This window comes from Dipodomys spectabilis, unplaced genomic scaffold, assembly GCF_019054845.1.
Source record: "Dipodomys spectabilis isolate Male_0828 unplaced genomic scaffold, ASM1905484v1 ptg000225l, whole genome shotgun sequence".
NCBI classification, from domain to species: Eukaryota; Metazoa; Chordata; class Mammalia; order Rodentia; family Heteromyidae; genus Dipodomys; species Dipodomys spectabilis.
This window is the reverse complement of record NW_024870902.1, coordinates 2,043,001-2,115,089: the sequence shown is the minus strand read 5'-3', so window position 1 is coordinate 2,115,089 and position 72,089 is coordinate 2,043,001. Positions and strand designations below refer to the sequence as shown.

At 38.9% G+C, this 72,089-nt stretch overlaps 1 long non-coding RNA gene across 1 annotated transcript; it reads left to right on the top strand.

Annotated features, from left to right (window-relative positions):
* Positions 1-19,174: 19,174 nt before the first annotated feature.
* LOC122123173 lies at positions 19,175-44,775 on the top strand. Its single transcript, XR_006150336.1, has 3 exons — positions 19,175-19,186; positions 28,079-28,088; positions 44,680-44,775. It is a non-coding gene; the product is annotated as an uncharacterized LOC122123173 (long non-coding RNA).
* Positions 44,776-72,089: the final 27,314 nt, after the last annotated feature.

Sequence of the window (72,089 nt, the reverse complement as noted above, 5' to 3'; positions counted from 1 at the left end):
TAAGAATTCATAGAAATGATTCCTTCAGAATACTGTTCAGCTGCCTTTCCCTGACCTTTCCCCTTTATAGTTTATATACTTTATGGCCAAGTAAAACATGTTAATATTAGCTCCTACAAGTAGTTACAACAATGGCTTCTCTAACCTTGGTATTGGTAGTTTATGCCTCTAATTCTAGCTACTTGGGAGGCTGAGATTCAGAGGATAGCAATTTGAGCCCAGCCAGGAGAGAAAAGTCTACCAGACTTCATGTCCAAAATAATCAACAAAAAGCTGTACCAAAGGCCTGGATAAAGTGGGAGAGCATCCATGTAACTATGAGCAAACAAACTGAGTGAGTGCAAGGTCCTGAGTTCAAAGCCAGGGCTCACAAAAAAAAATTGTAGAAAGAAAAAAGTCTATATTTTCACCTACATGGACAATGAATTTCTGCTCTGTGAGTCAGGACAGGTTTTCTTTTGTAGAAGAAAACAAACAAAATTCTGTTTTTAAAAGCTGACTTGCATCATTCCTCCATATGAAGAGGTCAAAGGTCATGAATACAGGGATACTGAGTAATTTGAATATTTGTTTCATCATTGATTAATATACCTTGAAGTGCTATGATCCTCAAATGATATTAGCTTTCTTCTTGTTTTCTAATTGTGTGAAACTAGTATGCTTTAACAAATCGCTGCGTTTAATACTTTTCTTCCAATGATAAGCCTGCAGTGAGCTCTTCAAACAGAATGTTTTAAATCATGTTTTACACTGGTAAATATTAAAAGCAGCCTTGGACACTGTACTTTTCTACTTGGTTTTAAAACTTGAATTAATAACCAAGATCTAACCTGAAGCACATTTTTTAATGAATAAAAAATGTAATAGAACATGATGGAGGGAAGCTATCCTGATCTCTGAATGATGAAAGCTTTAATCCATTTATATGAAACTCTAAAAAAAAAAGAAAAAGAAAGAAAAGAAAACCTTGTGAAGTACTTTCCAAGAGGAAAAGTGTAAAATGATCTCAAAATGCAATGGTAATTAATATCAGAGTATAAAATGTGAATGCACTTAATCATCAGAATGGAAAAAAGTCATTTTTAGAGAACTCCATTTTAATTCCAGTCCAACTTCTCTGGACATTCTTGGGAGGCAGGGAACCACCTCTAAATGGTCTTATCTTACAGCCATCCATCGCTTGGGGACTTCATCTATTAATAGAAGCACTTCAGTGACTCTCATTCCATCTTCCCCTACTTTGACTCTGCCCAGAAAATATTGATCTGCACATGGACTGCCCAAGGACAATGGCACTATTAATTGCTAAGTGATCTGGAAAATAAGTACAGGCATCCCAGCGTGAGTGCAAATGGAGAGTCAGAGTTGTTACCTAATCAAATACACTGCACCTGTCTGCGCATCCTCTGCCCCCATCTGCCTCTATTCCACAAATGTCTCAGAGTCAGGAAGTGTCGCCTCTGACAGTCCTACCAACTAGCTTTGTAAGAAATCTTTATACAGATTATAGAAGCACATAATATTCACTCAACATAGTCATACGCTCATTGAGAAGCTAAGTGCCAAGAAAAATACATGGAGTATAAGAAAGCTTCAGGGCTGGGAAGGTGGCTCAGTGGTAGAGCGCTTGCCTTGCATGCCTGAGGCCCTGAGTTCGATTCCTCAGCACCACATAAGCAAAAAGAAAAAAGCTGGAAGTGGCGCTGTGGCTCAAGTGGTAGAGCGCTAGCCTTGAGCTGAAGAGCTGAGGGACAGCGCCCAGGCCCAGAGTTCAGGCCCCACGACCGGACCCAAAAAAATAAAAATAAAAATAAAAAAAAAAGAAAGCTTCAGTAGGCACATGAGTTAAAAAGAATAATTCAGTAATAAAATATTTTAAAACTTCAAAATACATTATGATAGCATCTATAATTCTAAGTCAATGCTCTGGTATTTTGAAACACATATATACCATTATTTCCCAACTTTATTCTTTCCATACATTGTTATTTATTTCCCAACTTATAAATGCACTTACTGTAAGGTCCGCTCCTGGATGGCGAGCAGACTCCACCCTCCTCGCAGCAAAGTCTCCACCCAGTACCTGCGTTACCTAGGCAACTGGGACACCTGGAAGATGTCACATCTGCATCCGCGGAGGTCACATCTGAATTTGATGTGGCCACACCTTTCTCTGCCCATACCCTAGATAAGGGCTAGCCCAGGCCCAGACTCTCTCTCACTGCTCTATTCTAGCTCTCTCTGCTACCTAGCTCTCTCGCTGCTCTTTTCTAGCTCTCTCTGCTCTTTTCTAGCTCTTTCCTCTCTTTCCCAGCTCTCTCTCATTCCCAGGCCTTTCTCAGCCACGTGGAGTGCCAACCTTGCCTGGTCCCAGCAGGTCTACTGAATAAACCCACCCCTTACCTGAATACCACGTGAGTGCTGCTATTCTTACTCGAATACCTCTCTCTCTGCTCTTGTCTAGCTCTTCTCAAGCTCTTTTCTCTCTCTTTCCTCTCTCTCTTTCCCAGCTCTCTCTCTTTCCTAGGCCTTTAACAACCACATGGAGTGCCAACCTTGCCTGGTCCCAGCAGGTCTACTGAGTAAACCTACCCCTTACCTGAATACCACGTGAGTGCTGCTGTCTTACTCGGCTACCTCTTTTTAAAACCCTAACACTTACCACATTGAACTCCTTTTGTCATGATTAAATACTTTTTGTTGTTATGATAAAAGTAATCTACAGAGGTGTTACCATTTCCTAAGTTGGGTAACAAGTGCATTTCTTTTTGGACAAATATCATCCCATAACTCTTAAAACTTTGTCTCAGAATTTCAATAGTTGTATAGCTTTGTAACACCCATCCATGAAATTAACATACAATAAAGTCATTGTATTCATTTCTTAAAGAATAACCATCACTAAAAATAATAATAACCATCACAATCATTTCCCTCATTTATCTGAGACACAGATAAGACTATTTCATAGTATTAACATGAAAATGCTTTGGAACATTTATATATAATTCTGATTTTATCATGGATCTTTTTTAATCCTCCAGTCAGTCTTCTAATTTACTTCTTCTCCATCACTATTTCCTCTGTTCTTCATCCTACACTTCCATTCAGCCACTTACCCTAGCCCAAGAATGGCAGCCTTTCTATGAAAACTCAACAGTACCACTGTGCCATGGAGACTGACATATTCAGGCTGGGACTGTGTGCTCCAACTGTTAGGAAGATTAATAATAATGTTATCTGATTATCTTTCTTTACTATTAAAATAGCTACTAATCTTCTGCATAGTGTTTAATCTTTCATTTTCTAAAATTAATCCCAACCATTTGTCTATCAATCTAAGCTTATTTGAGATAATAAAGATACCTTTGGAATCAGGTAGCAGTAGCTCATGTCTGTAATCCTAGGATTACAGGGAGACTGAAAGTGGGAGAATTGTATTTCAAGGCCAAACTGAAGAACAGAAAGGCTTATGAGACTTCTCAATCCATACCTGGGCACAGTGGTATTAGGCTGTCATCACAAGCTGTAGGTAAGGCTGAAGTTGGAGAGGATCATAGCTCTAGGTCAGGATGAGCAGAAAAGTCCACAAAGCTCAGTTTCCATGAAGGGTAACTGGACAGGGTGGCTTGTGCCTGTGATGTCAGCCACAAATGAGAAACCTTAAAACATAGATTTTTGGCTCAGGTGAGCACTGATGTGGAAATGAGAGGGCATTATAAAAATAAACAGTGACAAACAAGACACAGGGCTAGCAGGAGAGCAGCTGTCTAGCAAGTGTGAGGTCCTGAGTTTAAGTCCCAGAGCCACTAAAAATAACAACCCACCAAAACAATAAAAAGGAAATAAACAATACATCTAGTAAATCTATACATACCTGTACAAAGGTTTAAGCACACAAAATAACTAAGAAAACAAAAATTATTTTAATTAATCCAGCCAGATTAGAGTCAACCATGAATGATACTTAGCCATACCCTATTTTCTTGACAATATGCTTCACACTAAAAATGTTGAAAGGGCCATGGATGGAAGAGAATGAAAGATGTTATGACAGAAAAGAAAACTGCAGATGGAATATTAATTCAAAACTGGCTTGAGCTACTTGTTAGCTTTCAGATCTACAAATGTAGCCTCTGGGAACATTCATTTCCTTGCCCTCCAAAAATGTTTGTAGTTAGGAGATATTTTAACAAAAATATGTACAGTGATGGTTAAACGTCAGTCCATACATTACAAAGATCTTTTTCTAGGCTTTTTTTTTAATGAACTGAAGAATGTATTTATGCCTTCTGGGTATAAAGTTTTCAAGCTTGCTAAATGGAATGGATAATAAAAAACACATAAATGGATATTTTTATTGAGAATTCAAGGAAGACTGTGACATTGGTATTTCCTTGTGTTCTTAAAAAAAAGAAAAACTAGCTCAATTGTATTTCTTTTTTAAAACGCCCTCCTCCTGGTACTAGATTTAAAGTATTTTTTAATTTGTACTGATACCGGAGCTTGAACTTGGAGCCTCAAGCTCTCACTTAGCTTTTTTGCTCAAGGCTGGTGCTCTACCACTTGAGCCACACCTCTATTTCTGGCTTCTTGCTGCTTAGTTAAAGATACAAGTGTGTGATTTATCTGAGATATCTGGACTATCTTCAAACCACAATCCTCAGATCTTAGCCTCTAGATTAGCTAGAATTACAGGTTGAGCCACCAGAACCAAAGCACAGTTTAAAGTGTTTTAATACCTATGATCACAAGTGACTTACAAGTTCCATTTGGAAAACTACTCTGCATCTATAGATTATAACAGTGCAAAAAGCTCTTTGTGCTAATCTGCTCAGTTGGTTAGTATTTAATTACAAAGTAGTGACCCATTTGGCCTGCAAAAATACACGTTAATTATAATTACCCACTATGTAATAAGATCCCTGACACCACATGAAATGAATATATATGAATGAGACTTTAACTAGTTGATGTAAAAATAAAAGCAATTCTCTTCAGCCTTAGAGCTGTCCATGTAAATAAAATATTTGAGATTCTGCAAAATCCATTCTCATTCTCACTTTCAGACCTATGCCTGCCCTGTTTTTCTTGCAGGAAACAGTATCCAGAAGACCCATAGTAAACACATTTGGAATTTGAGCTTTATTACACTGTGAGCCAACAGATTTCCCATGGGTCAAGAATAATTCTTTCCCTAATCTCCACGAATAGTTCCTCTGACCTAACCGTCTTGATTATTTTTAAGATTGTAATCTTCAAGAGTCATTCCTCAGGCCAAAGGGCCTTGATTATTCCTGAAATTGTATCAACAATTTGAGATTAAAAATAGACATTTATATCTAGGGCTCTTACCTGCATAATTGATAATGTACTCAATGCTTTTTGTATGACAGACACATAGGCAACAGAAAATATGATCAAATGATTCCTTCAAGTAGTTACAAGAAGAAGAACAGTTTATTCTAAAGAGAGAATCTATCAAGAAAAAGCTTGAAAAACATTGCAAAAGTTGCAAAGCAACTTCAGAAAGTGCATCGGAATTCCAGGGAAGAGATTCACCGGGCCCTAGAGAGGTGGCATACTTGCGCCAGGCTGGCAGTTCCACCTGAACACACTGGAAATCCATGCGTCTCCTCAGAGGCTCAGCCCGAGGTTTTGTCTCACCGATTCCTTCCTGTCTGTCTGACAGTCTCCCTTTGAGATTCAGAGCTGGCATGCATCCAAACGAGAACATAATATTAGTTCTATCCACTGCGGCAACAAAAAACATGCTATAAAGACATTAAGATGTGTGGCAGAGTTAAACAAATGCACTATGTCTGAAGGAGGTGGAAAAGAAATTAAAACAACAAAGAAGATAAGATCAGACAGTGTCTTGAACAAATGTGAGTGTGTATGGGGCACACTCAGAGGCAGAAAATGGGTGGCATGGTAGAAGTGGAAAGAAAAGTCTGCTTCCTGGCATTAGCCAGCTCAGTAAGCAGCCTGCAGAGAGGTGAAGAGGAGAAGATGGTGTGCATTAGCTACGCTTACTACAGCACAAAACCTAGAAGCCAGCCCCATTTCTCTCTCTTTCTCTCTCTCTCTCTCTTTCTCTCTGTCTCTGTCTCTCTCTGACTCTGTCTCTCTCTCTGATTCTCTGTCTCTCTCTCTCTCCTCTCTCGCTCTGTCTATTGTGCCCAAATTTGTCCACATTTGTTGCTACCACCCAGAGACACAAACAAAATAGTCCTTGTACTATTTTTGCAATCCTTTCCCTTCCCCATTGACAGTAAAGAGATGAGGAAATATGACATCAGAATGTAGATGTTCTGGAAAGAGAGTCTACGCAAATGCTATCTAATAGGGACTAGCCAGTCAGTGAGTTGACATCAGTATTTTTCCTTTTTGTTCATGAACGTGAAAACTCTTTAAATGTCATATTAAAAATAGTACAGTCCTTCAAACACAACAAAATGATGTCATTGTAGAAGTTGAGTGCTGGCGGCTCATGCCTGCAACCCTAGCTACTTGACAGTCTGAGATCTGAGCATTGAAGTTGGGAGCCAGCACAGGTAAGAAAGTGTGTGAGAGAGACTCATATCTCCAGTTAACCAGCAAATAGGTGGAAATAGAGTTGTGGCTCAAGTGGTAAAGTGTCAGCTTTGAGCAAAAAGGCTAAGGGATAGTGTCTGGGGCCCTGAGTTCAAGCTCCAGTAGCAGCCTAATAAAAATAAAATAATAATGATGATGATAATGCCATTGTAACATTCTTTGAATGTCCTTCAGAGAGTATGCCCTACTCGTACATCCCTTTAATGTTTCCAAAATGTAGAAAAATATCTGCAACATTAATACATGTTTAGAGGTTTTACACTTGCTCATAAGATAAACTTGACTTTGTGCTTCTGTTTCTCCAACTCAACATGACTCAAATTATAGACTTACTCTAGAGTTCAGGTGGGAAACAGCCTGAGAATAGGTATTTTTCTATCTTCATAGCAAATATTAGAGCAATAAATAAGGCTAGAATGTTCTATGTCTCCATGCAAAGGAAATCATCATGATTTGCAGTTGATACATGCTCTAACCTCTAAAACAACTACTGAAAGCATCATAAGAAATGTATGTCTAATGTTTAATTTTGTGAAACGAGATGGAGAGAGATTCCATAAAAGATTTGCCTTTTGCTCATTCAAAGTAGACCAGAAACAAGCAAATGATAATGAGACAAATAAGAAATTTATAACTCTAAACAAAAGTACATCAGCAGTTACATTAGTAGGAAATAAACTACAGTTCTAATTAAAATTTAAAGAAATCTATACTGTAAAGAAATAATTCTGAGTAGCTTATTAGAGACATATTTTAAGCTCAAAGCAATATAAAGTTTGAAAGTAAGAACCTCAAATGCACACCACCAGTGGCTTGTGTCTGTAATCCTAGCTACTCAGGAGGCTGTTCAGAAGCAATCCAGAGTAGAAAAACCCATGAGACTCCATCTTCAATAAAACAGCACAAATCAGGGGAAGGCATGGCTTAAGTGGTATGGCTTACGTGATAGAACCTTAGCAATGATCAAGCTAGGAATACAAATGTGCAACACTGGTAGCCTGGTTTACAATCACTTATTTTTCTTTGTGCATCTAATATCACGCAGCTTTTAGTAACACCTTTTATGTCATAGATAAAACTACTGTGGTATAAATAAAATGATATCAGCTAGAAAAATCAGCTGATATTTTCATTTTTAATCCTCATACCTTCAGTCACTAGCTAAGAGAAGTGATACACACACACTCACATATGTTTACACACTCTCACACATTTATACACACACACACACTCAGGGATGTTGGCAATATTAAGGAAGGCATAACATAGAAAATAGAGACTGTTTGTTTAATTTCATTTTAATAATAATATCTATCTGTCTGTCTCTCTATGTATCTATGAGTCCATACATCTAGTAGTCATCCATCTACTTATCTACCTATCTTTCTCATATTATCAAGAGTAAGAATAAAACCAGGTACTATTGGCTCATGTCTGTCATCCTAGCTACTCAGGAGGCTGAGATCTGAGAATCACAGGTTGAAACCAGCCTGGGAAGAAAAGTCCATGAGTTTCTTATCTACAATTAACATAAAACAGGAAGTGGAGCTGTGGCTCCAGTGACAGAGCACAGCCTTGAGCAAAAAGCTCAGAGACAGCATCCGGGCCCTGAGTTCAAGCCCTAGAACAGGAACACATACACACAAATTCCATTTATATTCTGTGACAATCTTCACTGAAGTCCATTCTTCCTCATTGGTTGAACTCAACCCTCTCACTGGCCAATCCATGATTTTTTTTAAAGTAGATGTTCATACCTACATCAAGATTTCCTTCCCTTTTTGTTAGATTCAATAATAGGTACTTGTTCAATATTTATTCACTTTACAGTACTGTGTGTAATGAAGAGTGTGAAAATCAGCAGTCAAATACTGTGACTCCTGTTTTGCTTTCCCACACTCGTGTAGATCAAGAGGATACAGTAGGGGCCACAAAAACCATCTTTCTGTTCTTTGTCCTCTAAGAGCAAGTAAGAGAGACAAATCATTAAAAAGTAACGTAGAGCATAAATAGAGTAGATGTAAGGAGAAACCCTTAGTAAAGAAGAGACAGAGCAGCTTGAAATTTTCTTCCTGGAAATATCCAAAGGTTATAAGCAAGCAATCCCAATACTACATCAATGTTGTCCCTAAAACTTTTAAGGAGGAGTAGTGAGAATTGAACTTGGGATGTTGTGCTTATAGGTAAGTGTTCTACCAGGTAAGTGTTCTACCATTTAAGCCATGACCAGAGCCCTAACTGCTTTAGCCATTTTCCAATAAGGTCTCATATAGCTATTTAATGTAGTGATCCACGTGTGCTTTTCTTGTAGCTAGGATTACAGACATGAACCATCAAGACCACCTTATTTTTGAGATAGGGTCTTACTAACCTTTTGCCCCAGAATTACAGATGTGAACCACCCTGCCTGTTTCCATTTTCTTACTCGTCATTTTTAAAGTTCTAATTGTTTAAGATGATTGATCTAAAAAGGGAATTCAGATATTTTTAATCTCAAGCAAATCTGGTTACAAGCATTTCTCTTGTCACAAGAGCTATTAAATCATTGGAAATACAAATGGAGAATAAATAGATGTCAAGAAACACAATATTTCTCTTCTTACTTTATGGAGAAGTTATAGCGGAGATCATTAATCCAATAATTCCAATAGTAAAATTGAAGAGGTTATAAATTATGGTATTTATTAAGCTTTAAAGGCAGACTAAAATCAATTGCTATCTTAGTGATATGTAGTAGAATGATATTGAAATCCACAAGGAAACTAAGAGGCAAAGTGCCAATATGCCTGGTAATATTTTCTTTCAGTGGCTGCATCTTGAACTGAAATGCTCTGGAGATTGAACATCCTGTGCAAGCACTATCTGTTAATTTTTTATGGGTGTGTTGCATTGCATGAAATTTTCCTTCAGGATCTAGGAACAAAAGAAAGGCAAGACATTTGGGAATTGCTGACCTAAAATTGATTGAAGGAGTGTAGTGATCACAGAGGCTAAAGGTATACTAGAGATATAAATAGCAGATACTAGCTATGTTCATTTTCTATATAGCAAACAAAATTTTTGTACTAGTCTGTGTCATAGAAAAATGCATTTGCAGTCAGCTCTATCATTAATTGTCACACATTCCTACAAAACAACTAAAGGTTTTAGAGAAGGCAATCAGAATTTCCTGTGGTTTTCTTCAGTTGCAAATATCTAAGCACAAAAATCAAATCCGAAATGAAGACTGAAATTCATAAAACACTGTGTTTGCATATTTTTATCTCGTAGTGTTAAGACTGCAAAAATAAAACCCTCAGACTATAGGGAAAATTTATATCTGGGCTTCAGTTAGAAGAAAGTAGAATGCTTATAACTGGGTCCAAATATTCACAGCGATTCCCTTAGTCTACATGTAATCACGGTCATTTCCCAACATAAGAAATCTTCGTTTTTATTTGCAGTTTTGACCCCGGTCAGAGCAGAGCGTTCATGATCTGTGTCCCTTGGAGCGTTTTCAAATGCTATTTTAGAAAATGAAGTTTTCAGTGTCTTTCCTGTATCATGGATATCTTCCCTCTGGTAATAAACCATCTTCCCAGAAAGCTCACTAAAGCTCAAAGTCACATCAGACTGCGAGTGGACATTTCAGATAAGGAAAATCGTCCCCTACCAGGAGTGAAAAGGAAGCCTGCAGGCATTTTCTTCCCATTCTTCATCCATTATTGAACCAAGAAAATTTGCTAATTGTTGTCTTGGAGTCAAGAAATAGCAAGCACTCCAGGAAACAGGGACTATAGAGTGTGGAAGATTGGACGTGGAGCGGGGAACATAGACTAAAACAGCTTGAGCATGGGAAATGAGGGAACTGATAGTGTCTCTGGCCAGTCACAGGATTGAGAACAAAATCATGTTCCTGCTAGTGTGGAAGACAGAAAGCATATAAGCTATGAAATATCTATGCGTGGCTATGATTCCACTGCCTTTATGATCTGAGAACAGACCCCAGCCAACAGCCAGCAATGACACCACAGCTTCAGTCATGTGACTACAAAAAAGTGAACTGTCACCAACACTTGGAAACATGTTACCACACTCTCCAGAACAGAGTCCGGGCCAGTCAAAATCTGGAATTCAACCCCACTCAAGCCTAAGCAAATAATCAAACTACTTCATGTCCAGGCATGCTCCATAGAGGTGTGAGCTGATAGGTGTGTGAGGTTTTATGGTGCCACTGTGTGTGTGTGTGTGTGTGTGTGTGTGTGTGTGTGTGTGTGTGTGTGTGTGCGCACGTGTGGTGTGGTGTGGTGTGTGTGGTGTTTGTATGTGCCTATGTACCTATACTGGGGTTTGAACTCAGGGCTTGGGCTCTGTCTCTGAGATTGTTTGCTCAAGGCTAGCTGCTCTACTACTTGAACATCAGCTCCATTTCTGGCTTTTTGCTGGTTAACTGTCTCACAGATTTTCCTGTCCAGGTGGCAAATAACGCACCTCAGATCTCAGCCTCCTTAGTAGCTAAGATTCTTTGTATGAGCTGTTAGTGACAGTTATTATAGTATTCCATTTGTGGTTGTAGGTTATGTGGCTGAAAAAAATGATATTATGCAGGAATTATGAAGAAGAGCAAACACATGGCTGACATTACAACTCAGGAGAAAAGATAAGGTCTCAAGAGGATTTCAAATCCCAGAACAGACATGATATTTCAAATTAGCAATGTAGAAACAAGTATCATGAATCAGGTAGGAATGAATCATGATATAGTTGTTCTTTTTTGTTTTAAGTTGAAAGATGTTTTAATATATTTTTATTGTAAAGATACTGAACTGAGGGGTTACAGTTACATGAGTAAGGTAATGAGTACATTTCCGATCGAGCATTGTTACCCCCTACCATCCCTTCCCTCCCCACCTCCCAGCTACTCCATCCCCTGCTCCCCAAAGCTGTAAAGGTCATTTTCAACATACTGTCTTCTACAGTAGATTGTTACAATAGTTCAACCTGTATCTTTATTTCAGCATTTTATTTCCCTTCCACTCCCCAAATTAGAAAAATGTATATATAAGATGCAGGGCACCGGAATCAAATACACTGAAAACAGAGGTTATACCATGGGGGAAGAACATACAAAAGAAACAAAAGAATCACATAGTACATTATAAGTACATTAAAAACAACAGCAACATAAAACAACTTGTGTCCCTATGTTGGGGTGCATTTTACTTAACATCATCTTATATGGTCATACATACATAGCTTTTGAAATTTTGCTTGTCCTAGACATATACTAGATATAACAAATAAGGGAAACCATAGGACTTATGTTTTGGGGGCCTGGCTTACTTCACTTAATATAATTTTTTCCAAGTCTTTCCATTTCCTAACAAATGAGGCGGTATCATTCTTTTTGAAGGAGGCATAGAATTCCATTGTGTTTGTGTGTGTGTGTGTGTGTGTGTGTGTGTGTGTGACATTTCCTTGATCCATTCATCTACTGAGGGCCAACTGGGTTGGTTCCATAAATAATGATGCAATAAGCATAGTTGTGCTGGTAGCTTTAGTATGGTCTTGCTTGTGATCATTTGGGTAAATGCCTAAAAGTGGGATTTCTGGGTCATAGGGGAGCTCTATGTGGAGTCTTTTGAGAAACTTCCATACTGCTTTCCGAAGTGGTTGAACAAGTTTACACTCCCACCAACAACACAGTTCCCTTTTGGTCACATCTCCTCTAGCATCTGTTGTTATGAGATTTCTTGATTACAGTCATTCTAACTTGGGTGAGGTGGAATCTCAATGCTGTTTTGATTTGCATTTCTTTTATGTCTAGGGAGGTTGAGCATTTCTTCATGTGTCTATTGGCCATTCTTATTTCCTCTTCAGAGAAGTCTCTCTTTAAGTCTTTAGCCCATTAATTGGGCAGTTGTTCCTTTGAAGATTTGTTGTTGAGAGATTTAATTTTTATACTTCTAAGTATATTTTTGATATGAGACTCTTGTCTGTTGTATCTTTTCCCAATCTGTGGGCTTTTTTAAAATCTTGCTAGCTATGTTCTTTGCCATGCAGAAGCTCTGCAATTTCATGGAATCAATCCCATTTGTCCGATCTTTCTTTGAATTGTTGTGTTTCTGGGTCTCTATTAAGAAAATTTCAGCCTGTACAAAGGAGCCCTAGAGTTTCTCCTATTCCTTCCTGTAATGTTTTCAGATTGTCTGCTTTGACTTTGAGGTCTTTGATTCATTTGGAGTTGATTCTGGTGCAGGGTGATGTAGAAGTGTCTAGCTTTAGTTTTCTACAGATGTTTAACCAATTTTTCTGGCACCACTTACTGAAGAGGCTGTCTTTCTTCCATTCTAATTTTTTAGCTTCCTTATCAAAGATTAGGTGGCTGTAGGTCTGTGGGTTCATTTCTAGGTCTTCAGTTCTATTCCATTGATCCTCAGGTCTGTTCTTGTGCCAGTACCAAGCTGTTTTGATTATTACGGCTTTGTAGGAGAGTTTGAAATTTGGTATTGATATTCCTCCAGCATTGTTCTTTCTGCTAAGGATTACTTTTGCTATTCGAGGTCTTTTATTGCTCTATATGGATTTTTGGATTGCTTCTATTTCATTGAAGAATGAGGTTGGGATATTGATAGGCATTGCATTGAATTTACAGATAGCTTTTGGCAATATAGCCATTTTCAGGATGCTAATCCTCCCAAACCAAGCACATGGGAGGCTTTTCCACTTCCTTAGTTCTGCTTTAATTTCCTTTTTCATGTTTTTAAAGTTTTCATTATAAAGGTCCTTCACTTGTTTAGTTAACTCTTAAGTATTTTATTTTTTGTGGGGCTGTTACAAAAGGAATTGCTTTCCTGATTTCATCCTTGCTCTTCTTATTATTAGCATACAGAAAAGCCATTGATTTTTGAGGGTTAATTTTAGACCCTGCTACTTTGCCAAAGTTTCAAAATCAGCTCTAGTAACTAGGGAGTAGAATCCATAGGGTGCTTTAAATACAAGATCATGTCATCTGCAAAGAGGGAGAGATTAATCCATCTTTCCCTATTTGGATCCCCTTTATATTTACATCTTGTCTTATTGCTCTAGATAGGCATTCTAATATTAAATTAAAAAGAAGTTGAGAGAGTAGACATCCTTATCCTCTAAAAGAAGAAATATCTTTAGCTTTTTGCTATTAAATAAAATGCTGGCTGTAGGTTTGTTGTATACAGCCTTTATTGTATTGAGGAATGTTCCATGGATTCCTAGTTTTTCCAGAGCTTTCATAATAAAGGGGTGTTAGATCTTGTCAAATGCATTTTTTCATCTATTGAGATAATCATGTGGTTCTTATCCTTGAAGTTGTTCATGTAATTAATTACATTATTTGACTTCCATATATTGAACCAGCTTTGCATCCCTGAAATAAATCCTGTTTAATCATAGTGTATGATTATTTGATGAGTTGTTGAAGTCAATTGGCCAAAATTTTGTGGAGAAGTTTTGCATTGATGTCATCAAAGAAATGGGTCTATAGTTCTTTTTTTGATGAGTCCCTGCCTGGCTTTGGGATGAGGGTTATTATGGCTTCATAGAAAGAGTTTGGTAGTGAACTTTCACTTTCAATTTCATTGAAGAGTTGGAGGAGTATTGTTGTGAGTTCTGCTTTGAACGCCTGATAGAATTCAACTGTAAATCTATCCAGTCATAGAATATTTGTGAGTGAGAAGTCTCTTATTGCTATTTCTATTTCAGTGCTAGATATGGGTCTGTTAAGTTGGTTTACATTATCTATGATTAGTTTGGGCTTGTCGATATTTACTAGAAATTTGTCCATTTCTTCCAGATTCTCAAACTTATTAGCATAAAAGTTTAAGAAGTATTCCCTTATGATGTTCTGAATCATGGTTGTTTCTGAGGTGATGTTTCCATTCTCATCCCTGAGTCTATTTATTTGAGTGCATTCTCTTCTTTTTCTGAAAAGATTTAGTAAGGGTCTGTCAATGTTGTTAATTTTTTCAAAGTGCCAACTCTGTTTTGTGGACTCGTGGTTTTTTGGACTCTAATTCATTTAATTCTGATTTAATTTTAATTATTTGTTTCTGTCTATGGATTGGGGTTTAGGTAACTTCAGGTAATTTCAGGTGCCTTGTTAAATTGTTGGTTTCAGATCTCTCCAATTTGTTGATGTTAGAACTCAGGTATGTAAACTTGCCTCTGAATACTGCCTTTGCTGTATCACAGGAGCTCGTAGTTTGTGTGTTCATTTTTGTTAAATATCATGAACATTTGAATTTCCTTTCTAATCTCTTCCATGACCCACTGGTGGTTCAACAGTATGTTGTTCAGCCTCCATGTGTTACAGGATTTTCTTTGGTGGCTTTTGGTGTTGAGTTCTAAATTAATTCCCTTGTGGTCTGAGAGAATGCAGGACATAATTTCAAGGTTTCTGAATTTGGACAAATTTTCTTTGTGACCTAAAATGTGGTCTATTTTGGAGAATGTTCAATGTGCTGCTGAGAAGAATGTGTATTGTGTTGCTGCTGTGTGCACTATTCAGTAGATATCTGTTAAGTCTAGTTGATCTTTGCAGTTGTTTAGATCCGAGGTATCTCTGTTGAGTTTTTGCCAGGTTGATCGATCCAGTGGGAATAGTGGTGTGTTAAAGTTCCCTACAAATAATGTCTTTAGATCTATGTGAGATTTTAGGGAAAGTAGTGTTTCTTGGATAAATGTTTGTGCTCTCTTGTTTGGTGAATAAATATTTAGAATTGTAATATCTTCCTGAAGGAGTGATCCCTTAATTAGTATGTAGTGACCTTCTTTATCTCTTCTTGCTAATTTTAATTTGAAGTCTATTTTATCTGATATTAGGATTGCAACTCCTGCCTACTTATGGGGTACATTTGCTTGGTAGATTTTATTCTAGTCTTTCACTTTCAGAATATGTTTGTTTTTATGGGCATTGTGTGTCTCTTGAAGACAGCAGATAGAGGCATCTTGCTTTTTGAACCAACTAGACAGTCTGTAGCTTAATTGGAGAGTTAAGTCTATTAATGTTGAGAGTTAAGACTGAGGGGTGTTTGGTAGTTCCTGCCATGTTATCCACCTTCTTGGGGGCTGTGCCAACTGGGTTCTTCCTATGATTGTTGGATTCTCTGTTTGGGGACTGTTTCTTGGCCTTTATTGTACTCTTGTTGGTTTTCTTTTTTTTTTATTGTGAACATACTGTACAGAGGGGTTACAATTACATGGGCAAGATAATGAGTACATTTCTTATCAAGCATTGCAGCCTCCTCCTTTGTTTACCCTTCACATCCCTTCCCAGCCTCCCCCCATCCCCCCACCCAATCCTCCCCCCCACCAAAGTTGTAAAGTTCGCTTTCGACATGACAACTTGTACTTCTCATTGTTACAACGGGTCCACCTGTATCCTTAAACGACTTGTTTTTCCCCTTCTCCTCCACAAATTATACTAACACTCTTGTTGGTTTTCTATGTGAGGATATCTTTAAGTATCTTTTGTAGGGCTGATTTGGTGGAGATATAGAGTTTCAACTTTTCCTTGCTGTGAAAGGTTTTTATTTGACCTTCTGTTATGAAGGAGAGTTTAGCTGGGTACAGTATTCTTGATTGATAGTTGTTTGTCATTAGGGCATGGCATATATCATTCCAGGCTCTTCTTGCTTTTATTGTCTCTGCTGAGAAATCTGAAGTTATTCTGAATGGTTTCCCTTTATAGGAGATTGATCTTTTCTCCTTGACAAATTTAAAGATACTTTCCTTGGTCTCAATTGATCCTGTGCAGATTGCAATGTGATGGTAGGATGTCTTGTTCTGGTCTCCTATTTGAGGTTCTAAAGGATTCTTGTATCTGAATGTGCCTTTTTGCATTTTGGGGAAGTTCTCTGCTAACATCCTGTGAAATAAATTTCCTAGACCTTTTACTTCTGTCTCTAGAACCTCCTTTACACCCATTAGCCTTTAATTAGGCCTTTTGATGGTGTCTTCTAAATGTTGAATGGATCTATCATATTTCTTGGATTTGTCTTGAATATTTGTTCTTTCTCCATAATATCTAGGCTGTCTTCAATACTAGAGATTTGATCTTCTGCATGGTCTAACCTACTGTCAAGACTTTCTACTTTTTTTTAATTTCCTTTCCTTTTAATTGGTTAGATTTGATGGCTTCAAATTCTTTTTGAACTTTGTTTTAGATCTTGTATGGACTTCTTTACCTCCCTACTTTGGTTTTCAGTGATAATTCTCAGAACCTTTAGTTGAATGGTTATAGTTTCATTGGATCCATTTCCTTCTGTTGGGCTTCATTCAGCACTCCCTTTTTGGCCTCCATGAATTCCTTCAGCTTTCTGTTTGTGGATTCCAGGAGTGTCTCTTTTAATCTCTGTTTATTCTCATCCCACTCACACAATTCCTCTATTAATCTTTGATTAGCCTCTTCACGCTTACGAAATTCTTGTATTAATCTTTGGTTGGCCTCATCACGCTCATTCATTTCTCTATTACATTCACACAAAGTCCTTTGTAGGCTTTCAATCTTTTTATTCAGCATGTTTACCAGTAAGTAGTGTTTGTAGAGCATTTTGGGAACTCTGTTCTGGATTATTTACTAACTACTCTGTTGCCTGATTATCATTAGCAGGAGTTGATGTACCTGGACTTCCCATTTTTCTTGTATTTCTCCAGCTTCTTGTGCCTATTTGGGTATGAAAGCAAAACCAATTCTGTGGTAGAACACTACATTTTGTGGCAAATATCAACCAAATCCCTGTTGTTGCACAGATTATTTGACACACTCAAACTGAGTACAGATACAATCTAGTTCAACAGATACAACCCAGTTCAACAAAGAACAAGTAGGGATCAATGGACTAAGAAAATCAAAAGAGTTAGCAGACCATTAATTAATAGGTTTAAGGAGAATTGTGAGGAGAAAATAAGATTAGAGCAATGTAAGAAGGAAAAGAGAGAGAGGGAAGACCTAAATTGAGATAGTAAAAAAGGATAAAAGCAAAAAGAAAAATAAAGAATTTAAAAATGAAACACTTAAAAAACTATATAAATACAAAGAAATAATACTACAATTAAAGGAATTAAGGCTGAGAGTTTGTGAATTGAGTAATTGATAGCTGAATCAAGTGTGCACACAATGAAAGATAAGGTCTAATACAGAATAGCAATTAATAAAGCAAAAAAACCAAAAGGACCAAAAGGGAAAAGAATAAAAAAAGAATTAAAAAAAACTAAACTAAAATGATGAAAAAATAGAAAACAATTTTTAAAAATTTTTACTTATTTAGAACAAAGAGTTCTTTGATTTTTTTTTTGGTTGGGGGGGGAGGGAATCTTATGTCTCTCCTGTGTCCATAACCAGTTTCTTGGTGGAGTCTCTGGTTTGCTTCTGGTGTTTGGTTTCCCTGTTAATTGATTGGCTTCTTAAATCACTTTGTTTAAGCAGGCAGAATGAAGCTCTGCCATACCAGGGACTTTATGACCGTCCTCCAAGGCTAGTTCAGTGGGAGGGTAATCTGCTTTGAGTATCACAAAAGAGAGAGATGGCTGTTTCCTCTAGCATGGAATTGCTGAGAGGGGGCATAGGTTGTTAGTAGGGTTGAGGCCTGTCAGCAATCAGTAGGTTTTCCCTGAGGGGGTAGCTCCTGAGACACACAGCCCAGCCTGGAGCCATTCTCAGGATTTATGTGTGCTGATTTTCCAATAATTTTCCTTTTACCCTCTTGCAGCTGGAGTTTCTGCCTGTGCTACAGAGGGGTGGAGCAACCTCTTTCTCCGTTTATTCAGTGAAAAAGTCACCTCCCTGGGCGGAGTTACTCTACCTGGGAATGGTAACTTTCCCCAGAGGTGGAGCTGTGCCCTGCAAGTCAGGTTCCTTTTACTTCATGAATGGCTCCTATTGTCTTCTTCCAAGTCCTAAATTATGTTCTAGCTGCTCTGGTCAGGTGTTTGTCAGTATTAAAGGTGGAGTTCTTCTCAGGGGTAGGGAGGGGCTACCTTCCAGCCACTGCTCTGTGAGAAGAAGTAAGGATGTCTTGTGGGGTACTCATGCCTTTCCCTTATTTTCCAGGCTGTCTATGGTCTGCAACTGTCTGTGGTGAGCAGGATGCAGATTCTGCTCCTTTTCAGTTCTTGCTGGAAGTGAGTAGAATCCACTCACACACCACCTCTGGCACATTTGTCCTGGGCTCTCTCTTTTGACATGGTGGCTACCGCAGCAGCCACCACCACTGCTATAGCCATCGGCAAGTGCCCAAATCTATCTCCTTAACCAAGCTGCCTGAATTTTTCCTCTCTGACCAAATTCTCTGTACTATGAAGGCACACTTGGTGTGACTCTCTAGCCTTGGACTTTGCACTAGAACAGTAAAACTGGTTTCTACCTGAGAGCTTGTTTAGCCCCCAGCTTCTCCTCTGCCATCTTCCTCTGGACTCTGATATAGTTGTTCTTGACAGTGATTTTTTTTTCATTATAAGCTTCCTGATATTAAGAAGAAGAAAAAGATCTAAAATTAATGGGTTAGATTTTCTTTCTTGAAGATAAAGACTAAAATGCACTAGGACTTTCGATTTAAATCAGAATTCCTGTGACTAAGTCCCAAGCATGTTTATTTTCTTGTTAGCCTTCCAGGTGTGTGGTCTAGTAGATGGTTCAGTTGGGGTGTCAGTACAAAATCCAGAAACAGAAAGTGCATATTTTATGTTCCATTGCAATCCAGAGTGAAATCCAACTAAAAGGCAGCATTTAATTTTTATTTAGAAAACAATAATAACTAATATTCAATTGGCAGTTATTAGCAACTTGGTTGTTTTAGTGTATTTCAAGTGTGAACACAATTAATGTTAGAAAACATTCTATGTAGTCTTCACTGTTATCTCCATCACTCTCTTTTTTTTATTGTGAAAATACTGTACAGAGGGTTTACAATTACATGGGCAAGATAATGAGTACATTTCTTATCAAGCATTGTAGCCTCCTCCTTTGTTTCCTATTCCCATCCCTTCCCAGCCTTCCCTCGCCCCCCCACCCAATCCCCCCCACACCAAAGTTGTAAAGTTCGTTTTTGACATGACAACTTGTACTTCTCATTGTTGCAATAAGCACCACTCTCTTTTTACAGATCAAAAAATTGAGAAGCAAGAAAATATCAGGCGGTTGATAGCTCTTGCCTGTAATCCTAGCTACTCAGAAGACTGAGATCTAAGGATCGCAGTTCAAAGCCAGCACAGGCAGAAAAGTCTGTCAGCTTCTTATATCCAATGAACTATTAAAAAGCTGAAAATGGAGCTATGACTTAAGTGGTAGAATGCTAGCCTTGAGCACAAAAGCTCAACAACAATGCCCAGGCTCTTGGTTCATGCCTTGGGACACACACATACACATGCACAAACTCTATCATACAATGTTAAACTTGATAGTAATTATCATAAGGTACCTGGAAAGTTTAATATAAAATTTTCAGACAAGAAGAAATTTCTTCTGATGTAGCAGCAATTAAGAAAGAATTATGAGTTTTTTGATTCATTAAAATCACTTACATATATTGGAAAGTCATAATTATTGTGATCCTTCTTAAGCACAAGTCTATAGGACTCTATTTTAGCCTTGTATTCATATTTACTTTCCACTATTAATAACTTAAATAAGTTATTGGCAACCTTGCAGTTTCATCCAAAAGACATATATATATATATATATATATATATATATATATATATTCCTAACAGAGAACTATCAAAGCAAGAGCTATAAAGTTTATTTCTGTCCAACTCACATTTTAGTTGTCTAAGATACTAGTCTTTGAAAATTCCATTTCTACAATGAATTTTATGAAACTGTTTGTAATAATATATATTTTATTTCATATTGTCTATCATTGCTCTAGCTCTAAGACCTAAGGAACCTTGAAGAGAAATTTATTATGTCCTTTATTTTCAAATGAGCTAGTCTGGCCTTGTAAAATAACCCAGTAAATGCCATACATAATAAGATTAGTTTATCAGATTCCAGCTTCTCTCTAACTGTGCAATGTGAAGTTCACCCAATTACAGCTCTCTCCCCACCACTTTCCCCTACCCCAGCCCTCAGATATCACACACAGAGGCCACAGAAGTGCTCAAACTTCAATCCTTCATTACTTACTAACATTGAAGAGCAAAGTCATAGTTTTAAAAATGACAAAAGGGTGCAGGTGCTATTGACTCACATCTGTAATTGCACCTACTCAGGAGTCTTGAGAGCTGAGAATCAAAGTTTGAGTCAGCCTTGGCAGAAAAATCTTCAAGACTCATGTCCAATTAATCAGCAAAAGCCAGAACTAGAGGTACAGCTCAAGTGGTAGAACATTTGAAAAAGCCAAATGAAAGCACAGGTTCTGAAAAGTCCCAGGAACACCACACACAAAAAAAGTGATTATGGTCAGGTGCCAGTGGTTCATATTTGTTATCCTAGCTACGCAAGAGCCCGAGATCTGAGGATTGCCGTTCAAAGCCAGTTGTGTCACAAAGTCTGTGACTTTTCTCTCCAATTGACCCACAAAAAACTGAAAGTACAGCTGTGGTTCAAGTGTTAGAGCTTGAGGAAAAACAAAAAAACACCACATGGATAGTACTCAGGCCCTGAGTTCAAGTCCTAGGTCTGACACAAAAACATCTTTAATGTTCTAAAGTTTCCATTCAGTAACCCTCAGCATTTTCTTTGTTATTTTCTACCTTCATAATGTTTTACATTTTAAAAAGATCTATTTTGTTTAACATTTTGTAGAGGAATTATTTACATTCATTGCCTGGTGTGGTCTCAAAGGAAACAAACATTGGTCCCAGGTGATGGTAACATGCTCCAATGATGCCAGATTCTGATCATGATTCCTGCTACAACAATGATTTCTGGCAAAGACAAACAGCATTCTTACAGAATCTGACCTTGCCAGGCCTTAGATTTCATTAGCTGTCCTTGCATTTTACATGTGATAATTCAGACCTTGTGGTAACTAGCAGAGAATTTGTGTTTAACTACTTGTAAATGAGTATTTTATTGCACTCACTTAATAGCTTGGCCTTACTATACTGCAGGACAATGCTGTACATCTGATTTATGAATTTGTTCCTTAAACTTGGCATATATTTAACAAATGAGGAAATGGACGTAATAAAAGTCTTTGAGGGAAATGATCCTATTGATGCTATAAAGACAACACATGTAAAAAATGTATTGAGTCACGGATTCCAAAATCAATACCTGTCTGCTTCAGATCATATTAACACTCCATACCAACAGACCAGAATCCAATCTCCACAAATTAAGAAGAAAACTCCAGAACTTTACAAGATATAAGATGGGGTAACTTTGGTTAACTTCATAACATTATTTAAAAACTGAAATTATCCAGGCTTACAAAAAAATAAATAAAATGTAATATATCCTTTAATATAGAGAATGAACAGCAGAGTAATTGTACAGAGTTCCATGCTGGAGATAAAAGTTTTTAAAACATTAATATAGACTTCTCCTTCTGGCTAAAATAGGATGAGGTTTGCATTCCAATTTAAAGTATTTTTTTGCTTTTATTTTTAAACAGGAAAATAGCTGTGAAAACATTTTCAGAAACATGGCCACCAGGAAGATATGGAGATAGGGTCCCCAAGAGAAGAGATACAAAAAAAATAAACCCTTAAATTGTCTGCATTGACTGTCATCAGGGTTTCCAGTCTAGCGATGGAATCCATAAGTTTGGGGTTCACTGGTAGATCAGAAAAGAGAGCAGAGTCAGGGTACTCTCGAGGTCAGCAAAGAGCTACCCCAGGCTCTTAAAGGAACACTTCTAAGGCTGGGGAAGAAAATTGGTGGAGAGGACATCAAGTAGCAAAAACATCACTAAAAGCTAGCAATGATCCCTGTTGTTGACATGCAGAGAAGAAATGTTCACTGATGGTGATGGTCAAGTGTGTAGAAGGTTTTTGTCCCTGTTGTATGCAAGTTATAAATGTTGTTCTGGTCCTGCATTACATTACTTAAAGCTTTAAGTCCACAAATACAAGCTTGCTTTCCCAGTGTAAAACCATCAATATAATATACCACATCAGCAGACTAAAGATGAAAAACATATGATATGCTTAATAAATGCAGAAAAAAGCATTTGACCAAATCCAGCAACCATTTCTTACAAAAATGTCTATCAACAAGCTAAAAATAGGAGACTTGCTCAATTTGATAAAGGGTACTTACAAAAAAAAATCTTATACCTGGCAACCTACTTGATGAGAAATTACTAACTTTTCCTTCTATGATCTGGAAGGAAGAAAAAACGTCTACTCCATCACTTCTTCTCAGCTCTGTAGTAACACCCTAAGCAGTGTGGCAAGGAAAAATAGAATGCAGAGTAAAAAAGAGATGGAGGAAGAGGGAGAGGGAGGGAGTGAGGGAGGAAAGGAGGAAGGAAGAGGATAAGGAGGGAAAGGGGAAGGAAGGAAGGAAGGAAGGAAGGAAGGAAGGAAGGAAGGAAGGAGGCAGGCAGGGAGGAATTTTGTCAAAGTTGTAAAATAAAAACAATTTAAAACTATTGTATTCTATATATTAACAAATAATTGGAAATTTGAATTCAAATCATAATTCAATAATTATAAGTTATGTATAACTAATAAAGTATCGAAACTATAGAAGAAGATGGTGCTGTTAGCTCAGGCCTATAATCCTAACTATTCAGGAAGCTGAAGTATGAGGCTCATAGTTTCAAGCCAGCCCAGGCAAGAAAAATCTGTGAGACTCTTATCTACAATTAACCATCAAAAAAGCAGGAAGTGGAGTTGTGGTTCAAGTGGTACAGCACTAGCCTTGAACACAGAGGTTCAGGAACAGCATCCAGATCCTGAGTGCAAGACTCAGAACTAGCACAAAATAAAAAGACAGACAATTCTATGCCAGACCTGTGCACTGAAAATCACAAAACTTAGTTGAGAAAAATTAAATAATAATTTTGAGGAAAAGTTTAATGGTTCATAAGTACAGAATTATCTTATGATCTAACCATTTCTCTACTAGAAATTTCCTCCAGGAAAATAAAGCTGTATGTCAAACTTTACGTATCCTTGTATTTATGATATGTCCTTTGTAAGTAGCTCATAACTACTTATTAGTAGCTGATCATTTTGGTTGTAATATTTATTATCTCTTTTTAATATGTGTCTATAATATCAATATTTATAGAAGCTTTCCAGATAAGAGAAAGACTAGAAACAAATGTTCATGAATGGGATATGAACAGGGTAAATGGGGAAAAATATGTTGTATGTTATATGAGAGTATTACTCAGCAATGAAAAGGCATATTTCCAAGAGCATTGAAGATTTCTAAAGTAAATATGCTGAATGAAGCAGCTAGACCAAGCACAGCACATACTGTATAATTATAGTTATGTAGATTGGTAGACAACACTAATTAAATCTATATGACAGAAAGCAGACTAATGGATGCCGGGAAAGGGCTGGGTAGGAAGGGATTATGTAATGTTAAAAGGAACTTTTGAGGTGAGGGTATGTTCATTTTGCATACACAATTATGTATACATTTCAAAATATTTATAATTGTACATTTTATATGCCACTTATTTCATGGAATTTGTAACCTAAGCTGTTAAAAATTCTAAATGCTGAATTTCAAATGCTAAATGTTACTGTTTTATATTTATATACATATATTCTAGATTTAAATATTATAAAATATTTTAGGCAGCATAATAGTTCTATGTGTTTGAAATGAAAAATGGATTCCATATTTTTATTTGAAACATAGCATCTATACTTTTACAAATGGGAAAGATTTTTATGCAAAGAATGAATAATAAAGTTACTAAATAAAACTAAATTCACGATGCCATCTAAAGCAAAGTCTTATGAGGAAAATAGTATATATATATATATATATATATATATATATATATATATATTTAAATTGCTTCTGACATTGCAAAATTTTAGCCAAAACTTTAACAAAATGTGTCAACTTGAAGATGATGGTAATGATAATCATTGTTTAAGAGCCTTTTCATCTCAAACTCACACAGATCATTGACAAAGCTGTCCATCCTTACCTTTTCTTCTGTACTCAGAACTGTCTGGCCAGGAAATGAGGAAAAGTAGCTTACTGGCCACCTCACAGATACACAAAGCCACATGTTGGATTTGACCATTGTTTGATGACATTTGTTCTGTCTTCTCATGCTTACAGTAGTTCTGAGTGAGCTAGGCATTGTGGTGAGCACCTGTTGTCCGAGCTACAACATATAACAAGGTAGGAGAATTACTTTATCACAAGAGGTTTAGATCAATCTGACAAAGATAGTGAGATCTTTAATAATAATAATTTTTAAAAACCATAGGGTGCTGATGACTCATGCCTGTAACCCTAGATATTCAGATGGCTCAGATCTGAGAATTGCAGTTTGAAACCAGCCTGGGAAGAAAAGTCTATGAGACACTTATCTTTAATAAGCCAGCAGAAGACCAGGCTGGGAGTGTGGATCAAGTAGTAAAGCATCACTCATAAGTAAACAACCTGAGTGAGCGGCAGGTCCTGAGTTCAACCATGGGATTAGAAAAAAAGGAAAAAAAAGTTTTTAAAATGCCAATACTCAGTCAGTCAACATCAATAACTGTACACTGACAATTGTTATTTAAAGACAAATACTGAAACAGGAGAGCAGCCCCCTAGTCTTTGCAAATGTGAATTTATGTTTCACGTTTACTCTTCCAAATGGTTGTTCCCATTCTCAAACCATCTTCTAGAATGTAAGGAAGGGCCCAAGAAACTGAATAACCAATGCAAATGCCCTCATAATTTTTAAGATCCCTGAGGCAGCCTATTTGCTATGCAGTAATCATTTTTCTATATATGGTTCTATAAAGATATATTTCTATAGAGTAACTCCTATGTGAGTCTTTTTTTACCATTTATTAATATTTTAAGCATTTTGATTTTATTGGGTAGATGTTTTCTATTATCTTTAAGTAGTTTTACAACGGAGTTGCCATTCAACACAGTGGTTTATAAATACAATCAATGTTGGCCCTTCCAACATTCTCACTCACCCCACCCAACCCACCCTTCCCCCATGTTTCTTAATTTTCTTAAGGTTAATGAATTGGATTTTTTAGTCATTCAATAGAGCAGCTTATGTATACGATGCATCTTGATCTATGTCACCCCTTCAACATGTTTTCCCTCCCCCTTCCACTCATCCCTTCCTTATTTTTTCTCAATTCTGTGGTATATAGAAGGATAGTGTACCATTCAAAAGGAAATGGAAAGACTTGGGGGGGAGGGGCACTGTACTTAGTGAAGTAAGCCAGGCCCAGGGTAGGTTGCATGGATTCTTTCCCTCATTTGTGGCAACTAGAATGTGACTGTATATCTACAAATAAACACACTGGATGGTATACACATGGCTACAAGTGAGTTAACTGAAGGATAAGAGACTTTATGGAGAGCTCAAATAGTATCCTTCTTTAGAAAGATTAAGCCAAAGCACAACAAAATAAGTATCAGGAAATGGGTAGTTACAAGAGGAGAGGGTGGAGAAAGGTAGAAGAGTGAAGGGAAAATGGGAGAGAATGCAGGCAAGAATCCATTGTATATACACCACAGAAATAGTTGCCGATTTTTAAGACCATCATTGTTCCAAAAAAATCAAGTGACTGCCGGGCACCACTGGCTCACACCTGTAATCGTAGCTACTCAGGAGGCTGAGATCTGTGGATCGCGGTTCAAAGCCAGCCCAGGCAGGAAAGTCTGTGAAACTCTTATCTCCAATAAACCACCAGAAAACTGGAAGTGGCGCTGTAAGCTCAAATGGTAGACTCAAGCTGAAGAGCTTAGGGACAGTGCTCAGACCCAGAGTTCAAGCCCCATGACCAATAAAAAAAAAAAAATCAAGTGATTGTTTTAATCATTTCTAGTTTAGAGCACTGGCAACATGGATACTTTCTCTTAATCTTGGATGGCAAACACTTTCATCTGCTGAAATATATATCAGCAGGTAGTTGAAGGAAAGCGTAAAGATCCTGTATTTTTGGCAGGTTTCATCCAAGATTATTCTCAGAGTGCCTGGTCTCAGTTTTTAGAAACCATCTTGTCAGCATGTCCTGTACAGAGCAAATGACAAGCTTACTGGTCCCCAGGGAAAGAAACCATGTGGCATCTCTCAACACACATCAATCTATGGAAACCCAGCTTTCTCCTGTCAGCGGGTTCAACACCGATCCTCTCTCCCTCCTGTGCATAATCAGGCATGAGATGCACATTTACAGAGGCAGAAGAAAGACAGGTCGAAATTTAGGAAGGGAATGAAGAGGAAATTCAAACTATACATTATTTTAGGATCATTATGGTTAATACTTTCAACCTACTAGGATTAAAATTAGTAAGGTCACATTCAGGCATAGCATGCCACAAAAATACATGCTCTAGAAGATCAAGGGCTTCTCTGTTTGGCTTAGCCTAAGATGCAGCCATACAGAACTTTGCTTAGACTTTCAGGAATATTTGCATATTACCATCAATGATATTCTGAGTACATCTGCCTGCAAATTTCAAGAGTATTTTGAAACAATTCATATACCTATATCTTTTCATCATTGTTTGTAGATTGTACAGTACCAAATTTTCTGCTCATTAAAATGCATCTGTAAGTCTGACACCAAATCTCCTGGCACATTAAAAAAAAACTCTTGCAGAGCGAAAAAGAAGAGTTGAGTCACCCAACATCACGTTCAAACAAGAATAGCCCAAATAAGGTGACATCCTTCCATCTTGCTTCATGTGTCATATGGGGAACAAGTGTTTTCTTGTATTTAGTAGCACACACTTACCCTTTTGGTACTTTCTGTTGGTGATGTTGCTGCTCACAATGGCTCCAGTCTAGCCTGGTGCTGGTGGCTCACGCCTGTAATCCTAACTAGGTAGGATGCTAAGATTTGAGGATCATGGAAAGTTTATGGGATTCATATCTCAAATTAAGCACCAAAAGAGCAGAAAGTGGAGCTAGGGCTTAAGGGGTAGAACACTAGCCTTATGCACAAAAGTTCAGGGACACGCAACTGGGCCCTGAGTTTAAGCCCGGGGACATTTTCTCTCTCTCTCTCTCTCTCTCTCTCTCTCTCTCTCTCTCTCTCTCTCTCTCTCTCTCTCTCTCTTTCTCTCTCTCTCTCTCTCTCTCTCTCTCTCACACACACACACACACACACAAAACCACACATCCTAGTACTGAAATGTCTAACACAAGAGTGGAATGTGCCTGACAGAGAAAAGTTGTTAAGCCATCCTCATTCTAGGGATGATGTGTTTAATTGCATTCAGTCAATAAAGCAGGATAAGGAAGAAGAAATGTGTCAATCAGTACAGAAAATGCTGAAGACACATTCCACCATGTATCGAAGCTATGGGAAAGATGGGAAAATGGCTACACTCTGGTTCCATGAGACAATGATTGAACAGAGCAACAGCGGTATGGAGAGACACTCTCATGGTTGAGAATTGCAGCAATCTCACCCAGTGTCCAGGAAATACCAAATACCACTCAGCTGCTGCTGCCTGTGTCACATCCTTTCTCAGGTGTCGTGGTGGAGAAAACACTGAACTTGCAGACCAGGCAAGCAATGCTGAACAGGAAAGGGCAGGGCAATGCTTAAAATATCTGCTAAAGGTTGCTGGGCAAAAGGATTATGCGGAAAAGCAGAGTCTTCATTCTAGGAACACTGATGTATTTTTGTATAGACTTTGGAAAGCAAATCTTCTTAACACAACTGGCATCCTGAAAGCCTGATTTTAAATCATTCAAAGACTATGTGATTGTTCCTAATTCATGGCATAAAATAAGGAGTGTTGGCCACATTGATTCACACCTCTAATCCTAGCTGCTCAGGTGGCTGAGATCTGAGGATCAAGGCTCAAAGCCAGCCCAGGCAGGGAAGTCTATGTCATTCTTATCTCCCAATAACTATCAAAAAAAGCAAGCTGTGGCTCAAGTGATAGAGCACCGGTCTTGAATATAAAAGCTCAGAGACAGACAGTGCCCAGACCCTAAGTTCAAGCCTCAGGACTGGCATAAAATCAAAACAAAACAACAAAAAAAGACCCACAAGGTGTCTGTAAGCAGAAGCACATATGAAACAAGATTATGTGTTGAACAGTTGTAAAAAATGTGACCAGAGGCTTATAAGAACCAAATCCTACAAGTCATTATGTCGAAAACAAACTTTACAACTTGGCGGGGGGGGGGGGGGGGGGGGGGGGGGGGGGGCAGGGAGGAATGGGGGGGGGGGCGGGGGGAGGATGGGAAGGGATGGGAAGGGGAAACAAAGGAGGAGGCTACAAAGCTTGATAAGAAATGTACTCATTATCTTGCCCATGTAATTGTAACCCCTCTGTACAGTATTTTCACAATTAAAAAGAAAAAATGAAAAAAAAAAAAAGAACCAAATCCTGGGGCTGGGAAGGTGGCTCAGTGGTAGAGTACTCACCTTGCATGCATGAGGCCCTGGGTCTGATTCCTCAGCACCTCATAAGCAGAAAAAGCTGGAAGTGGCACTGTGGCTCAAGTGGTAGAGTGCTAGCCTTGAGCTGAAGAACTGAGGGACAGCCCCCAGGTCCAGAGTTCAGGCTCACAACCAACAACAACAACAACAACAAAAATCCTTTCTTTGTTTCCCTGTTTCATATTTGCTAATTCTGTATTTGTGACAATATTGAATGTGCAACTCTTAGGAACCACATAAAAATTGACTTTGTGTGTATGTGTGTGTGTGAAACATTAGAACTTGTCCATCAAATTAAATATTTAAAACATATAAAAGTTGCATGCCCATTTAAAATTTCAAAGGAAATAAGCGTGGCTGATCTTCTGGCCTCCTTCTCATTTTGATGAGCAATTTTGCGAAGTTTTCCTCATTGCGGATTTGGGTCAGCTCCCCTTTTATATGCTGCTTAACTCATCTGGTGAAGATGCAGGGTGAAGAGGACAGTTCTGCCCCGAGGTAGTGTGGGAGTATAGCTATGACAGAGTTGACTGAGGATAGCATCCAGATGTTTTGCTTTAATCCGTACAGAAGCAATAACTTTGCTGTCGCTGTAGTTCTTTTAACACCATTGAACCAGACAGCAGGCATAATGCAGATACCATGTTCATTGCAACATGTTTCCCATAGCCAAGACATGGAATCAGCCCAGATGCCCCTCAATGGATGAATGAACCAAGAAAATGTAGTATATATACAGCAATAGAATTCTACACATCCATCAGAAGGAGTGATATTGTACTATTCATAAAGAAATGGAGAGACTTTCCCTCATTTGTGGGAACTAGAGCATGCCTATAAATCTAGAAGTAAATATACTGGGTGGTCTGTGAGGGGTTACAAATGAATAAACTGAAATGCAATGGGCTCTAAAGGGAGTGCAAATAGTGTAATTCTTTGGAAAGAGTAAGTCAAAGCCCAGCAAAATAAGTACTAGGAAATGGATATTTGTGGTTGGCAAAAGGAGATGTGAAGAAGAAGGAATGAAGTGGGAAAGTAGAAGACAGGCAAGAATGAATCATATGTACCATACCACAAAATTGGGTATGTCAAAGGGAAGTGAAAATGTGCAAAGATCAAGATGTATTGTACACATAAACTGTTTGGTTAAATTGCAAAAAAATATTAAATATATAGCATAAAAAAATAAGAAAAGTGAGGAAAGGGGTGGGTTGGAAGGGATGGGTGGGAATGTTGAAAGGGGCAACATTTGTCAAAAGGTATTATATTCATAAACTGCTTTGTTGAATGGTACTAAAGATCATAAAATATTCAAAGTTTAAAACTTTTCAAAAAAGAAAACTCTCACTTACTTCTCATCTGAAACACCGGAGTCACGTCATGAAATGAATACACAATGGGACGTAAGCAGACTGCCAATGAGAACAAATAGAAGTTGTATTTAGAATTTACTACAGCAAGAGGATCAACTGTAACTAGTTTTGGAGTAAACCAAGTAATTCTCCACACAACGATATCCATGAGCTATGTGTCCAATCATACATGAAAAAGATGTGATTAGTTTTGCCACAGGGTCTCTAGGGATGAGGGAGGAAAAGGTAGGAGGAAGTGAAAAAATTACAGAAGCAGAGGTCAAAGTCATGCAACTCATTATCTCAGTGTGCCAAAGGCATCAGGTTATATCTGCAACCTGGCTTCCATCATGTCTGAGTGCAAATAGTAACTCAGATGGCCTCCATATTCCTTAAAAGTCTAGTTGTTGTGGTGGTAAAGGGAGATGTGAAGAAGAAGGATTCTAATTTTGCCCAAGAAGGAACACAAATGGATCACTCATTTTCTTCCTTTCTTTTTTCTTTCTTTTCTTTTTGTAGGTCATGGGGCTTGAACGCAGGGCCTGGGCACTGTCCCTGAGCATTTTGCTCAAGGCAAGTACTCTGCCACCTTGAGTCACATACCCACTTCTGGTTTTCTGGTGGTTAATTGCAGATAAGAGTCTCAAGGACTGTCTTGCCCTGGGTGACTGTTGAACCACGATCCTCAGCCCTCAGCTTCCTAAGTAGCTAGGATTATAGGCGTGAGCCACGAGTGCCCAGCTGGGTCTCTCTTTTTCTCTTCACTGGATCACATTCTTCACCTTTTTTTTTTTTCAGAGAAGAGCTGAAGTTTTCATAGACATTCCTTTGATGAACAACCTCATGCTAGCATTTGTCTTACTTTAAATTCTCTACATTATCTGAAAATAACACTCTTGATTTATTGAGCAGAGTGTTTAAATAGTTTTCATTACATTACTTTCACACTTCATCATCTTACATATATATATCTGAGGATGGAATGTTATACTCTTCCGCTTGCCCACTTATTTTCAAACATATTTCTGATCCAAAGGGCTTAAAATCAATTAAACTAAAAGATACAGTCAGAAGCACTAGCTCATGTCTGTATTCTAGCTGCCTGAGAAGTAAAAAATAAATCTCAGTTCAAGGCCAGCCCAGGAAAAAGTTTCAACCAAGACCTGGAAATGGTGGAGCAGCCCTATCATCCCGGCTATACAAATCAAGTTGCAAATAACTGTGTTAGGAAATTATCCAAGTATTTTCCATATTTTTATGAGTTCACTTCTGTATCTGTGACCTATGACTACAGGGATTCCAAACAACACAAATTTATGACTGTGTTTTTCTGTCAATCAGAAACTGGGGCTTGGAATTTTCTAACCCATTACCATTTATCCAAAGTCATGACACTTTTGGAGACACTGGGGGGGGGGGGGGGAAGGGGGGAAGGCAGCGGGGGAGGGGAGAGAGGGAGGGGGCAGGGTGTTCTGAATCTGGGTCAGTGCTTCTGTGTTGTACGGGCCACCTTCTTTCCTTGGCTCATGGCCCCTTCCTTTGTCCTCAAGCACCAAGGTCAGGCCTTGTCCTTCTGGTACACTTTCTGGGGATCTCTTCCTATGCCCTCTCCTTTGTGATTACATGTACCCTATCTGGATTGTCCAGCACAATCTTGCTCATTTAAAGTTCCATGATGACACCCTGATTTCTCTCTTTAGGAATAATGTCTCTTATCCATCACTTATTATATTGACAAGTTTTAGGAATTAGGACATAGATTTCCATAAGGACCCACTGTTCTTATTAAATAAGCTCTTGGTCTTCAAATTTCATCTTCTTAAAAGCAAAAGGGAAAAATGTCTTGAACAAGCAGCATTGTATAATTTAGCATACCAGATTTTCCTGCCAACATTCACTGAAAAGAATTTTATCAGCAATTTAAACAAATTTCATAATTTCATGACACAGAGGTGAAAAAATGCCTGTCTATATGCAATATTAAATCCACAAATTACTCATCTACTTTAAATCAAGTCAAATACAAAAAGAATATGAGAACTAATGGTGACAGAGACTTGTCAACAATTTTTGTCCTTTGCCTCAAACAAGTATTAAAACAGAAATCAGATACATCCATCCCTTCGGGCACTGGGTGGAAAAATCAACCATGTGTAAGAGTGCCACCGAATATTCACACCATCTCTTAAAATTTCATTTTTCTCAGTTAAGCAATATTTATTTTTAGAACTCATTCACCAGTGAAGGGTTCCCATAGGCTACAAGACTTACTCATTAATTCAGCCCTAAAACAGGTTAGGGACTCTCATATACGTGATCATATTGCTGAAAGTGTGTGAGGATAAAATAGGCAAAGTTAACATTGATGGAGAAAACTTTGGCCCCTCACCCTCTGACCTTCTTAGTTGATACAGTAGTAATTCGAACATAATTTATGTGATTGGTAGACAAAGTCTTTGATTACAGGCATGGTTTACTTCTTTATTGTACCAATTACCCAATAATGCACATCATGAAAACTACTTACAGGTATAATTCTGCTGATGTTTATCCCCTAATTTCTTTTCCATTAACTGACACTTTTCTATTAAATTTTCACTTGTTCACCCTATTTTTGTCATTGGCTCTTTAGTAGAATGTTAACATGTTTTATCTATATTATTCACTGTTACATCTTTGGTGTTCAAACAGCACCAGGCATAGAAGAGGGTGGATTTGTTAAAAGAATGAGCAACAGAAGCTAGGAGTATAGCTCCTAGCTATTCTCAGGAGGTTGAGATCTAAGGATTATGATTTGAAGCCAGCCCAGGCAGGAAAATCTGTGAGACTCTCCAATCAGTTTCCAAAAAAAAAAAGTCAAAACAGAACTGTGGATCACATGATAAAGTGTTAATCTTGAGCCAAAAAAAAAAAAAGCTCAGGAACAGCACCCAGGCCCTGAGTTCAAGGCGTAGTACTGGAACAACAATAAAATAAAATGAAACAAAAGAAACAGGTCAATGTTCTCCCTGCTGACACATTAGACAGAATGAAAGCTTCTTAGAATAAAAGAAACCAGAGAATGCATTTAAAAAAGCTATTTCTCTCTACATTTTCTCTGGTAGAGAACCCAGGTTAGGAGCCAAACACAGCACTCAGTTGATCCCTTCCAGAAACACATTGCTATTATAGAGGAGAAGTTCCAAGTCCTCATGGAGTTTTGCTGGAAGAATTTGCATCTCACATCTACCAGAAATGAAATATGCTGACACCTCCCCACTCCTGGCCGGTTGACTTCATTTCATGCACAGCCACACAGGAAGCAGCCAGAGACAGAAGATGGCATTGCTGTGAAGTCTGAGACAGCCTGGAGAGCCCATGCTATCCCAAGCAGGCAGAGTCTGGGAAGGGGAGGAAGGAAGCTTTGTTTGAAAACATTTAAAATCAATCAGGATTAAGTTGAAGGAGAACTTGAGCTGTGTCGCCACTAACTTCAGTGTGATAGTAGGAAGGTTTTGCAAAGGGAAGGAAAGAAATAATAAAAATATAGAAAACTGAACATTGATGCTTTCTTTCTCTCTCTCTTGAAATAAATGAAAGATATATGGTTAAGGTCAAGCACGGTCATGCATACCTGTAATCCCAGCTACTCACGAGGTAGAGATGGAAGGAACTGCTCTTTGAACTAACACAAGACAGGTGTAATATGTGCCTGTGATCCCAACAATAAGGAAAAATAAATGGGAGACCCACAGCCTAAGCTCATCCTTAGGCAAGAAAAGCAAGCAAGCAAGCAAGCAAGGAAGCAAGGAAGCAAGCAAGCAAGCAAGAAAGAAAGAAAGAGAGGGAGGGAAAGGGAGGGAGGGAGGGAGAGAAGAGGGAAGGAAGGAAGGAAGGAAGGAAGGAAGGAAGGAAGGAAGGGAGGGAGGGAGGGAGGGAGGGAGGGAGGGAGGGAGGAGAGAGAGAGAAAGAGAGAGAAAACCAGACCCTATCCAAAAAATAATTTTTTAAAAAGGGCTGGGATTATAACTCAAGAGTTGGTGCTTATATACAATTGCTATTTTCTGGGTTCAAAATCCAGAACTACTAAAGGAACTTTTAAAAAAAAAATCACAAAGAGAAATAGAACTGAAGAGTAATAGCCAAGGTAGGAGATCAAGAGTTTCATCCAACAAAAACTTGACAAAGGAGGAGTAAGATTTTGACACTAAGGTAAAGTTGGGGGCTAAGCACCTTAGAAGAGGATGCCCAGAGTGACAGGCCATCCAGGGTGCAACTGTCCCCTAAGGGATCTCAGGATCTGAGACACAGAGCCCCTGGAAAATGGATAAAGGAGTAAAGATCTACAGAGAAGTTATGTTGTCCAGACCACTCACTCTCTTACCCAAAACGGACAACAAAATATTCCTTCCCATTCAAGCAAGAAAACAAGTGCTCTATTTTCCAGCAGAAATATAAGCAAATACTTTCCAGAGCCCCCCACCCAAAAAAAAAACCTGAAAAAGTCAAACCAAACTGCCACATGATTTCACTAGATTTCACACATCCACTAGATTATCTAGAATCAAATAGTTTTAAATACCATGTATTGGTATTTTGAAATACCAAAGGAAACCAGAACTCTAACACATTGCTTTGGAGTATATTTTGACAGCTTCTTATGAAGCTAAACATTTATCTTACATCCAGAAATTTTATACCTAAATATTTCCTGAAGAGAAAGGAACGTGTACATCTATACATTGTATCCAAATATTTACAGCATACCAGGTACATACCAGTGTGAGAGCACATGCCTGTAATCCCTGGTATGGGAGCTGCAAATGTGGAAGGATTATGGTTTAATGTTAAAATTAAAAACAAGGTTAATGAAACTTTTTTTTTCAAAATGCTAACTGAATGTGGTGGTGTATTTCTATAGTCTTAACTACTAGGGAGGTAGCCACCCTGCTCAAAAGTGCCAGATCCTATCTGTAAAATAAACTAAAGCAAAAAGAACTGGTGGTATGGCTCAAGTGGCTGAGCCCCTCTCTTGCAAGATCAAGGCCCTGACTTCAAACCCCAGTACTTCCCCCCCCCAAAAAAAAAAAGCTTTTTGAATATTTATGGCCACTTTATTAATAATATCTCAAACTAGAAAGAACCCAAAGACTCTATACCAATTGAGTCAATAACTAAGCTATAACCCTGATGTTACCATACAATGACAGAGGACCCTGGGAGAAAGAAGTCTTTTCTATCAAAGCAGCTTGCTTCTTTTCTGTTAATCTTGTGAGAATTGTTTCTCTAAAAGTTCTTGCCTTGGCCAGGTGACTTGAACCTTGTTAATTGCATTATAGGTACATTCTTCTGCTGTTACACATTAATGAAGAGATCCTGTTAGAAGTGCCCTGAATTTTAGTTACATCCTTTTGCAGATTGTGAACCTGAGCTCAGCCAATCAGAGCAGAAGGGCAGGACCTGATGGATTAGGGGTAAAAAGGGAGCAGCAGGCCTGCGCTAGGTGCTTGCTTGCCAGAGTTTTGACTGATGGTGCACCCTGCTGCAGAAGTAAACTTTGCCATGCCATGTTCCTTTCCAGTTGGTGTCCCTATTCCCACATGACACCTCAACATCCTGAGCAATTTCTTACAACAGTAATGTATTTACATATGTCTATTTATGTACATAACCTATTTACCTACAAACAGTGGCATGGATGAATTCCAAATATACTGCACTAAGAAAATATGTCAGAAAGAAAACATATGCATATTTTGTGACAATGATTATATAAAATCTCAGACAAGCGTGCAGTAGAGATGCTGGGGGTGCTATGAGGGAACCTGAGGTGGAGTCTGAGTGCAGATGAACATGAAAGAATTTTCTGTGATAAGGTGTATCTTTATTATGGTGATGGTTATCTAAAACTAAGCTGTGTGTAAATCAACACATGTCATCATGTATACATGACACTTCTACAATGTTGAGAACATGTATATTTGCATGCTTTTTGTTTTTCTTCATTAAAAAAAAGAGATTTTTATTTTAGTTGTTTTTGTTTTCCTTTCTCCAGTCTGTCAGTGTTTTTTGCCATGTGTATTTGGTAGCCATGTTGTCTCTTACTCTTCTATCATTGTGAAAAGATTTTCTGGGCTCCAAGGAGAATTTGTTGTGAATGATACGTCCTCAGCATGAGTTCATGGCTAAACCAATTTTCCACACATGGCAAGGAGCCTTCTAATCTTTATTTCTCATTTTTTCTGAACGCCCAGTTAGCTAAAGTGAAACTCCAAGTTAAAATCATTCTTCAATGCAGCGGAGAAAAGATGACAGAGATCCAAGGAGAAAAACAAAAATGCAAAATAGCTGCCATTTCTGTTCCTTGGATAGAAACAAGGTGACAAATACACTTGTCTGTCAACTGCTGGCCCTCAGGGGGCATCTGTGCCGCCTTCAGTATCTTCCTCTCCACACCTCCTCTTGCCACTGACACTAAATGTTTTACCACCATTCACTTTTCCTTAATTTCTTTCTCAAGTGTCAAAAATGAAGAATGAGCCTACACAATTCATTAAAGAACAAAGCTATGTAAAACATTGCTAATAAGTTAGCTGAGGTAGGCAACCAACTGCCTTCCTGGTCTCTAACTTATTTGGAATGTAGATTGTATCTACTCTGCAGTGATGAATGAGCAGCTTTTACAAATGAATGGAGAGAATGAAGAAGCTAAGTACCAAATTGAGCGCACCACCAAAAGACAGGTAGAGTTAGCAGAGCTGACTTAGTTTATGTTACCTAGAGACTTCTTTGCATTCTAGTTATCACAAATGAGAAAAACCAGGCAAACTATGTTTCTTTGACTCTGGCTTTCTTCGCTTAATATGATTTTATTCCCAAGTCTTTCCATTTCCTTACAAATGGTACAATATCATTCTTTCTGATAGATGAGTAGAATTCCATTGTGTATGTACACTACATTTTCTTGGCCCATTTGTCCACTCAGGGGCATGTAGATTGATTCTATATCTTGGCTATGGTAAACAATGCTGCAATAAACATGGTTGCAATGGAAAATAGCAAACTAAACTACACATATTAATGTGATATAATCTTTGTCAATGGCTTGTCAGTCCATTTTCATCCTTAGTGCCTTTCATAAGTGCATTTGGTTTCTTTAGTGCCCAGAGACATTAGAAAAATTATCAAGGAACTACAGTATTCAGGAAAAGGGAGAAGAGGGGAAAGAAATCCAGATGAACTCAACAGCCTGTTTATTCAGGACAAACCTGAGAGATACCCTCTGCCACTTAAGAAAAGGGAGAGAGAGAAAGAGGGGGAGGGAGGGAGAAAGAGAGACAGATATAGACAGAGAGACCAAGAGACAGAAAGAGAGAGAGAGACTTCTCTAGCAGGCCTAGATCCCCTCAAGATTTTTAAAAGCTGTATAGAGGGACCTGAGGCTAGAGAGTTGTAGTCTGGCTCTAGGGATTGGGTTCTCAGATAAAGAAATAAGATTTACTCCAATAATGTAATTTCTTAGAAAAGTAAAGTCAACATTCTACAAAATAAACATTAGTCAATGAACATTGGAAAGGTGGGGGATGAAGTCAAGGAAAGAAGGGTAGACAAAGAACAGAAGGGGAAGAGAGTGCAGTCAATAATTCAGTACATACCCTACAAAATTAAGGAAATGAGGGAAGGGGGGAAGGGTTCAGAGGGAGAGGGGACATTGATAAAGACTCATTGTAGTCATTAACTGCTGTGTTAAATGGCAACTCCTTTGTACAACTACTTCAAATAATAAATTAATAAAAAAGCAATGTAACCCCTTTGTGCAACTACATTATAATAATAACAGAAGTGAAAGTTGAACAAAAACACTGACAGCTAAAAAGCTATTTTATTTAAAAAATGGCATTAGGTCAGTCCTGAATCTCACATGGTATATAAAAATAGGATGAAGTCAAGTGATGGTGGTACCCAGGAAGCTGAGATCTGAAGATAAAGATTCAAAGCCAGCCCAAGCAGAAAAGTCTGTGAGACATTAACCACAAAGCCAGAAGTAGAACTGACCAGCCTTGAGTAGAAAAAGCCACACAAAGGTGCAAGGCCCTGAATTCAAGCGCTAGTACTAGCACAAATAAGATTGAAAAAAATACGTACAAACATGCACACACACACACACATATACACATATACATATATGGATGCGATGATTGGTAAATATAAGCTCGTGTGTGTGTGTGTGTGTGTGTGTGTGTGTGTGTGTGTGAGTGTGTGTATCCTAAGGCTTGAAGTCAAGGCCTGGGCACTTTCCCTGAGATTTTTTTGCTCAAGGCTAACACTCTACCACTTGAGACACACCTCCACTTTTTTTTTCCAGGTTTTGTTTTGTTTTGTTTTTATTTGGTAGTTTATTGAAGATAGAAGCCTCATGGACTTTCCTGCTTGGGTCACAGTTCCACTTATGTGTTTTAGGTGGTTAATTGGAGGTAGTGTGGTGATCCCCACCAAAATTAGGGCACCTGAAGTACTCTTCACTGGCAGGAAGTCGTTCCTGCTGCCTGGCCTCAGTCCCAGAGGGAAACTTACTCTCTCCTCTGAGCCCTTCTCTCTTGGGGGAGGAAAAGTGTGTAGGCCATTCTCCCAGTAAGTCTGCAAGCTCCCAGGCATAGCCCAACTAATATCATCCATTAGTTTTTTAAGTCTGCCAACATATACTGTAAGAAAAGGATAAAACAATAAAGGCAGAATCTCCTTGTAGAAACCCCAGGTTAGCCATTAAAGGGAAGATTCCAGAGATAAAAATTTGAAGTAAATTAGTGAGTTAAACACTGGTTACTGGAATTCAGTAAGTAATAGTAAAACAATCAGTATCTGTCATGGGAACTCTCCAGGCCAGGGGTGACACAAAAGGCACAGTGACCTGAATAGCTGGAATCAAGCCTGACCTCTGCAGAGTCCGAGAAATGGGTGAGAGGGAACCAAGCAGGATCACATAATTCTGTAACCCCAACTTGCTTGCTCTGGCTTATTGCAAAAATGCCACCTGTGTGTGGTTTGTGCCCTTAAATACTTGCATGTCCTCATTTCAGGGCTGCATTCCTAAGCTCTGAGAGCTGGATGCAGACATCTCATGGCAGTAAATACCTCTAGCTTAATTGACCAAGTGTTGGGGTGTCTTGTTGGGAAACTGGGGTACTACAGTAGGAGTTTTGAATTGAAGGTAGGAGTCTCACAGATTTTCCCACCTGGGCTGGCTTTGAACTGTGATCCTCAGCTTTCACCTTCTGAATAGTTACTGTGGTACGGGAACTCAGTCTTGAGCAACAGAGAAGCCACATTTTGAGAGGTGAAATCTGGAGTCATTATTGGAAAGCCAATGACCGCAGGTGGACTTCTGTCACAAAGACCTGCAGCCCCTCAAATACACTTAACATTGTTAGAAAACTGAGGCATGAGAGCAGGAGAGGTAAGAAAGAGCAGAAAAACAATATCAAACAAACCAGATCAACTCCAGTGGAGAGCTGAAATGGGACACCATGAGGATCAGAGGAGAACTAGGAGTCATGAGGCATGGTGTAATGGTGCCTAAGCTGGGCCAGGTCTAAATAGGGTTGTAAGAGTCTCTGGATCAAAAGCCCTTAGACCAAGCAAGGAAACTGAGTCAGGAATTTTATCCCTTACCAGGAACTCAGGAATTTAACTTCTTACTGGGAACTGAGGAATGCAACAACCTTTTACTGGGAACGAAGGAATGCAGGAACAGGTAATTGCCATTGTGAAAATACCCTGTTTCAAAAATAATTGATGTTATCATATTACTTGAACTTTGCAGCTTGCACCTGCTTGCATTTTTTACCTTTATAAGCCTAGCTTGTGTCCATGATTGGGGTCCCAGTGTTAGCTCCTGAGTCTACACTGTGTCCCTGGCCAGTCAGCTTCTACAACACCTTAATAAACTTCTTCAAACTCTAAGCCCGCATTGGTGGACTCATTCTTGGACCTGCAACATGTATTGGGGCTCGTCTGGGATAGGTCTCTAGCCACGCTTTAACACCAGAACAAAGGAGTCTTATTAGGTCCTCTCTGCAAAGTCTCCCGAGATAAGACTTTTTGGCTGATCAATTTTTTGGGTGCACTGTCTGTACTTTTTTGGGTACACTGTCTGTATCTAGGTGCACTATCTATACTTATCTGGGTGTGCCATCTGTAGGTCTAATGTAGAAAGAAAGTGGATGCATGGGGCTGGGAAGGTGGCTCAGTGGTAGAGTGCTTGCCTTGCATGCATGAGGCCCTGGGTTCGATTCCTCAGCACCACATAAGCAAAAAGAAAAAAGCCGGAAGTGGCGCTGTGGCTCAAGTAGTAGAGTGCTAGCCTTGAGCTGAAGAGTGAGGGACAGCGCCCAGGCCCAGAGTTCAGGCCCCACGACCGGACCCCCCCCCAAAAAGAAAGAAAGAAAGAAAGTGGATGCAGTATCGTTCTCTGGAGACCAGGTAGGTCAAAGCCTTGACCACTGTCTGCCTCTTCTGTTTAGAGGAGGGTCTGGATTTTCTGGAAGTTATCTTGGTAATTATGTCTGAGATTCTCAGTGTGGTGTTCATCTTTGTCAATGTTTGTTTTTAGTTTGTTTGTTTCTTTGGTGCCGATGTTGGTTTTTTTTTTATTTTTTTTACTGTGAAAATACCGTACAGAGGGGTTACAATTACATGGGCAAGGCAATGAGTACATTTCTTATCAAGCATTGTTGCCTCCTCCTTTGTTTCCCCTTCCCATCCCTTCCCATCCCCTCCCCCATTTTCCCCACCCTCCCCAACCCAGGCCAAAGTTGTAAAGTTCATTTTTCGACATAAGGACTTGTACATCTCATTGTTGCAATGGGTCCACCTGTATCCCTATTTAAACGGTTTGTTTTTGTGAAGTAAGCCAGGCCCAAAGAAACATAGGTCCTATGGTTTCCCTTATTTGCAATAACTAGTATATGTCTGAGACAAGCAGAAAAGGTCAGCTAAGTTGATGTTAGGTGAAATGAACCCCAAGATAATTATTCAAATGTTTTTTTTTTTCTTGTGATTGTTCTAACATATTTATAAGATGATTTCTTTGTTGCTTTGTATGTCCCTCCCCCAAGGTATAACCCCTGCTTTCATTGTATTTGATGTTGATATAATTTGTGGAGGAGAAAGGAAAAAACAAACCATTTAAATAGGGATGCTGGTTTAATTTTAACCTAATCATGAGTCAGACATCTAGGTTCCTTGAGCCCACTGGTGGTGACCTCAGCAGGCTGGCTGCTGGGGGACAGAAATCTTCACAGAAGAGGTGCCCCCTGGAGATGTTCCAGGGCCCCAGGGTCTTTCCACCACTCTGACAGCCAGTCCCTGGGTGCCAGACATGCTATCAAAGAAAAATCTTTTGGGGGTTACTTAGAAATTTTCCAGAAGTAAGTCTGTTTCTCTGTCCTGTTTTCTGTTCTATGTCTTCTGATGTAGGGAAGTTCTGGGTGAGAGTGGCAGGCCCACTCACCTGACTCTAAATTCTGCTTGCTGAGTGGGAACAGCAAAGAATTCTGGTAGGGATGAGCTGGGGGCCTGTTAGTCCCCAACTCAGCCTTCAGTTGTTGTCTTGTTCTGTTTTTAGAATTGATACCAGTTTTAAAGGTGAATCTTTGGTTTTTGTGTTTATTTGGGGTTTTATTATTTATTTAAACATCTCTGGGAGAATAAAAGTTCTAGCCTTGGGCTGAGCCTGGTCGTAGACCTGCTAAGTCCCCTTCCTTGTGTGACAGAAGTCAAGAGGTAGGGCATGAACAAGCCTCAGGCTGCATTTTCTCCCAGTGGAGGGTGCTGGAGGGGAGGGTGTAGAAGGCCTGGTTTGGACTTTCAGCTGGTCCTGACAATGTAACAATTTGTGAAGTGCTCTTGTCTGAAATTGGGAAAAGGCCAGTTTAGTTTCAAGCGACTCCTCCCCCAACCTTCCTCCAACTGAAGGTATTCAAAAGGCCAATTGCTAAAAGACCTGACTAAACAATCAAGCCCTGGTAAAAATACAGCCTAGAAAAACTACATTGTTAAAGTCTTAAGTTTTTGTCATCTGCAAGAATAAGATTGGCGAGGGGGGCGGATTTTGCCACTGAATTTCAGAAATGTACTTACAACTGATTTTCATTTTTTGTGCGCTTTAAGATCTGTGTGTGTTTTGTATATGGGCGAACATGTTCAAGATTAAAAACTGTCAGCATGCTGTAAAAAATTGGGTGAATTTAAGTTTAAAAGGCTATGACTTTTGGACATTACCAAAAGTTTTAAAGAATTATCACATTACTTTAAAAGGCTTTTTATGGATTAATTAATTTAAAAATTAGAAAATCTGGTATTTTAAAATCTGGCATTTTAAAAATGCATAAGGCTGTTTACACTGTAATCAAGTTACTAGCTTAACAAAAAAGCATTGGAGGGCTGGGAAGGTGGCTCAGTGGTAGAGCGCTTGCCTTGCATGCAAGAGGCCCTGGGTTTGATTCCTCAGCACCACATAAGCAGAAACAAAAAAAGCCAGAAGTGGTGCTGTGGCTCAAGTGGTATAGCACTAGCCTTGAGCTGAAGAGCTGAGGGACAGCACCCAGGCCCAGAGTTCAGACCCCACAACTGACAAAAAAAAAAAGTATTGGAAACTTGGGATTTATTTCCCTCAGCTAAAATTTGGTGATAAGTATTAGAAATTTAAATGTAAAGATTTGCTTACCGCTGCTAAGGACTTTACCTGTTCTGTCTGTCTAAAACTGTTTGGGTATTTCAGTCAAGAAACAAGAAAAAAAAGAAAGGGAAAAGCAGCATGAGCCCATAGAAGACCTATCTTCAGGGGTGAGGGGTGAACAAGCAAAAGTTCAGCTCAGCCAGGCCTGGGGAGTCCACACATGGTGGAAGAGGGCAAGCTGGCACAAAGGCAGCTCACCTAACCCTAAAGAGTCAGATGGGTATTAGCTCATTCTATAGGAAGGGCCGTGTGGCCTATCTTTGTCCTGTCTCTTTTTCTTGCAGATGGACACTGGAAACTTGGTGGTAAAGTGAGTGATGTGATTGGTATTGCTAGAACTGCCCCTTGAATGTATTAGAAATTGAAAAAGCTTTTTAAAATAGGGTTAAAAAGTTTATCTGTGTGTTGTGATTCAGTTTCAATGCTGCTCTGAAGTTGGGTATGTGTTTAAAAAGACAGCAAGATGCTAAGTCTGGACTCTTGGTACCATGCTGGTGATTGTAATTATTGTATTCAGAGAAACTGTCATTTAAGTTCAAAAGTTTACTAAGAGGTAATTCAGAATAAAAAATAAAATATATCTGTTTTAAAACTATCAGCTAAGTGGCAATGGGTATTACCTAGCCCCTCAAGATTTCAAGGGGTTCTTCAAAATGCAAATGAAAACTAAAGTGTAAAGTGTTAAAGCAGAGGTTAAAGTGTTAAAGCAAAAGGCTTCTGGGTATAAAATTTAACTGCCCTAAATATTTGGGTTTTTTGGGGGGTTTTTTTGTTTTTTTTTTTTGGGGTCCCGTCGTGGGGCCTGAACTCTGAGCCTGGGCGCTGTCCCTCAGCTCTTCAGCTCAAGGCTAGCGCTCTACCACTTGAGCCACAGCACCACTTCTGGCTTTTTTCTCTTTGCTTATGTGGTGCTGAGGAATCGAATCCAGGGCCTCATGCATGCAAGGCAAGCACTCTACCACTGAGCCACCTTCCCAGCCCTAAATATTTGTTTTAAAGTGGAGAAAATTTAGGACTACCAAAATGAGTGTTTATTTGCTATTTCAGTTTGCCATTTTAGGTTTTGTGTAACAGCTTCCAGCAAGCCCACAGAGAAGGATAGAGTATGCTTACAAGTTTGTCACATGTAACATTGGTCCCTAATAAGTTCCAGGTAAGAGCATGCTTAACAGCTACTTCTATATTGACCACCTTGTTCCTTTTAATTGGAGTAAAGTAGACATTTGCAAAGATTCATTGATCTGCAAACTGGTTCAAAGCCAACCCACGCAGAAAAAGTTACCTGTGAGACTGTCATCTCTAATCTACCAGCAAAGTGCTGGAAAAGCGGAGTTGGTTTGGAGCTCAAAGTAGCAGAGTGCTGGCCTTGAGCTTGAGCTGAAAGGCAGCACTGAGGCCCTAAGTTCAAGTCCAGCGACCAATGAAGAAAAATGCCAAAGGTGCATTTATACCAGCATGGAGAAAGGCATTCTGGGGACCCTGGCAATGATGGAGCATCCAGAGGCAGTAAGCCACTGCTTGGATGGCAGAGATGTTTACAGATCCTGGAGTCACTTGTGCTTGGCCCTTCAAAATTGATCAGCCCTGAGAAGTCATGGGAAGATAGTTTGTAAGCCTGCCTTCTAATGCCCATGTTTGTCTGCTTCGTAACTGGGCAGGAACTTGCCAGTCATCTGTGATAGTGGGTAATAAAAAGCTAGGGCTGTCAAATGGGGGATAGTTTAAATCCCAAAACCCCTGTATCTGCTAAAAGCCCTAATTGGCAGAGACTTTCAGGCTGGGACCAGCCACATAAATTCAATTGTTCAGGAAAGGAAAAGTTCTGTGGACCTGAGATTGTGTCCCTATTGAGATCTATCTAAAGGCCTACACAGGTAACTTAGGCCTTATTAGTGTCACTAGAGATCAGCTTTGCTCAGCCAGCCAGAAAAATGCTTTTGCAAACCAAAGTGCTAAACAGGCTACACTGCTATAGCCCCAAAAAAGATCTATGCAGTTGTTAAAAGTCAAATGTTGTATATAATTTCCAGTTTGGAGTAAAATACTCTTAATGACATCTAATCTTGGCAACCACTTGGTAAAATAGGCTAAGGTTATAAGTTCCTGGCTAGGCAGTGTCAACGCCCTGAGTCAGCTTGAAGAAGTTACAGAAGATGAATCTTTGCCCATCAACCCCTTTTAAGATCAAGGAACCAGAGTCATTTTTAGAAAAATGAGGCAAAATAGATCAAAGAAAGAGGCATGAGAAATAGGTAACAAATGTGTAAGTATGGAGACTGCACTTTTGGGAAATGGTTACAAGCCCAAGCCTTCTATATCTGTCTAGGAAATCCTAGCCTCATTAAAAGAACTAGCTAGCTAAAGTTGTCACCTTGGTAAATTGTGCCAGGCCACTGCCTAAAAAGTTGCCTTAAAAACCAGCTGGACACCAGTCTGTCAAGCCTATGTCATGTCTCCTTAAGTACTCCATGTAGATGTGCATGAGGTGTGATAATCCATTGGAGCCACTGAGAGACCCTGCTGCTGCTGCTACTGCTGCTGCTGCTGCTGCTGCTGCTGCCCACCCTTCTGGGTAAAGTGCAAGCACAGCCTGATAGTCACCTGGAGGAAAATCTAGATTGTCATCCTGACCACCTCCACCGCAGTGAAAGTGGACTGGTCTCCTACCTGACTCCATCACCCTCGACTGTTTCCCAGTGGAAAGCTGCTTTGGATCTGCTGAAACTACGATTTTGTGGGATATTCTTTCCGTGATATCCAGTAACCCTCTCTAGTCCCACAGTGGGTATTGAGGGCAAGGACGACATCACTGGCTAGCCTCAGGCACTTCAAGACATAAGGAACTGGAAATCCACTAGATAGTCACAGCCTTGCTTGGTTCTGGTATGGTACTAGGCAGCTTCCCACAATGGCTGTACAGGAGAGATCTTTATCAGTGAGAGTAGTAAGAGGAATAAGACCCAGACCTGCTCTTAGCCTTAAAATCTAGCAACCTTCTCCACCCAAGCAGTGCCTTGAGGGAGTTCTGAGATAACCTGGTTTCTCAAGCCAAAGGGGGGAAAAACGGGCAGTTTTAAACTCAAGCTGCAAAGAAGCTCAAGGAAAGAAAGAGGGTAGTAAAGAAAACCTTGGGAAGGGATTGGGGGCAAAAATTGGTTTCCTCTGGCTAAGAAAGGGTTTAAAATGTAAGCGTTGTCTTAAAATGTTTGTTCCAGAGTGGAAAAGGGAAGAAGACAAACCTCAGAAAGTTTAAGTACGTAGCAAACGGTATGAGTATATGTCTTAAAAATGGAGCTTATGGGTAAAGTTGGTATGAAGCTAGCTATGATACACATAGACTCAGGATTGATACACTGATGTGGAGCCATTCTTTATGTCTATCTGTATGGTGGGGAGGAAGGATGGCCTACTTCGATCTAGATGCTGATTTAGTTAGAGCAGCCAGGTAGACTCATTGGCAAGGGAATGCTCTGAAATCCCAGAGGACTAAACAGCACTCTGTTCTCCCTATTCCAAAGGGTTTATGCCCTATGAAATCATGTTTGGCAGACCACCCCCCATGGTGTCCTGGCTTAAAAGCTGAAATGTTGTCTGAGATGTCTGATCATAACCTGCTCCATCTTTGCAGCCACTGCAGACCATTCAATAGGAACTTCATTCCCATTTGCAGGCACTCCAGCAACCAGCTCTGATAGTGGGCCATAATTACTGACCATGGGACACTGTGTGGGTCAGACAATATCAAATTGATACTCTCTCCCTTCAGTGGAAAGGACCTCACACTGTCATCCTGACAACTCCAACCGTTGTCAAGGTCTATGGGATTCGCTCCTGGATCCACAGTTCACATCTTAAGGTGGTGGCTTGACTACAGGAAGAGACGAGATGGATGGTACACAAGGACCCTGCAAAGCCTCTCAACCTAAGACTTATTTCATCATGATTTTTGGTTTATGCTTCTGCTCTCTTAATGCTGATAATTACCACTAGGGGGGTTAGAATCAAAGAAACTAAGGGAACAGTTTTCTTATGTCTGCTATTGTAATGTCCCTGGTTGTAGTAACTTAACTTTACCAACCAATTCAACTTGTGGAATACAACAAAATGTTTCAGACACCTTGATGTCTCCCCCCAGGTGCTATGTTCCAATGCAATGGAACCCTATGGTCATGCAGTAATCAAACCTTGACCTCTTGCATTTTAGTAATAAGAGCTCCCCAAATAACTTTATACCCAAGGGTGAAATTCTCCGGAGATTGTTATCCCACCCCTTATCCAAGAGGGCAGCTTTAATTCCCATTATGATAGGGGTAAGTCTGGTTGCCTCTGTTGGAGGAGCAGACTTTGCCAGAGATGCTCTAGGGCATAGTTTAAAACTAGCTCAGGAATTTGAGGACAGGCTGGATGAGGCTACTCGTACCTCTTCAGTGTCTCTGGCATCGTTACAAAGATGACTCAACTCTCTGGTGGTGGTGGGGGGGGGTGGCCTTTCAGAACCGTAGGGCACTAGACCTTCTCACAGCTGCAGAAGGGGGAACCTGTGTATTCTTAAAGGAAGAGTGCTGTCACTGTGTAAATGTGGTAGAAGAAAACATAAAAGCTCTAGAAAAACTGCACAATGGACTCCACCATCGCCCATCCGCCAACCTAGATCTAGAATGATTTCAAAACCCTTTGGTCCAGTGGCTAGTACCCCTATCTGGTCCAATAATACTATTGCTTTTACTTATTACTATTGGCCCCTGTAATGCTTTGATATCATTTATAGAAAAAAGGATTGGGACTGTCAAGCTGATGGTCCTTAGGGCCCAGTACAGCCCCTCTGAGTCAGGAAGAAGAGTCAAGGATTTGACTCAGTTACAAAAAGAAGAGGGAAATGTAAGGGTCTCTAAGGATAAAAAGCCCCTAGACCAAGCATGGAAACTGAGTCAGGAATTTAGCACCATACTGGGAATGCAGGAATTTAACCTCTTACTGGGAAGTGAGGAATGCAATAACAGGTAACTGCCATTGTAAAAGTCTCCTGTTTCAAAAAATAGTTGATGTTATCCTATTCCTAGAACTTTGCAGCTTGCACCTGCTTGTGGTTTTTGCCTTTATAAGCCTAGCTTGTGTCTTTGCTCAGGGTCACGGTGTTAACTCCCGAGTCTACACCGTGTCCCTGGGAGGTCAGCTTCTGCAACTCCTTAATAAACTTCTTCAAACTCTAAGCCCACATTTGTGGACTCATTCTCAGACCCCACAACAGGGTCCTGGTCAGAGAACATGGTCACAGGGAGCTTGAGAGTCTCCCGAGTTCAAGGCACAGGACTGACAAATCCAGTAACCTATAGTCCAAGTCTGTGACCCTGCATCTAAAAATTTAGGCAGACCCATTACCTGGGGATGGGACTTCCCTGCCTCTCTGATGAGGACAAGATGGCACAGGTTAAACCCAATTCCCTATCATCCCCCACATGGCCAAGATGGCGCCCTATAGCCCCAGTATCCTTATTTCATTACAATTACAGGTGTAAGCCACTAGCATCAGGTTCAAGCTCCCACTTTTAATCAAGTTTGAGGACATGACTCTCCTAATACCTCACCAAAAAACTGTTGCTGGATGATTTCTCTCCTAGATTTAAATGTCTTCCCCAACACCGAACAGGATTGCATCTTCAGAGCCAGCCAACAAAGGCATGGACCCCTTCCATGCTTGCAGTATTCTTAAGCAATTCAAAACAATTTACAATGAAGGACAGTTGATAGACATTATAGTACAAGTGGATCATGGGAAAACCTTTTCCTGTCATAGGAACGTTCTTGTTGCCATCAGTCCCTACTACAAATCTATGTTCATTCGTGGCCTTACAGAAAGTACTCAAAAAGAAGTTTGAATCATCCATGTGGAAGATGAAACTAAATAAAAGGCACAATGGCAACTATAGACCTAAAAGGTGCTACTTTACCTGTGTTTTTGTATTTGAAGAATGTATGTAGCATTTTCCTATATATTTTCTGGTAACACATTGAAGATTGGACTTCATATAAAAACTATGTTATAGGAAAGTAGAAATTGTATTCTTTAATTTCCATCTTTGTTTCCTGTTATCATCTAAAGTTGATGCTTTCTCAATTTCATTGGTACCTGAGTAAGGAAAATAGATTCCACGAAAAGCAGATTCAAATAGCATTCAATGTTCAGTGCTCAGGTACGTAGTAAGTACTGTAGTCCTACAGGGGCAAATGTGTGGATATTTTTTAACATTTTGCCATAATTGCACAATTTTTTGTGTTTTTACCTAATGTCATTGTTTCTTATAATAAAAGCTTTTCTGATTTTAAAAAAACAAACAAACAAGAAATGTGTAGATGTCATTTTGGTTTGATAACTGTTTTACCTGGACATGAAAAGTTGCATCATATATTCACAGATAGAGCCTTTTTTCCTGAATTTCTTTCACCAGTCAGGACATGTAAATCCAGCAAGAAGCCTGCGGTAGGCCAGTTCAAACTGGCTCCAACCTTTACTTCCTACAGAGATGTGGTCAAGTGTCTGACACTCTGTGTCAGCTTTTCCCATGACTGAAGAACACATTAGTTCACTCCTTCCACACCCTGAAGGAAATGAGAGAGATGTAGAGTGAGTGAGCAGACATTTGGGACTCAGCCATTCATTAGACAAGAAGCCTCGCATCACATCACCCATTTTGCCTGCCTGAAATGACCTAGTATATGAACATCCCTTGGAGAACACATCGTCTTTCATCTCTTCTCTGTTTAAACATGAATGTTCAGTTTCCTCATCGGGACTATTATCTTTCACTCAAGTCTTTCCTGACTCATAATGAGGTGTGTCTCTGTGCACTTCCATCCCTTTATTGCTTCAAATTTCACTCTCCAAATCCACCATAAAATGGTCCCTCTTTCAGCAAACAGAAAAAGTAGCTGTTGAAAACCAAAATATGCAGCAGAACACAGTTTGGGGCAGAGGAGCAATTCATTTATTGTGTCTTTTGCTCATGACTCATTAATGGTTTAGTTGGATTTCCAGAGGATGAAATAAAAAAGGGTATGGATATCCTCTACCAAGAAAAAAAAAATCCAGAAAAAGTGTTGGTAAAGCCATCTGAGATATCATCATAAAATGGACACATGTGAATGAAAAGTAAAAATGTTTTTGAAAATTAAGATATGCTGTACAGGATGTTTCCAAGTATGTTATCTTCCAATATATTTCTTTTTTATTGTGAAAATACCATACAGAGGGGTTACAATCACATGAGCAAGGTAATGAGTACATTTCTTATCAAGCATTGTTACCTCCTCTTTTGTTTCCCCTTCCCATCCTTCCAATATATTTCTAAGAACAAGGCTTGAACTTTTTTATTTATAGTCAAACATGAATAAAATGGATAGGCTAAAAGGAAATCTTCCCATTAGGACATATGAAAGTTATGAGTATTAAGAAAAAAGACTCACAGGTATCTTTTCCTCAGATAATTTCATTCATATGAATTATGCCTGTAGTTTATATTAGTAATGAGTAAGAAATGCAATTTCCATGTATTCCACAACTATGGGACAAGAATGAAGATTCACTTTAACAATGAGCCCTTGCCATGTTTCTCTCCTTTCTTTGTTTGTGCTGTGATGGTACTAGGGCTTGAACTCAGGGCCTTGGTACTGCCCCTTCGTTTTTCTACTCAAGGTTAGTACGCTACTATTTGAGCCACAGCTCCACTTTCAGTTTTGTTGTTTTTTTTTTTTTTTGCTGGTTAGTTAAAGATAAGAGTCTTAGACTTTCTTGCCTGGACTAGCTTTGAACAGTGACCCTCAGATCTCAGCCTCCTCAGTAGCTAGAATTTCAGGCATGAGCCACCAGTGCCCGGCTTCTTTCTTTGAAAGCTGTAAGCAAGGGTCTGTGTGTAACAGCCCTTCCTAGAAACCTCATGACTTCTACTCACCAGTCTACAGTACCAGTCCCACTTCGATCTAACAAGTACTTGGAATGTGGCAAATTTAACTCAGGTTCCCATTTGACTCTGAGCTATACAGTGTGATCCCACAAAAGGCTGGGCCTACCTATGTCCAAAAATCATTGCCTGCATGCAAGTTCACTCAACACCCTGTGCAACAAAAGACCAGCAGAAATGCAACCCTCCAACTGTCATCTTAACGTTGTTGTGTATTTACTCTCAGTTAAGATTTTTCCTTTTTTTCTTTTTTTTCCAACTTCAACCAAGGGCTAATTGAAACTATGATTGCCTCCTTTCTTACATCAGCAACATCTGTCACCAAAAATAAATATTCTGCAATCAAAACTTAACTGGCCTAGCAATTTTTTGTTGGTGATGCATGAGGCAGAACAGAATTCAGCTTCATTCTCTCTCAGCTAAATTAACTCTGCAGCCCTGAAAGTAGGGAAGATTTATGTGTTGGGAAATTAAGCAGTGTGGGCAGAGAAAACAGAAGTCTCAAGTATGCACCAGCCCATGGTACTCTTTGACATTCAGGCTTGCTCTTATGTCATGTCCTATCATTTTGTCAAATTGGAAGCATAGGGAAAGAAGAAACAATCCTCCTAGTTAAACTAAAATTTGAATTTTACGTGGAAACTGTTTTAACAACTGAACAACACAATTTGTCTTCTTTTTTATTCTTTCTTCTATGTTTTTATTATCCTGTACAAAGGGGTTCCAATTCAACATGTCCATTTGTGTGTACAATGCATTTTGATCTATCTTAATAAATCAAGTAAGAACTGAATATTCCTATTAAACATTGGTAAACAATAACAACCATAAAATTCCTAATACATTTCCCACCCCACATGCTACCTGCTCCTGAAATAGCATTTCTGTTTGCAAAGTAATTTTACAAGTTCTTTTATTCAGTGTTTAGAATAAAGCTTTGCAGACAGCTTCAGAATTATCGTTTTATTAGATAGATGGAGAACCTGTAGCTACAGACACCAGTTAAGAGTATGATTTGTTTTCTCCATTCATTAAAGAATTAAAAAGTTAGGAGGGGCCCTCTGGTGACACATGCCTCTAATCTTAGCTACTCAGGAGACTGAGAGATGAGAATTCCAGTTAGAAGCCAGCCTGAGTAGGAAAATCTGTGAGATTCTTATCTCCAATTAAATGTCAAAAAGCTAGAAGTAGAACTCTAGTTCAGGGAATAGAGAGCTAGCTGTGAGCAAAAATGATCAGAGACAGTGCCCAGGTCCAAACTCCAGGACCAGCAAAACTAAGAAGAAAAAAGAAAAAGACTAAGAGTTAAAAGGTAGGAAAGTGTCTGAGATAAACAGTTAGTTTATTTGGAAATAACAGGAAAACCATGAAGGAAAATAGGGAGACTCTCCATCTGGAATCCCAGAGAATCCTCCTGGGGGTGGGGTGGGGGAATGATTATAGCACAGGGCTTCTCCCAGATTTCCTGCCCCTGGCTCAGCACTGATGTGCCACCACAGCTCTTTCCATTGGCTGAATTGGCACCCAGGGCATTATGGGAAGATGAATTGTTTGCACTGAATTCACAGCTTTATGGGAAGAAGTTTTTGAACAGGATCCAAAGGTGCTATGGGAATAAAAAGAGCCATAATGGAACACATGTCAGCTACCTCGTGTTATGTCTACCATTTTATCCTTAGCTACTTGACCATTCCTCTGTCTTTCCCTCCCTAGAAGTTGAAGCAAGGTAATATAACTAAATAGATGCAAAGAACACCTGGAGAAAAGCTAACACACTTGTTTTCCTTACATTCCACTGCTTTTAATGGACCATTGTCGTTCATGATAGTTGTTGTATAATGTCATCAGCGAGACTTTATTATCAAGTGAATAATTACTTATGTGAGAAATGAAAGGCGAAAATCCTGTAAGCCTAAGGTCACAAATTTTTTTATCAATAGATCAGCACACAATCTGTTTTTATTCTTTATTTGGTTTTAAGCACCTTATTTAATATATATTATTGATTAAACAACAAATTTATAGTCCACAACCATATCATTAATGTCTAAAGAACTTAACTAGTACACTTACGTGCTCTTTTGTTGTGCTTTGAAACATTAGAGAACAAAAAAGAACTATCATTAAAGGTCATTTTATAGCAAATCACCCCAACACAAAGCCATGAAATGCAAACTCCATGGCACTAAATAGATTTCCAATAAAAAAAAAAAAACACTTGCTTATGAGAGAGCAGGAAAAAAAGAAGGCAGAATATTCTTTTGTTCAGCCACAGCTAGGGGCATATGTTTTGAGTGACTCAAAACATTCTTCCATACTTCACCTATCCACGCATGTTACAAAGGATCAAGGAAAGATGTCAAATGCTGATTTGGCAGTTGACAAGTAAATTTTGTCTAATCAATGAACTCACATGACAAAATCCACAGAAAATAAGGCACAACTATGTATTGCCACTTCGTGTCTTCTAAAGATATTTATGGTCATCTCAAATAAAATTTTACTTTATTTGGTTCTCAGCTACTTGAAAGGTAAGTTGTCAGTTTTATTGTATTAAAAATCTGTACAGGGGCTGGGAATGTGGCTTAGTGATGGAGTGCTTGCTTAGCATTCATCAAACCCTGGGTTTGAGCCCTCAATACCACAGAAACAGAAAAGCCCAGAAGTGGTGCTGTGGCTTAAGTGGTAGGGTGTGAGCCTTGAGCAAAAGAAGCTCAGGGACAATGCCCATGCCCTGAGTTCAAGTCCCAGGACTGGCAAAAAACAGCTGTACAAACTTTGAGCAATTTTTGGTGTGTTATTCGATGGACACCTCAAAATCAAGCAACATGAGCAACATAAATACAAAACATTTTTAGAACTGGGCACTAATGGCTCATATCTATAATCCTAGCTACTCAAGAGGCTGAGATCTGCAAATAGAGGTTCAAAGCCAGTTTGAACAGAAAAATCTGTGAGCCTTTTATCTCCAAGTAAACATTAAAAAGCCAGAAGCAGAAGTGTGGCTCAAGTGGGACTAGAGAAGAACACTAGAAGGAAGGAAGGAAGGAAGGAAGGAAGGAAGGAAGGAAGGAAGGAAGGAAGGAAGGAAGGAAGGAAGGAAGGAAGGAAGGAAGGAAGGAAGGAAGGAAAGAAGGAAGGAAGGAAGGAAGGAAGGAAGGAAGGAAAGAAGGAAGGAAGGAAGGAAGGAAGAAAGGAAGGAAGGAAGGAAGGAAGGAAGGAGAAAGAGAAAGGAAACATCTTTGGAAATTTTAAAATTTGTTTGTGAGAACTGCCTATTCTCAAGGATCAAAGAATATTACATATTAACATATATATATATATGTATAAACATATATGTATGTTTACGCACACACTATAAGTATTTATGTGTGAATGTAATATAATGAAATCCATCAAACACTATTAGAAAATAGGAAAAGGAAGGGAATTATGGCAATAAGGTGGGGATAAATTTACTCCCGGTATACTGTGAATATGTGGAAATATCACCATGAAACTCTCATATTCCAAATGTGTGCTAACACAAAAATAAAACAGTTTTGTATTTGAGGTGCCACTTGTTTTTAAACAAAGTGTCAGTATGTGATTACAAAGTTGTAGATGCAGGATTTCAATCAAGAACAGAAATAAATCATGAAGGACTTCAGAGAAAAATGTTATTTCATCCAATGAAAGTAGAAAATAAGCAATTCCCAACAGAGAAAACAAACATTGCAAGCTTGAGGTAGAAACCAAATCTCAATGAATGCAAAGAAAATAAGCTAAATTCCCATTTCCTCTCTGAGGTCCTTCGTGACAGATGGTCTGCCTCTTATGCATACAAAAATCATCTCCACATCCTGTAGGAATTATAGAATGTGAGTTCCATAGAAATGAATTATCCTACAACATATTATTTCATAATATTGTATTATATTATGTCATTTAAATATAGATTCTTTAATAATTTATATAACTTAACAATGTTCTTTGATTACATAAAATAATTATTAGGCTTATAAATGTAAAATTAATATGAATATCTATGTAAATTACAGAGCAATTAAAAACAACTACATTATAATGCTGTGCCTCTTGCTTACATTTATACTTGTTTTTTTAATTGAAACAATTGCCTTGTATTTAAAAGGTATCATTTTTTAAATATTAACTTGAAATACTTTCAATGTATAGATATGTTCATTTTCAAGTTGTTTACATTAGAACATTTTCTTTAGAAAATTTCATTCATAAAATCTTGAATGATGAGTTACAAAAAATAGCCAATTTTTGTGTGTATGATGGACCTAAGGCTTAAACTCAAGATCTGGACACTGTCCCTGATCTTGTTTGTTCAAGGCCAATACTCTACCACTTGAGCCACAGCTCCATTTCCACCTTTTTGATATTTAATTGAACTTAACTCTCCTGGCCAAGCTGACTTTGAACCACAATCCTCAGATCTCAGCCTCCTGAGTACCTAGAATGAACCACCAGTGCCTGACTCTTCTACCAGTGCCTCTCCTCCCTCCCTCCTTTCTTCTCTCCCTCCCTCACTCCCTTCCTTCCTTCCTTCCTTCCTTCCTTCCTTCCTTCCTTCCTTCCTTCCTTCCTTCCTTCCTTCCTTCCTTCCTTCCTTCCTTCCTCTCTTTCTTTCTCTCTTTCTCTTTTTTGTGTTTGCAGATTCAAGGGATGGAATGAAGGCCCTGGGCTCTTTTAGCCTTTTTACTCAAGGCTAGTGCTCCACTACTTGAGCCATGCCTCCAGTCTTAATATTTTGCTGATTATTGTGGAGATTTAATCTCACATATTCCTGATGTCCAGGCTGGCTTCTCCAGATCTCAGCCTTCTGGGTAGCTAGGACTACAGGTATGTGCTCCAAGGGTGCACATCTAATTTTTAAGATACCAGAAAATATCAATCATGGAGGACATATAATATTCCAACAGCTGCCACAAACTTCGTTTTTTAGGCAAACAGACACCTTTCTGAATATGTAGGAAATGAAAAAGTAGAAAGACCTTTTTTTATCATGTAGCCATATATTTATTTGATGCAGAACAATTTATTGAAAATATTATTTTGAAGTTAGATCCATCTAAAGATGGGTAGGAAACTCACACATTAACAAGATGTGTATGATAGAAAAGTAGGTAGTGGAAATAAAATAATGCAATAAGAAACATTTTGATATCTTCAAAGAATTTTTTTCATTTATTTCGCTTGCCTTACTGTATTTAATATGAATAAAAAATTGGTCTACTTTAAAACATCCTTAAAAAGAGATTTCAAGCCAGGCACTGGTAGCTCATGTCATAATCCTAGCTACTCAAGAGGTCTAAGGATCATGGTTTAAATCCAGCCTTGGATAGAAAACACTGTGAGACTCTTTTTTTCAATTTACATCCAAAAAGTACAAGTGAGAGAGTGCCAGCCCTAAGTAAAAAAAAAAGCCATGCGAAAGTGCAAGGCCCTGAGTTCAAGCTCCAATACTAGCACACACAAAAAAGAATTTAACAGCCCACTTTATACATAAATCAGCAGTGAAAGAACTCTTCCCAGATCTCAAAACTATACTTAGAACAGCACTAAAGTGAAATATTTTAAAGAAAGCATATGTATTCTTCTGCTGAGTATCTTTAAGAAAAATCTATGCAAGATGATTCTCTCTAGAAATAAAACGACTATGTTTGTTCAGACATTATTTCTAAGCCATGGTATCAGTGGATAAAGTTTTAAATGTTGTGTGTGTAAGTTGCATTTACTAAATAAATCAAAGTTAGGAAAGCTCATTCCGTACCTCCTTTGGAGGTACGGAAGGGATCCACCAGATGCCATGCATTAAGGAGTGATAATGTGGTCTACTGAAGAATTGAACAAATTCCTTATAGCTCCAGTTTATCAAAGAGTAACTTAAGAAGACTACTATTAAATAGAACTATTCAATCACTGCTGGTCTTCACTGAAGAAGATAGACTTTATCTGAATGAGAAAGAATTGAACAGGCATCTCTTGAAATTATAACTAATGCTTTTAAAGTATAATTTTTTTCAGGGAAAATTATTTTATTCTTTTGTTCCTATTTGTAGGCTACCATTTCCTTGTAAAACAAATAGATAAAGCACATTTCATCACTAGTGAAATGACAAAGGCATATTATTACTTACTCTATGAAATATTATTAAACATTCTCTACTGTGTACTGTAATAAAAAAAAGTTACAGTCCCTTAGCATGGTAACATTTTTGTGACAAATACACCAAGTTGGAAGAGATAAATAGTCATGAATCTATCTTATGCCATTTTACAATTCCATTCAGACACAAAGATAGACAAATGGTCACTAAATCTTGTCAACGAATTACAGATTATTAATTGTACTGACCCAGTTTCAATTACTTTTCTCTACAGCTTTAAAGATATGAATTCCTTAGCAGCAGACAAAAAGTTGAGTTCATAAATTTGATAAATCTCACCTTGAAAACAAATATCTGCCAAGATTTCCAGAAAATACTATCAGTGATGTCTATAAACAAGCAATGGAAGTTTGTAAACGGAGAGGGAGATTAAAGATCAGTATTTTTATTATGGAAAATTTACCTTGAAAAATACTTTGTTGGCCAAGTGTAAAAGAACATAAACACCACTCCATCATTTTTATTCTATTTCCTCACCAAAGGGAATTATTAATGTCACCATAGTTTCGGTGATGATATATAAATTAACAGAAGCCACAAGTGTGAAAAGGTATTTATTTTACTAAGTGAGGAGATTTATATCTTTCACTCTGTTCCTCATTCTTCATTCTGTGGGTGGCACTGGTACTTGAACTCAGGGACACCATAAGAGGCAGGCACTCTACCATTTGAACCATCACTCCAGACCAGATTGCTCTTTTGAAAGAAAATAAAATGAATGTATTGCTTTTCAGTACATCACAGTTGCAGCCTGTTATATCATTGATAAGAACAAATTAAATCGCTCCTTGATTTTATCACAACTTAAAAAGAATAGATCGTGTTTACTGAATATTATTTCTTGAATATTGTGAAATGCTTGATTCTGTGACCCATATCTTGCTTTTATCATAACATTTAAGATTTCTCTTTTATGTTTATTTGTGTGTGTGTGTGTGTGTGTGTGTGTGTGTGTGTGTGTGTGTGTGTTTGTGCTGGTCCTAGGGATAGGGCTTGAATTTAGGTCCTGGATGCTGTCCCAGGGGTTTGTTTTTTTGTTTTTGTTTTTGTTTTTGTTTTTCTCAAGGCTAGAATTCTACCACTAGAACCACAGTTCTACATCTAGCTTTTTGGTGATTAATGGGAAATAAGAGTCTTATGGACTTTCCTGCCAGGGCTGGCTTCTAATTGTAACTCTAGGATCCCAGCCTACTGAGTAGCTAGGATTACAGGTGTGAGCCACCAGGCCCTGGCTTACTTACTTACTTAATTATTTTTGTATGCCAGTACTAGTTCTTAAACTCAGATGTCTTCTCATTTGGGGGTTTCAGGAACGACTTGTCTACAGGAATTTGGGGGAGGTTTAGTTTTCATCTTAGAGAGGTGGGTGTAATGGTGGGATTTTTTTTTCCTCTTCCAGCACAGATGTTGCTGTTATTTAAAGGTCTCTGAATGTTCTGGGTTCTGCAACTGAAGAAAAGTTGCTGATTGAAAAAAAAAATGTCCTTTTTTATTTTTTCCAGGAATAGCTAATCTTTCAATTCATCACATAGATCCAGAACAGTGAGGCAGACAACAGGCAAAGTACAAAAGGAGAGCAGTTTTAACCCTTTAGGCGCCTTCTGTCAGAGCTGCCATTCTCTGCCAAGCTACTAGGAGATAAAAAAGATGTGGCTGATCTATGAGACCTTCAAAATTAGTGCTTTTTAAAAATCAACTGAAAAAAAATTATGCTAGGAGGTTTGTTCACGTCTTCCCTGAGATACAAACTCAAAGTTAATTTGTTGACCTCCTAAGGCATAGATGTGTTGTCATTTGAAGCTATTTTGAAGAAAGAAATCTGGACCAGACAAAACCAAGTGTTTCTTTTTATCAACTTTGAACTACAACATATACAAATGAAAATGGACATTTAGTAAGGACTCTCTATAGGGAAGAATACTAAAATGCACTGTATATTCATTTGGTTAAAAAACGCATACTTTCAAATTTAAAAAGACTTGAAAAAAAAATCAATTGTCCTAAAGTCAAAGAATTTGTTAAGTACTGAATGACCAAGTCATATAACTTTAGAGCCAGCATTCTGTAGTGCCTATCAGAAGTGAGTGTAACTCTTATAAACTTATAGCTACCAAGTTTCACATACTTGCTTCTCTAGGCTTATGTGCAATCTGGCCAATCAATTTCTCATGCTGGGAAAATTTATATCTTCCCATTCCAGCTTTTCAGAGAAAGGAGAAACAGGTTGAGGAATAGCTCTTTCAGAAGGTAGTGACAACATCTGAGTTGATGGGTAGAGAAAAGGATCATTAGATTTAAGGATACCATTTAAATGGAATTTGGCAGAAAAAATACACTGGGCACTAATGGGCCAGTGTTAAAAATATTTATATTACTTAGAAATAGGGTTCTAGATAAAGTGCTCAGTGGCCAAAGAGATATTGACTCTGATATTCAAGAAAGGAAAATCTGAAGAATTCTAAATGGATTTGACTACTGAATTTTTTATCTTGCTCATTATGGCTGTCTATGACTATAGAAATAGTAATGATTATTTTTAACATACTGCAACAAACCAGGCACAGATGGCTCATGCCTGTAATCAGAGCTATTCAGGAGGCTGAGATGTAAGTAAAGTGGTTCAAAGCCAGCTCAAGAGGGAAAGATCGTGAGACTTTTATCTCCAGATAACCACCTAAATGCCAGAAGTGAAGCTGTGGATCAAGTGGCAGAACACTCACTAAACTTGTGCACAAAAGCTCAGGGACAGCACCTAGGCCTTGAGCTCAAGTCCCAGGACTGGTGTGCATACACACACACACACACACACACACACACACACACACACACACACACACACACACACACCACTGTTACATATCTCTAAGAAATGTTAATCCTTTTTCATAAAACTTGATTTTCTATATAAATATTTTCATTTGCTTTTTTTTTTTTTTTTTGCCAGTCCTGGGGCTTGAACTCAGAGCCTAGGAACTATCCCTGAGCTGCTTTTGCTCAAGACTAGCACTTTACCACTTCAGCCACAGCAGCACTTTCAGCTTTTTCTGTTTATGTGGAACTGAGGAATTGAACTCAGGGCTTCATGTATGCTAGGCAAGCACTCTACCACTGAGCCACCTTCCCAACCCTACAAATAAGTATTTCAAGAAAAACAATGTGGAGCTGGGAATGTGGCTCAGTGGTAGAGTGCTTGCCTAGCATACATGAAGCCCTGGGTTCAATTCCTCAAAACCACATAAACAGAAAAAGCCAGAAGTGGAGCTATGGCTCAAGTGGTAGAGTGCTAGCCTGGAGCAAAAGCAGCACAGAGACAGTGCCCATGCCCTGAGGTCAAGCCCCAGGACTAGAAAGAAAAAAAGGAAGAAAGAAAGAGAGAGAGAAAGGAAGGAAGGAAGGAAGGAAGGAAAGAAGGAAGGAACCAAGGAAAGAAAGGAAGGAAGGAAGGAACCAAGGAAAGAAAGGAAGGAAGGAAGAGAAAGAAAGAAAGAAAGAAAGAAAGAAAGAAAGAAAGAAAGAAAGAAAGAAAGAAAGAAAGAAAGAAAGAAAGAAAGGAAGGAAGGAAGGAAGGAAGGAAGGAAGGAAGGAAGGAAGGAAGGAAGGAAGGAAGGAAGGAAAAGAAAGAAAGAAGAAAGAAAGAAAGGGAAAGAAAGGAAGGAAGGAAAAGGAAGAAAGACGAAGGAAAGAAAGAAGGAAGGAAAGAAAGAAAGAAGGAAAGACTGTATGGAAATATCACAACAAAATTTCCCTTGTGCAATTAACATAAACTAATAAAAATCATTTTTAAAAAGGCATGCCAATGGAATTAGGATTTGAATTCATTGGCATATTTTTAGATCTAAAATATGGTTGCCCAGGTTAGAATAACACAACAGCAGACAATTGGAGTGTGGTGGGATATGAAGACATCTTTCCCGGCTTGGCCTCCCATGCTCCACCCCTTGGAAGTGTGTGCCCCCACAAGCCCTGGGCAGTGTCCCACAGGACTGTATGATGGGCAGATGCATGGGAGAAAAAGCTGAGCGAATGGAAGGAGGAGGAGCAGTGAAGGCAGGGCTGGCTAACTGATCTTTCAGATCTGGCATCTGTACAATGAGAAAGGAAAGAAAAGAAGATAGGCTAGGAAAGTTGTGGAGCAGAACTATGGCTGTTCCAACCAACTGACCAAGGAGTTCTCAAGACGCAGGCATGGATTAAAGCATTCCCACATGCTTCAGAAACCAGACTGCACGTGAAGGACTTTGGCAGAGACCTCTCCATAAACACAGCGATTCGTTGAAAGCTGGGATTGGCAGTCAGCTGTGAGCGCCAGTGAAAGTGATCTGAGCCTCTCATTCCATAGCCATCCCCAGAAATAGAATCCATTTTCTTGCAACACATATGTTTTGTATAAATATTTTTTAAAATTCGGAAAAACAATTGCAGGCCTCAAGTTGTCACAGCAGAGTGCCTGTCCTGTCAGCTTTGGGGACTGTAAGGAGTTAATATCCAACTGCCTGCTGGCCAGTGTGTGATGCCATTGATAATAAAGACAAAGGCTCCCACTGGCCACTGACAATTTCAAGTGAAAAACTTCCAGTCAATATCCTGGGCTTAGACAGGTTTTCCTGTCCTTGAACTTGGAAACCTGGATCCTCTCTCTTTTTCCAATTTTAGACATTTCAGTCTTTGGCAGTAAGCCTATGCTAGCACAAACAACAACAAAAACAATGTATGGGAAAAGAAAATAAAAAGCAACCTTCTTTTTAGCATGGCTTGATTTATCTATTGTACAACTACTTAAAGATTTAATATATACACATATACACATACATATATATACAAAATTATATATACATGCATCATATATACATACATATATCATCTATTATACAATATATATTATATAATTGCATATAGTATATAATATGTACTATTATATTATATGTTATATAATATATGTTATATTATAGCTATTATATATTATATAATATATATTGTATATTATATATATTATAATATATAATTATATATTACATACATTAGATAAGTATATATTAGATAATTATAAATTATGTGTAAATTGCATTATATAAAATATATTATTATAATATATGTAATATGTATATGTAATATATAATAAGTGATATATTGCATAAAATATAGTGGGTTATATGTTGCTGATTCTGAGATGTTAGATGAGGTGGCATAAAGACGTAACCAGATTTGGATTTAAATAGGCTTGAATTTTAACGCCAACTCAGTTGCTTACAAATTGTAACAATGGACAACTTTCTTGATACTTGTCTTCACCTGTAAAACGTGTATAAAATATTACCTACTAGATTTTTCTCAGATGGTAAAAAATCATGTACATGAAAACATCTTGACAGAGAATGAGTAAACTAGTCCTCCTTACTGTAAAAAGATTATTAATATTTTCAGGAGGTAAACTTAAGATGCTAGGAGGCGAAAGGCAGTATGACTCTTTGTAGCTAATTAATCTACCTGGAAATTTTTCTCAAAACACACAAGGTAATCTATGTGCTGAAACCATACAAATTTTGTTGAGTCAGATGCATTTTTTTTCCTAAAAATTAAACCCAAAAAGTTAAATGCAAATTGACATTCCTGAAACTCAAGCTGAAGTTTCCCAAGCAAGACAGTAGAAATATAGTCATTGGTCTCCTTTCCCACTTTTCTTATTTTTTTTTTAGTTTTTAAAAATTGTTATTATAAAGGTGATTTATAGAGGGTTTACAGTTTTGTAAATCAAGGAATGAGTGTAGTTCTTTCTGAACAGTGTCATGTCACCTCTTCCATCATTTTCTTCCAGTTTTCCCTCCCACCCCCCCACAAGTTGTATAGTTCATTTTCCACATAGTGTCTGTCTGTGAGTACGCTGCTGCATTTGTTCACCCTTTGTCCCACCATTTCCATGCCTCCCCTTTACCCTCCTCAAAACAGATAAACTTGCATGCAAAACAAATGGTAGGGAAAACAAAACAGCAACAAAGGAGAGAAAAACACAAAAACAGAGGACAAAACTACACTTTAGAAGAAAGAATAATCTTGATCAAATTCCATGTAAAATATCGATAAGGCCCCTTGGACAGTAAGGGCATTGTCTTTCTGAAGATAGTTTGTTTCTGCCCCATGAGCTCTGGGCACCCAGGGTGTCAGCTCTGGAATGAGAATTACATCCTGGTGTTATGATATCATTCTTCAAAAATGAGTCTCAACTTGGTAATTATGTTTTAAAGAAGTTAATATTGCAATTTCAAATCCAAGAGGTGAATATTTCAGAATCGATTCCTGAGAGCTTTTTTTAAACTTGGAAGGAATGATTAGCATCTGCTGATTCAACAGAAAAATTTAAATAGGTTCTTCCTCCTCATGCTGTATTCAACCTGAATGCTGTAAAGCAGCCTAAATCCTAAATCCTAAATATAAAACAGCTAACCCTATTGGTGCTTTTTAGTACCCAGATCACATAATGGCAGGCTGGTATCTAAGCGTGAAAATGTATTCTGGGAAGATCAAATTTCCCAGCGAGTTGTCTAAAGGACATTAACCCTCCATTATTTATTAGCTCCATTATAAAAGAAAGTCCTGCATGGTCCCAAAAGAGAAAAAAAAATTGCCATGGTTCCCAGGAAGAAAAAAATAAAAAAGCAAGGATTATCCTTGAAAGCAAAGAAGAGAATAGATTTTTTTTTGTCTTTTTATTTATTTACTTATTTTACCAGGTCATCAGATATGTTTCCATGGATACCATTAGGGACCCAGGTTTAAATGACAAATCTCCCTTGAACTACTGTCTTCTCCACAACTTTGATTCCTGTTGTCCTCATTTCTCCTCTAGATGTTTTCTAAGGTTAAAACCAACATTGCTTTTGCTCTACTATTCCTAATGTGCCCTTTCAAAACCAAAGAATACTTTTTAATTATCTGATTAAGTTATTTTTATTTATTTAAATTTATTTTATTTATTTTAATTGATATATTTAAACTGGCATGCTTTTCCTACTGTTTTATTGTACCTACATTCATCTGATGAATGTAGGAATTAAAACATATGTTTAGGTATCCATATACCATTAAATAGGAATGGTCATTACAAATGACATCTAATTTAGGCAACTTAAACCATGTTGTCATTATACAAAAATATATATGATTTATACTATGTTAAATCATATACTTAATTTATTTGTAGGCATGGAAAATAAGGAATTATTCAAGTAAAGGCAAGTGAGAAAGATTTTATTCTCTGGATAAAATTGGTCAGGGATAGCTATAGTATGTGAAGTAATGGTAAAGTCACATCGTAATCAAAATTACAAACTAAAGAAACTCAAATTGCCTTGCATGTGAAATGGCTCCATTCCTCTTATTTTTCAAGAAAAGATGATCTGGTAAGTTGATTTTGTTCCTGAGATCTCATGATCTAGAAAGCAAAGCCAAGGTCAACTGTCTGTCCTGGACTTATTTCTCTTCTCTCTTCCTCCTGGTTATGTGCCCCTCTCGCCTTTGAAAAGTTAGACATTCATGTTTTGCATACTGCTTGCTAGTGTGAACATGCCAAGGAACATTGCTGAATGCTAACACGGCTCCATGAATAGGGAAGGCAGGCATGTGGGGGGGGGGGGGGGATTTATATCTCTGTTGATGCAACTGTGTCTGTCTGTGGGCCCCCCAGCATGAGTATAGTCATTTGCATACATGAAGGCTGGCTTCCCATTGGAGGGAAGTGGAGAATGCTACATTGCTCTCTACCAAATGCTTGTTGAATAATCACTAAAGAAAAACAAATCCATGTACTGTGTGAATGGATGTGAATAACCCTTTAGAAAGGGGTAGTGGTGCAGAATTATTGAATAATCTATTTGACTTTTCTCCCAATCAGCAACATCCCTTGTTTGTGTTCTTTCCACTTAAAAAGCTGAATGTCCTCAAATTAAAAGGCTCTTAGGTTTAATTGCTATAGTACAGTTTTGACTAGTAATTTAGTATTGTATGCTTTCACAACTTCCACGAGATTACTATGTGTTTGAGTAACTTGGAAAAGTAGCCACATACTTTAAAGTACTACTATCTTAATAGTACTAGACTACTACTATTGCCATGAATGTAACAAGAAAAAAAAAACAACTCACCTCTTTGCAAAGCAAACAAAAAGGATATTTTAATTCCTTCAGGCTCCTTGGGATCAAATCCCAAAGAGAAACTCAAGCAGCAGCCAATTTGAATTTCCTTTCCTGCTAGAAAATTGGTCTGGCAGAATATTCCTATATTTTTAATCTTTGGGAAGTGTGTGTGTGTGTGTGTGTGTGTGTGTGTGTGTGTGTGTGTGTGTGTGTGTGTGTGTGTCTTCATGGGGAAGTAACTTGCCTACTTATAAGTAACTTAAAACCTTAGCCAAGTGCATTGTGAAGGGTTATGTTATGAGCTTTCTGTTGCTACCTAAGAGAGAAAAGAGAAGAGAAATAAGACCAGAGGAAAGACAAGAATGCAGGAACATGTGCAAACAAGCATGGATTTATGCAGTGTAGATTATAGAAGCTAGAGAACTTCTGAGAGGGAGAGGTTTCTATGAAGGTGTACATGGTTTTACAGGTGAGAAAGGCTCCTGGGAAAAGAGTAAGACTAAATGTCCATTCTGGCACAGTCTGGCTCCAATGGTAACTATTGGCCATGTGTGACTATTTGCATTCACCTTTAGATTATATCAAATAGCATTTTTTATTGTGAAAATACTGTACAGAAGTGTTACCATTACATGGGCAAAGTAATGAGTGCATTTCTTACCAAGCATTGTTGCCTCCTCCTATAGCATTTAAAGATAGCTTCTTTGCCCTCCCTATGTCCAGGCAGATACAGGACATTTCTTCCACCACCAAAGAAGAAAGATTAGCTTCGCTTTGCTCAGGCTAGCAAGGGGAATGAAGAATTCCACGGGTGAACACAGAAGGCAAAGGACAAAATGAGAGTGAGTTCTTGGAAAAGAAAAAGACTAAACTGACAGGACTAAATTTTGTTATTTGGAAAGTAGAAGGGAAAGATACAGGAGGAGCTAACCAAAGGGTCTTTGAACCTTCAGAGGGAGGAGATGAACAAGGAAAGGACTGGATTATTCTGGTTGGATCAGGGAGGGAAGAGCCGGAAGGGGAGAAGACTTTACCTAGGGCTGCCTTAATAAGCCTGTGTAAAAATGACTGCTAAGAGCAGAAAACTAAAAATGGCCAGAAGACAAGGAATGAATATTAATTATATATAATTAATATAGATTATTAATATATAATATATAACGAGTATATAATTAATATGATATAATTAATATATAATTATAATACATAATTATTATTAACATGCTTTATACATATAAAGCATGGGTGGATATCTATGTTTATCTATATCTATCTATCTACCTATCTACCTACCTATCTATCTACCTGTCTATCTATGTATCTATCTATCTACCTAGTTATCTATCTGAAAGTCATTTCTGGAAACTAGGGGTGAAAAATGGGGGGAAATAATCACTTCAGTTTGCTGACCTGAGTGCCTAGGAGAAATTGAATTCTCTGGAACAACGTATGGTGGTACTTCTCAGCCATTCCCTTCATCTTCTGTGTAACCTCCACCTTTTACTTGCAAACTCCCTAAAATAAAGATGTGCGCCCTTCTCCTGGCCTCTGCATCCCATCTTCTTTCTGCCTCCTTCAGAATAAAGAATAATCAGGTCTCACACATCCTTGGGAAAATAAAAGTCATCACCTGTGAACTCCTCTCCAGCTAGCTTAGGATGGCCCAGGGAGGTTTTGGTATGTTCACACTACATTGAAGAGGCCCTCCGTCCCTGCCACCCCCCCCCACCTCCCTCCTCACCTCACCCTCCTTCATCCCCCCCTCCCCCGCCTTCTCTCCTGTGCCAGCCACTGCACCTGGACACTAGGGCACCTCCTCTTCTACAGTGTCAAGTCTCACTTGCAAATAACCTCTAGTCTGTTAGACTCAAAGGACAGGGAGAATAGACAAGGAGATGGCTCCATGCCCGCACGGGGTTTTTTTGGTTTGCTTGTTTTATTTTATTGTTTTTTTTTTTTTTTAATGAAAGGGTTGGGGCTTGAACTCGGGGCCTGGGAACTGTCCCTGAGCTTCTCTTGCTCAAGGCTAGCACTCTACCACTTGATCCACAGCTCCACTTCCAGCTTTTTGGGTGGTTAACTGGAGATAAGAGTCTCCTGCCTGGCTGGCTTGGAACCAGGATCCTCAGATCTCAACTTCCTGAGTAACTGGGATTACAGGCATGAGCCACCTGAGCCTATCACAGGGTTTTACTGAGGAGAAAACTTCCAGCCAAGGCTAGAGACTCACTGCTATCTACAGGCTGGAGAGTACTTGTAATGGGGCTGATGGGTGTTGGTAAGAAACCTGCTAATGGTGAGACATTGATAAAGCATCAAATGGGCCACAGTTGGACAGGAAAGGAGCAGGGGTCAGTGTTTGTCATCCAAATGGGTTATGACAAGAGGGAGTATTTGTAAATCAAAGCCTTGGGTTGGAGCCCCAAAATGAAGGCTACCATGGCTATTTGAAACCTAACACAGTCTATTAGTCATTTCTTCCTCTGATTTCCTTTCCCGCCTTGTAAACTTGACCAACCTCTCCAGCCAAACTGTACATCAGCCAAATGGTGAATGGGATTGACTTCCCGCTTCCAGAGGCACACAATTCAGGCAGTGCTGTTCCTCTACATGCTGACTTTGGTCTGGGAACTGGCAGGCGCTCTGGCCTAGCAACTTCAGTTCAGGACATTCCTGTGGAGGTCTTGATTGATCTATTTTGTTCCAGTCAGAATGATTCCTCTCTCTACATTGTGTGCCGCAAAACTCTAGAGGCCAGAATTAACATCATTAGCTTGCTAAGACAGTAAAAGCTAAAAGTGATTTATTATTTTTTGTACAATAATAATAATAGCCGGGCGCCAGTGGCTCACGCCTGTAAAATCCTAGCTACTCAGGAGGCTGAGATCTGAGGATCACAGTTCAAAGCCAGCCCGGGCAGGAAAATCCGTGAGACTCTTATCTCCAATCAACCACTAGAAAACCAGAAGTGGCGTTGTGGCTCAAGCGGTAGAGTGCTCGCCTTGAGCTGAAGAGCCAAGGGACAGCACCCAAGCCCAGAGTTCAAGCCCCATGACCGACCAAAAAAATAATAATAATGTAGAAGCCAGGTGTTGGTGGCTCATGCCTGTAATCCTATCTATGCAGGAGGCTGAGATATGAGGATCGTGATTCTAAGCCAGATCAGACAAGAAAGTCCATGAGACTCCTTTTCTCCATTAATTACCAAAAAGCCAGAAGTGGTTCTGCGGCTCAAGTGATAAACCACCAACAAGCCTTGAGCCAAAAAGCTAAAGGACAGTGCCAAGTCCTTGAGTTCAAGCCCCAGAAAAGGCACACACAAATAATAACAATAATAATAATAATAATGCAGAGAATTCATAATGAGAGCTGGAGAAAAAATATAGCCCTCATTTGTGGACTCTTTTAGTTATAAGAACAATTCAGTTTTAGTTCTTCTTGAAGCCAGTTGGAATTGGAAGCAAAGGTAAGCTGTGCAATCTGAACAAAGCATCTCCCAAGCTTTCTCGGTGTAATTACTCTTCTCCTTCCTCACTTATTTGCACTTCAGCCTCATCCACTTGGGCTTTTCTCCCACACGCTACTGAACCGCAATTACCACCATCATCCCTAACCTCCTTGATGCTAAATACAAAGAGTGTCATTTAAAATTTTACATTACTTGCTCTCTCCGCATTCAGCTTTGTGGGCAATTCTCTCACAAGACCCATTTTTTTTCTTATTCTCAACAAAGTCATATTTTTCTGGAGAAGAGGAAGAAGATACCGCGTACCTAAAGCACAAGAGAACACGCTACAAGAAATCACACTCTGTCCAAAGCTTTGGCTGAGTCCTACCTTCACTCCCCACCCTCAGAAAAGAAGTCTGCTGATTTGATAAAAATCAGAACTTTGGACACTATGAAAGTGACATTGGAATACTTGTCTCTAGGGATGTATGCTTGAGCTGTAGTCTATAAATATTCATCCATTCTGTTTATGACAAACCCCTGGGTATGAATCTGAATTGTCTCTTTCCCTCATTCCCTACTTGTTCATAAAATAGGCAGACCTGCTAGGCGCCAGTGGCTCATGCCTGTAATCTAGCTACTCAGGAGGCTAAGACCTGAGAATCGCTGTTCAAAGCTAGCCCAGGCAGAAAAGACTCCTTTCTCTAATGAACCCCTCAAAAACTGGAAGTGGGGCTGAGGCTCAAAGTGATAGAACACTAACCTTGAGTAAAAAGAGTACAGTCTGTGCCCAGGCCCTAAGTTCAAGCTCCACAACCAACAAAAACCAAAACAGGGGGCAGGAATAGGCAGATCTAACTCTATACTAATAATATTTAGCTTCAGTAGGAGGGGGCAGCTAAATAGTTTGATGAATGTTGCCTACATTTGTTCCCCACCACCACCACCAAAGCAGAGAATGAGACAAGGATTTCCGGTCAGATAACTTACGTGGGAGGTGGTCTCAGGAAGAAGAGAAAAGAAAAGTGAAATGGGGCATCAGGAAGGGAAGAAAACCAGGTGGTGACTATCACTTGGGGTAAGTGGTTATCAGTCCCTACTGAGAAGTCTTAAGGAACCCCAGAATTCCCACTGCTGCACGTTGAGTGTGAGGCTGAGAACTGTCTGCCCCCAGTATATGTGACGTGCAGTATATGTGAGTCTCTGACTTTCAGAAGCAGTCCCTTATTTGTTAAGGCTGCCAGGGAGACATTAATTCCCTGCATTCCAGCTGCACCAGTTGGGGCTGTGAGCTAGCTAGAGCCTCAGAAGACACCAAGAGGCATACCAGAATGTCTTCCTTGTACATGGTCAAGGAAGGTAAGTCAAGAAGAGATGGTGCAGATGCACAAAATATCTGATCTTCATCTAGGGGTGTGGCTCAAGAAGTAGAGGCCTTGCCTGGCAAATACGAAGCTCTGAATTCAAATCCCCCTGCCCCTTCAAAAAGAAAAGAGGGGAATTTGCTCTTGAATTTAAAGAAGTTAACTTGAGGGGATGGGTGGAGTTGGGAGGGATGTAGGGAAATGATGGAAGAATGGACAAGATACATTGTACATTGCCATGTTAAATTGAAACCTTTTTTGGGCCTCCACTTAAAGATAGTTTTTAAAGAAGACCATACCAAAAAGGAAAAGTAACTCATAAATACATTCCCATCATACCATATGGAATATCCCTGAAAACCTTAAAAGATTTCTAAACTTTCTCCCATTGCATATGGGCACCACTCTCTGGCAAGATTTTTAGTAACCAGGGCCTAGTGGACTTGGAGAACTGAGATAAGAACTCCTTGTGTTTGGGGATGTATTTGCAGATTTAGACACTTATTATGAAACTCATGGATGTCATAGTTGGAGAATACTCCAACTAAATTAGATTTGGAACTTTCTCCTGAATTAATGAAGCCCCACATCAACTCTATTCCCACACCATGTAGCTAGTCTTATTCATTATGTTCTTTTCTTAGGGTCACTGCTTATCATGAAGAGGCAGAGATGGTGCACTGTTTAAAGCTTTCGATTCACCTTGCTCAATGGAGCTCTCACCTCCAGACAGAAGGGCCCACACTGCCTCACCTGCTTCTCCTCCGCCTTTCCTTATGAACACAGCACTTGTGTCTCTGAATCTACTGTTGCTCAGGTTCTTCCCTCTGCTGGACTGCTGTAGGTGCCCTCTCCTAGTTTGTCAGAGATGCTCTATTGCTCAAATTGCTTCCAGCACAGACTTTCAAATGGTCCTCTCAGGTCCAGCCCTACCCAGCTCTAACCCCACCTCATTTTCTTGCTGTTCCTGGGACTTCCTTTTGGTGGGTTGTGGGAATTGAACTCAGGGCCTGGGCACTGTCCCTGAGCTTTTTCACTCAAGACTAGCACTCTGCCACCTTGAGCCACAACACCACATCCAGTTTTCTAATGGTTAATTGGAGATAAGGATATCTATCACAGACATATTTCAAATGAGGGAAACCATGCAATCTACTTTTGTAATTGTAACCTCCCCTGTTCATCACCTTTAAAATCAAGATATATATATATATATATATATATATATATATATATATATGATATACATAAATACATACATGTATATGATGTACATAAATACATATATCTTGAGAGAGGCTGCACCCTTCTATAATGTGGATCCATTTGTCAGCTCAGAAATCTTACTATTCAACAGTTAGAGGGCTGGGAAGGTGGCTCAGTGGAAGAGTGCATGCCTTGCATGCATGAGGCCATGGGTTTGATTCCTCAGCACCACATACACAGGAAAAAGCCAGAAGTGATGTTGCGGCTCAAGTGGTAGAGCGCTAGCCTTGAGCTAAAGAGCTGAGGGACAGCGCCCAGGCCCAGAGTTCAGGCACCACGACTGACTAAAAAAAAAAAAAAATGAGTTAGGAACTCCATCCCCCTTCACCAAGGTGGGGAGTGGAGCTTATTTCAAAACTAAATGAATTCAGGGCTAGGAAGGTGAATCAGTGGTAGAGCACTTGCCTAGCATGCATGAGGTCCTGGGTTCAATTCCTCAGCATTACATAAGCAGAAAAAGCCAGAAATGGCCCTGTGGCTCAAGTGGTAGAGTGCTAGCCTTGAGCTGAATTGCTGAGGGACAGTGCCCAGGCCCAGAGTTCAGGCCCCATGACCAACAAAGAAAA